The sequence below is a fragment of the Sarcophilus harrisii genome, chromosome 1 (genome assembly GCF_902635505.1).
Source record: "Sarcophilus harrisii chromosome 1, mSarHar1.11, whole genome shotgun sequence".
Classification (NCBI taxonomy): Eukaryota; Metazoa; Chordata; class Mammalia; order Dasyuromorphia; family Dasyuridae; genus Sarcophilus; species Sarcophilus harrisii.
The window spans coordinates 701,240,246-701,312,168 of NC_045426.1; the positions used below are offsets into that span (position 1 = coordinate 701,240,246).

The window sequence follows — 71,923 nt, forward strand, 5'->3', positions numbered from 1 at the left end:
GTTTCTCTTCTTCAGAACTATCTTCCCGTCATTCAGCAGGTGGCTTGTTCTCCTGCCCTCTCAGCTGCCATGGTGGGCCCCAGCCAAGCCATGTGGACATATAGCAAAGCCAGATCATGTATATTTAGCAAAGTACACTTTAGTCAGTCATCCAGGACCATTTAAATGGGTACAAAATCTTCCCCAGACAGGAGAAGCTGGCTTGGCCAGGAACCAAGAATAGTGGGACGGATTCTCCTTTAGGAATTGGAGAGCAAAACACTATCGAGTTCATGTGAGCCAAGCGATTTCCCTTCATTTTTAAATCTTTGTTACAAGGAATAGCTGAGAATAAGCATAGAGAGTTGTTATATAAAGCTAGAGATATGTGTCATATATATGTATATATGTAAAATGCGATATTATATGTATATATATATCATGATAGATGATATTGTATATGCACATGTTATTTATATATGTACATATATAATGTTCTACTCCCATAGTCCCCTGACAATTGCAGAGGAACGAGGGAGGAACTCTCCTCCAGATCAAAATGTGCTCCTTATACTTGCATGACCTTCATTTTCATTATTCCAAAGTTTCAGTTAAGATGTGTGTCATTTCAATTCTGATGGACCTGGCCATCCTCAGCAATGAGATCAACCAAATCGGTTCCAATGGAGCAGTAATGAACTGAACCAGCTACGCCCAGAGAAAGAACTCTGGGAGATGACTAAGAACCATTACATTGAATTCCCAATCCCTCTATTTTTGCCCGCCTGCATTTTGGATTTCCTTCACAGGCTAATTGTACAATATTTCAGAGTCCGACTCTTTTTGTACAGCAAAATAACGGTTTGGTCATGTATACTTATTGTGTATCTAATTTATATTTTAATATATTTAATATCTACTGGTCATCCTGCCATCTGGGGGAGAGAGTAGGGGAAGGAGGGGAAAAATTGGAACAAGAGGTTTGGCAATTGTCAATGCTGTAAAGTTACCCATACATATAACCTGTAAATAAAAGGCTATTAAAAAAAAAAAAGTGTCATTAGCATAAGCAGTGCATTATTTCCTGCTTCTGCTGACTTCATTGTGAATCAGTTCATACGAGTCTCCCCATGCTTCTCTTTATTTTTTATAGTCATCAATTCTTAGGGTACGTTCCAAAACATTTGCATATCATAATTCATTTAGCCACTTCCCAGTCAAAGGGAACCTTTTTTATTTCTAGTTCTTCCCTATTACAAAAATTTCTCTTTTTTTAATTATAGCTTTTTATTGACAAAGCATCTGCATGGGTAATTTTTCAACACTGACCCTTGCAAAACCTTCTGTTCCAAATTTTCCTTCCCTCCCCACCCCCTCCCCTAGATGGCAGGTAGTCACATACATCATAACAAAAATTACTGCTTCGAATATGGAACCTTTCTGTTTTTCATGTCTATGGGCTGTAAAATTTCTGGGTCAAAGGACATGAGACAGTCTAGTCATTTTATTTGCATAATTCCAGATTGCTTTCCAGTATGGAAAAAAACATAGTGTTTGTCTTTCTTTGTATCCTCAGCACTTAGCCCAGTCCCTGGCCCGGGGTAAGTGCTTGATAGAAATTTGTTGATTGATTCTATGACTGTCCATTTCTGTTACTCTTTCAATATTGATTATTCCCATTTTTTATCATCTTGGCCAATTTGCTGGGTATGAGGCAAAACCTCAAGGTTATTTATTATTATTATTAGTAGTAGTAGTAGTAGTAGTGATTTGGAGCTTTCTTTGATGTGCTTGTTAATAGTTTGTAAAGAAAACGGTTAACGTTTTGTAAAGTAGTTATATTAAAAATGATGATGACTGTGTAAAAATGATGACTATGTAAGAAAGAGCAGAGTTGTAACTAAGACTTATTTGTCTGGGACAAATACTCCTAAATACTCCTGGTCCAAACAGCATGGAAGGAACTCTCAAATCAACTTTTTAAGAAGAAATCCGTTTTGGAAGTGGGGAGAACCTCAGACCCTGTGTGGGTAGAGAGACTCTGGCCAATTCTCCCACTGGGAAAAGAGACTGTAGCATAGCTACAGCCTAGGACACAGCTGACCAGGGAGTGTAGGGTGGGGCTGGGCTGGGAAGGAAGCTCCTTCTCTGGTAGCTTCTTATTTTAACTTATTATTCATGCTACCCAGCCTCTTTAAGCCTTGTTCTTCCTGTTTGCAGAAGAAATATAAGTGCTGAGGGTGCCCTTTAAAATTTAGCATCCTAGGACATAGTTCTAGCCACCCTACCTTAGTTAGAGCTCTGACAAGCCTGCAGCAAGTGACAAATCCATGACCTTATAACTATATGCACATGAGAGAAGTTCTGACAGAGACAGAAAGATATCGATGTGCAGAGGAAGAGTCCTGAAACAGTGCTGAGTTTGGTCGTAATAACCTGTGGTTATCTCTTTGTATTCCTACTCAGTGCTATGAATTCTCTGACTTCCCGAACCTCCAGTCAAGGATCTGATCGCTGTAAATCCTACAGGGAACGCAGGTTAGAAGCTCATTTTAAATGTTCAAGCTACCTTCCACCACTAATCTATTAATTGCCTTCCCATTTCCTGATGCAACTTCCTCTGAACAAGGATTTGTTGACAGAATAACAATAGCTAGTTCAGAGGAAAGCGCAAAAAAAAAAAAAAAAAATGCTGGACTTTTGTTTTTTATTTTTTCGAAGGGTTTTTTTTGCGATGGAAAGAACCCTGGATTTTGAAGTTGGAGGAACTGGGTCTGAATCCTGGCTTTGCCATTTACCATCTGTGATCTTGGGCAAGTTGCTGTACCTCAGTTTTGTCATGTGTCAAATGAAGGAGTCAATAGTCATTATCATGGGAGACACGAAATGTGCAATTTAAGAGACATTTCTATCCACTTTCCAAGCACCTGAGTCTGATCAGCCACAGTTGGACACACCGTTCTCTGACACTAATGTAGGTGTCATTTTAGTTCTCTTTGAGTATGGACAAGAACCAACCTACTATGTGCCAGGCACTGTACTAAGTAATGAGGCTACAAAAGAGTCAACAAGTGTTAATACCCCCTCTGCGCCAGGCATTGAGGCTACAAAGGAGTCAACAAACGTTAATACCCACTATGCACCAGGCATTAAAGCTACAAAGGAGTCAAAAGGCATTAATACCCACTATGCACTAGGCATTGAAGCTACAATACCTACTATGCGCCGGGCACCATATTAAGCACTGGGTGTGTGTTTTGGGCTGACACTAATGCAGGTGTGAAGTACACAGCAGGTGTTCAATATATGCATGCAGCATGCTTGGTTTTGATTATTCAACTAAGTCTTACAGGAAGCCAGGGATTCTAAGAGATTAGGAATCCAAGGGGCACGGTAGGCATGGGGCACAGCCCATGCAAAGGCACACAGAAAGGAAATGGAATTTTATGGGCCGAGAATAGTCCAGGATGGTAGAGTCTAGTGCAAAAGGAAACAATATATTGGTGTATTAAAATGAGATAGGAGGGGTTGAAGCGAGGTGTTTCCACATGGTCCCAGTGCTCTGGAGGCAGCATCAGAGCTCGCCGGGTCAGAACCAGGCATTCAGGACATCGCTGGAGCAGGTGCAGAGCTGAGACAGGGTCCAGTCATCCGGACACAAGGCACCGAGACCGGAACCTGGGAGCTTAAACCCTGAAAATTCTTACAAAGAGTGACAAGATGTGGCAATTGGATAGAGTGAAGAGAGAAATCAGGGGTGGGGGAGATTCTGGGAAGATGGGGTTTTCTGTTGGGTAAATCCCAGGCTCTCCAGATTTCTCCACAAATGGAACAGATTGGTGCCTCAGGGCGAACACAGACTGGGGGAAACAATCAAGACTTGGGACAGAACAGGGGTCCCAAAGAAAGACCCCAAACTGGGGGATTAGCCAGTGTGAAGGGCAAATACCTTCCGCACACACAGCAAGGGAGGACCCCTGGAGCTCACTGGGCTTGTCTGAAGCCTCAGCAGGAACCCCAGAAACTTTCACCGCCCAGACACCATGCAGTTGGAGTTCTGAGTCCGGGAAGACTGGAGGATCCTTGACCCATCTCTGCTGCATCTGCAGCCCTGAGGGAGAAAGAGCCAACACCCCAGGAGTGCAGCAGGGGACAGGGAGGCTGCAGGCCATCGGCACCTGCAGGAACAGGGCTTTTGGTTTAGGGTTCCAGGTCAGAGAGGTGCAGTGAAGCTAGAGGCAACATTCTGTTCCAAGACTCATAAAAAAAAAAAAAAAAATGAACCTGCAAAGAACTCAACCAGAGAAACTTACTATGGGAACAGGGAAGCCTGGGTTCAGCTTCAAAGGAGGACCCTGAAATTAAAAAAGCTTCTTCTACCCCAAAGAATAATGTGATATGGCTCCCTGTCCAGAGAGAATTTATAGAAGAACTCAAAAAAGAATTTAAAAATCAAACGAGAAACATTAAGGAAAAAATAAAAACCATCTAAAAATAAGATCATATGAGATGAACCAAATTAGTTCCAATGGAGCAGTAACGAACTGAACCAGCTACACTCAGCGAAAGAACTCCGGGAAACGACTAAAAACCATTACATTGGATTCCCAATCCCTATATTTTTGCCCACCTGCATTTTTTATTTCCTTCACAAGCTAATTGTACAATATTTCAGAGTCTGATTCTATTTGTACAGCAAAATAACGGTTTGGTCATGTATACTTACTGTGTATCTAATTTATATTTTAATATATTTAACCTCTACTGGTCATCCTGCCATCTGGGGGATGGAGTGGGGGGAAGGAGGGGAAAAATTGGAACAAGAGATTTGGCAATTGTCAAGTTGCAAAGTTATCCATACATATAACCTGTAAATAAAAGGCTATTAAAATAAATTTTTTAAAAAAATTTTCTATTTAATTGGTTAAAATAAAAATAAAAAATAAGATCATGAAAAAAGTTAACCAACTAGAAAAGGAGATAGTCTTAAAGATGAAAATAATTCTGGAAATTAGGCAAGGGGAAGCCAATGAAGGTATGAGACCAAGAAATAACAAAACAATATAAAGAAAGAAAAAATAGAACAGAATATGAAAGATTTTATGAGAAAAACAACAGATCTGGAGAACAGATTAAGAGAAAATATAAGAATAATTCGACATCCCTTTGTGGAAAACACATAGGAATATTATTGCCATATTTCAAAACCCCTAGATCAAAGAGAAAATCTTGAAGAAACAAGAAAAAAAACCAATTCAAATAAGCTAGAGCTACAATTAGAACTGCACAGGACTTATCAGCCGCCGCCAAAAAATAGATAAATAAAAAATAAACGGCAGGTCCTGGAATCATATACACCAGCAATCAAAAGAACTAGGCCTGTGGTCAAAACTATGTCCAGCAAAATTATCCATAATACTGAATGAAAAAAAAAAAATAGACTAATAAGTTTGCAGGTTTTCAGAACTTTCTTTCAACTAAAACTGAACTCAATAGTAAATTTAACGTGGAAGAGCCAATATCAAAGATCAATTTCAAGGAACTTCACATGGTCAAATTCTTCATTTTACAGGGAAATGTGTACTATTTAAGACAGACATTAGCGACTGTGTGGCTCAGAGCAGCTAGGTGGCACAGTGGATAGAGCATCAGCCCTGAAGTCAGGAGGAGGAGAGTTCAAATCTGCCCTGAGACACTTGGGCTGTGTGACCCTGGGCAAGTCACTTAACCCCAATTGCCTCAGAAGAAAAAAAAAAAGATTGGGGCAGAGTTTAAGGTAAAGATAGTAATTATACGAATAAGGTGAAGAGGAAATACAGAGGTACTAGAGGGAGGAGGTGGGCTCATAGTTCTCTCACATCAAGAATGGGTTAAATAGGCAACATTAAATATATATACCATGGGTAGAGGGGGAAGCAAAGGGTAAGGGAAGAAGACAAGGGAGGGATCTATAGGTGGGGAAATTAAAGCAAATTGTCAGCAGGGATAGAAAAGACGTGTGTAGGGGATGTCTAGTTGGTGTAGGGAATAGATCACCAGCCCTGAAGCCAGGAGGACCCGAGTTCAAATCTGGCCTCAGATACTTAACACTTCCTGGCTGTGTTACCCTGGGCAAGTCACTTAACCCCAAGTGCCTCAGCAAAAGACATGTGTGTACGTATCTATATATGTATACATAAATATATCGATGCAACTGCAGCCTGCTTCAGGGAGGTGGGAGTGAAAAACAAAGAGGGGAAAAAAAGCACACAGCAGAGAACAAAAGAACAACCTACCAGGAAGGAAAGAAAAGATGAACATTCATGAATATAATTTCTTCTACTCATATTTCTTGAAATGGTAATATCTTGTTATGTATTTTGAATTCTCCTTGATGTTCTGCTGGGCACACGACAATGTTCTGTTCTGTCTGTATTATTATTTTAAAAAACACAATAAATAAGAAAAAAAAAACTTAAGAATGATTAAGAGCCGACACCAGGATTTTGTCCACCTAGATGGCCAGAAGAATAATGGCCCCATAGACTACTAGTAATGGTAAAGTTTGGAAGAATTGGCAGGATAAGTTCCATTCTGGACATGTGGAGTTTGTGTCCTTGGAATATCCAGTTGGAATTATCCAATAAGAAGTTGGCAGTGGGTGAGTAACTCAGGAGAGACTAAAGCTGGGTCAGTAGATCTGGGAATCATGACTAGTTTCTAAGCTAGAAGGAACCTTGGAGATTATAATTTCACAAATGGGGATTGCCTCAGGTCTCACTCAGGGACCATCTAATTCAGATCCACTGAGCCTCCTCCACTCCAGCTCCTTTCCCTGAATTCATAAGGTTGACTTGACTTGTCCCTTTCATCTTCACCTCCAGCTCTTCTGGTTCCATCTCCACTGCCTCCACCTACCTCATGGCACTTGCCCGTAGCTTCTACCTTCCTATTCCTATTCTTTCCTTAAAACCTGACTCGGCCGCTACCTCCCCTGTGTCGCACAACTCTATCGCGTGTATTATGTAACTTGTGTTCCATTCGCAGAACATAATCTCGCTGCAGTCGGGCCCTCTGCTTCTGTATTTCTTATCTCCAGCCCTCAGGAAGCAGTCTGCAGAGGAGAAAAGCTCTTTATTTTCGTCCCAGCTGGGCTGATTTCCTCATAGCTTTCTCTCTTTCCAGCATCTGCCAAAGCCAGATTACCTGATCTTTCTTTCCCACTCGCCCATCTTTCCTGGCTCTCTTAAGGATCCGCTTTCACTAAACTGTGGGGTGTTCAGGTAACCCCTGATCTTAGAATGCAGTTGGTCCTCAGAGAACAGGGGAAGCATCCAAGACTAACCGACTTTCCCTACCTGTTATGGGCCAGAACTCTGAAACAAGGACTCTTACAAGGTGCTAGCTCACTGGAATTGATGAGACAATGGTTATCCTCTAGTTCAGTATGACTGAATTAATCTTACAACAAATAAAGGTTTCCTAGTGATATAATGATTGGTTTATACTTAGAATAGAGCATATAAGCCCAGGGACTCGGAGCTATTTACTCCATCTCACAGCCTCCTGGTGTCTGGCCTGGCCTCCTGCACTTCCCTCACTGAAACCAAGGCCGGTCTGAAAGGCTCTCCAGAAAGCTGGCCTGGCCCCAGGCAAGGAAACTAGATTGTGAAGGAGAAAATAAAGGACTTGGACTTTAACACCTGGCTATTCTTGTAGTGATTACTTGGACTTAAAGGAAGGCTGTCCCAAAAACCTTTAGAAAACCAACGAACATTACATTTTGGCGCCCAATGTGGGGCTCGAACCCACAACCCTGAGATTAAGAGTCTCATGCTCTACCGATACACCTACCACTAATCAATATTCTTGCTGGCCTCCCACACGCAGGATGGCAGAGAACCAAAGGGATCCTTAAGAGGTGATCCAGTCCCAGCTCCTCATCTTACAGGCAAAATAAAAGAGCTGGGACTGGAACCTGACCCCAGCCCAGTTTGAAGGGCTCTTGGGGATTATTTCAGGAGAAAGACACTGAAGTCCACAGAAGGAAAATGCCATTTACCATTGCACCTTGTACAAAGTGGGCAGCTCATAAACATCAGCGGTCATATTTGAAGTGACTTGCCCAAGATCACACTGCTGGTATTGGTCAAGCCAAGTCTTAAGTCAAGACTCCCAAGTTTCCTGTCCAGTTCCTTCCATTCCACCACGATCACCAAAGGGATACTGGCCAGATTCATTATCCTACAGGCGTGACAGACACACAAATGGATGGCTGGGTGGATGGTGGATGGACAGAGGAATGGGGGGAGCACTTTGAGCCTCTCTAACTTAGGACCAAACTGGGAATGATCAGATTTCTATGGAAAAGGCAGGTCCTTGCTTCGAAAGAACATTGTCACCAGCCACAAACATTTGTAAAGCCTGTTTATTGCATAACTAGCAGGCACGTAACGCAAAACAATTTTACAACACTTAGAAGGTTGTACAATAATTACAATAATAGAATGTACAACAAAAGCAAAATCATAAGTACAGAATGATGAGTGACACCGATAAATACATTTTTCGAAAAAAAGGCATTTTTTGTTTTTCCTATGCAGCATTTTTGAAAAGAAAAGGATTTCACTTCACCCAGGACAAGGAAAGAAACATGAGATGAACTTGCTGGAAGCTCACTGATGCACCCACAGAAAGAATAAAGGGTTTCCTCCAAGTTCCTGCAATTGAAGTCCTATCAGCGATCGTACCCCAGATCCTGAGCTGGGCCTCTGAGGGCCCCATCATCCCCCTTTTGGCAGGTATGAACGATTTGCACTCCACTGGCAGGAGGGGATCTTCAGCTAAGGGGCCTCAAGGGAAAAAAAGGCCTCAGTGACATCTGCTCCTAAAGTGCCCCCATTCCTAAAGTGCACTCTGTCTGCTCAGCTTCTCGGGAGGGGAGCAGTGCAGGCTTTCAGAAGATATCACCAGGAGGGCTCCTCGCTGCCCTCAGACCCTAACCCATGTGCAAAAGGGCCAAACGGCCTCCTGGACGATGTGCCCTTGGCCCCGGGTCAGGAGGCCTCTGCAATGGGGTGTGGGAGACTGGACTGCAGGCAATCGTTCCCACCCCTGCAAGTTGCGCTCGTCATGGAGCTCTCCGTGCTTTTGGCACTGCCTGGGCAGAGGGAAAGCGCTCACGCTGCGCATCCTGCCTCTCAATGCTTTTGCTTCTTCTGTTGTCGCAAGGCATTGCAGTATCTTGGGCTACTACTACTGACTTGCAGCGTGACTACTTCATGCTCATCAGGGTGTGAAAACAGCTTCCAGGTCCTAGAGACACTCTGACTTCTATTGATCGATTCGTCAATGGCACCAATTCAGAACCGTCATCTGTGCTTCCATAGGACTGGCATGGCGAGGACGGGGGCTAACCCAGACCGGAGGAGCCACTATTTACAAAGGAGGGTAAGAGGACACCGGGCACAGAGAGGTCCCAAGCAGGAAAAAAGACCGGGTGACCCCCTGCCCCCAGCTGCCCCCAGCTAAGGCAGGGACAGGGACAGCTCCACGTGAGCATCCAACAAGATTATGGCACTTGGTGGCAATGCAAACAAGGGGACGAGAGTGACCAGCAGGGAGTCCTTCCCCCAACACACACCCAGACATACAGATGCAGATGCACATAGAGAGGCAAAGACAGACACACACGGACATACACACAGAGATAGACAGACAGACATACGCAGAGACAGAGATAGACACACAGATACATAGAGAGACACAAACAGGACACACAGATACAGAGAAACACAGACATGCGCAGAGACTAAGACATAGACACATAGACACACACACACACACACACACACACACGCGCGCATGCGCGCGCGCACACCCTTTATCTTTAAGAACAAATCTGGGGGAAACCTAACCTGCGATGCACTGGAAATGCTACCACAGAGCTGCTCCCATGACAGTTATGATCAAAGCTACTAACACATTTCTGCATCAAACACTTTGTGAAAAGAGAACCCCATTTAGCACGCGGACAAGCTTAGACAAATCTGGAGCAGCAGACCATGCTACGACGATGGTTCCAATGGGTCCATCTGCAAAATGGCAAGCAGGCTAACACAGACGTCACTCTTAAAAAGAGAGCGTCCCAATGCTCTCCTAACAAACAGCAATGACAACCTATTTTTTGGGGGGGGTCTGGAGCAGACTGGGGTCCGCAGGCATGGCCACTCAATGACCCGGACCCCACAGGCCCTGCGTTACCTGCCCCACACCCATACAGACCTTGACAATCTGGGTGAAGGAACCCTCTTTCTCTGAATAAAGTCCTAGCCCAGAATGTCACAGCTTTAGGACATTTGGCAGTTGAGGAACACATTCGGCTGAGGAGATTTTAACAAGTGATGGCTACTTGTCAGGAACACAGAGAGCGCTGCGGCAGGGAGACGGGGGCTGTTCTGGACTTCTGACCTCAGTCAACAGCAGCCATGTCCGAGGGGCTCTGTAGAACCAGTCTGGGCTTACTTAACCCATGTCCTTCTCTGCAGTCAGTTCTCATAAAAAAAAACTTGTCTGTAATCCTAGGGCGAAAGGCCTTAACTGAACATCCACCCTCTGGCTGGAGATCCTGGTCCAACAGAACCGAATAGTTGGGAAGGGTCTTGGTGCCTTGTTGGCAAGGAGGCATCAGTGACAGGAAGAGCTGGGAGAGAAGGACCAGCCTGGAGATGAGCGACGGGCCCCCCTGCTTGCTCCCGAGGCAGGCGACCAGCGAGGGGACAGACCCTTTTCCTGCCTGGGCTCGGATACCCCAAATTTCCCAGGAAGTACAGGAACCTGGTGAAACTCTACTAATTGCACAGCGCTTATACACGGGACAGAGACTGTACAGGTTGAATCCAATTGTCTTGAGGACATTTTTCCTAAAGCTCTTTTCACATAACCAGAGACGACAGGAAGTTGCTGGAGATGACAAACGTCGAGATTTTTTTTGCATGTAATGGACAAATCAACCCAAGAGTTGCTTATGACATACTAGAATCAGTAACAAAACTGGCAAAACAGGCACAAAATAAGGCAAGTGGGTTAAATTAATAGTGGAAAGTTTGTTAGAAAACATGCAAAAATAATACTGAGTTTTATTTTAAAAAGTTTACTCTGCCACTAAATTTTTTTTTTGTAAAAATCTGTAAAGTTCCATGTCTAAATGTGAAATCGGATCTTACAAAGACTAGAAAACAGAAGAGGCGCCTCAGTGGTTGTTCTCTTTGGTGGTGATGGTCACCAGCTGCTTAGCGGCCTTGGCGATGTCGTACGCGCACTGAATGACCTGCTGCGTGACCAGCTGGATGTCTGCGGCACAACTGGACTCCCCCGGCAGCGTTTTCTTGCACTCTGACTGGAGTCGGTAGGCACTGGATGTCAGGAGACGCAGCGAAGTCCTCACCATATCAGATTTGGGTTTCTAAACAGGAAAACCACAGAGAAAATTCATTAACACGTGAGAGACTAACTGTGAAAAGCTGGCTGATCGACACACTATCGAGTGGAATATTCTCTCAGCCAACAGTTTCCTGAACCGAAGCTCCCTCACTGACCCAGCTGCCAAGAGGCAGAAGATGCTTTCTCAGGGATTTCCAAATTGGATTAAGTCCAGATGGATCTTTGAGAATATCAAAGACCTTTCATTTTACAGCAGGGGAGCCTGAGGCCCACCAAGCACGTGAGTTCTAAGGTCACAAGGTAACCATGGGAGAAGAGCCCCCAGGCCGCTGACTCCAGCCCCCGGCTCTGTAGATCTCTGGGCGAACACCCCAGAAGGACCCCAGACTCATGACTTACTTTGGGGAAGAGGGCTGCCATCTCAGTCACAGCCACATGTATCCTCTCCGAGCATGGAATATAGCTGCAAGAGGAAGCCACAGGTTACTCAGGATTTGTCTCAGAGGGTGGCCCCCAGTGGACAAGCCCACAGGCCTCCCAAAGCACCCTGGCTCTGCTCCTGCCTGGGAGGCAGCAATTGCTGTGAAGTCCCTGCAGGGCAAAGGATGATTAGGGCCCCGGAGGGGATGGAATGGGGTGAGGTGCCAGCCCCAGGACTGTCCAGTGGGCTGCTTACTCCGCCCAGGCCTAGTTTCCTTGGGCAAAGGTCCCAGAAGTCACAGGGTCACAGCAAGATGAAGAACAGTAACCCAAGAACCACTGATGGCCAAACGGTATTTTCTGAAAGGCGACTGAACCTTCGCAGCCCTCTGTGAATATAAATGAAATGTGTCCAAGACACAAATGCAGGCTGGCTTTTATTACAAACAAACCAATGGCCTCCGGCACCTGAGCAGTGGATGGGGATCAAGGGACCCCTCAGGACAGTATGCCAGCTCCATCAGACCCCGGAGGCCTGGACCAAGGGACTGGTGTGTGTAGAGGCCCAAGGGCCATAAGGAAGCCCCCAGCTCCTTCCACAGAGCATGTTCCTCCATCAAGTTCAGGATGAGGCACAAAACTGTGTATTTTCTCACACAACTCCAGCTCTGGAGAAAATCTGCTTAGTGAAGAAACACTCAACTGGAGGGGATTCTGGAGCACTTCTCAGCCCGAAGGCCATGCTGACCTCGGTAGGAGTTGCTGCTGCTGGGGAGGGGGACCGAGGCTGGCTTGGGAGCAGGAAGTGCCGATCTCCGGGGATCAGTCCCCTTCCTCCAGGCCTCCAGGCTTATTCTCTCACAATAAGTCAGAGGATGAAGGACTTCTGGGGGAGAAGCCTCGAAAGCCAGCCTGGAGCCTGAGGGCCACAGAGGGCACAGGCCTTGTCTGGGATGGGATTTGAATCTAATCTGGATCCTGGAGCTCCCTGCCCAGTGTCCTCAGCACCATGGGATGTCCCCTGGTGCCCCCATGATGTGGCCTGTCCAGGGCAGAGCTGGACTCGGGCTGCTGAACATGGGGCCCCAGCACTCACGGGGCCACCCCTCTGGGGCCATGGTAGCCAGGACCCTGTCAGTGTGTTCACTCTCACTGCCATGTGGCTGCTGGTCTCCCCAGGGCCACAGAATCCACCAGAATGCGCCAGATTTCCTGCTGGATTGTTCTGCAAGGCTAGTCCCTTATCTCAGGAAGGGGTGTGGAGCAGAATGAGAAAGGTGGGTGGTACAAATCTGCTTCCTTTTGCCACCAGGATTCAAGAGAAAATCCTCAGGCTTTTCCACCCCTTCAGATCTTGGACCCTCCTCCTTTCTAGTCTTCTGGTCCTTCCCTTCCTGCTCCATGTGCACTGGCCTCTAGACCATCCACCTTCAGACTCTGGGCTTGGCTGGGGGCCCTTCGTACCTGGATCACCCGTCTTCTCTCTCCACCCCCCTTCTCTCTCCATGCCTCTCTCCATCCCCTTTCTCTGAGAACCTTTTATTTTTTAAAAAAAATATAAAGCTTTTTATTTTCAAAGCACATGCACAGATAGTTTTCATTCACCCAAGCAAAACCTTGTGTTCCAGATTTTTTTCTCCCTCCTTTCTCCCCACCCCTAGACAGCAAATAATCCAATGTATATTAAACATGTGCAATTCTTCTATACATATTTTCACAGCAATTCTAATTTTTAAGGAATGATTTTCTTCAATTAGCTTTTTTCATTTGGCTAATTCTACAGAGCTGTTTTATTGAGTGGATTTCTCCCCTCCCACTCCCCAATTTGGCCAATTGTATCTCTTAAGGAATTGTTTTCTTCAGTTTTTGTCCTTTTTTCAAGCTTTTGATTTTCTCTTGCATACCCTCTCATTTCTTTTTCCCACACAGAGCCTGGACAACATCTTTCAAGAAATCATCAAGGAAAACTCCCCTAAAATCCTAAAACCTGAGGGTAAAATAATCACTGAGAAAATCCATTGTTCACCTCCTTGAAAGAGACCCCAAAAATGAAAACTCCAAGAAACAGTGTAGTCAAATTTCAGAATTATCAGGTCAAAGAGAAAATCCTGCAAGCAGCCAGAAAAAAAACAATTCAAGGAGCCACAGTTAGGATTACACAGGACTTAACATCTTCCACATTAAAGGATCGAAAGCCTGGAACATGGTTTTCCAAAAGGCAGAGGTGCTTGCATTACAACCAAGAATCAAGACTGAGCATAATCTTTCAGGGGAAAAGATGGATAGTCAGTGAAATAGGGGACTTTCAATTATTTCTGATAAAAAGAGTAGAAGTGAACAGAAAATTCAATCATCAAATAGAAGACTTAAGAGAAGCATAGAAAGGTAAACAGGAAAGGGGGAAAAAATGTTGTTTATAGGTTAAACAGCAAACCCAAGAACTATATGAACACAATTACAAAACACTTCTCACATAAAGTCAGATCTAAACAGCTGGAAAAATATCAGTCACTCATGGGTAGGCCAAGCTAATATAATAACAATAATTCTGCCTACATTGACTAATATAATAAAAACAATAATTCTGCCTACATTGATCTACTTGTTCAATGCCATACCAATCAAACTGCCAAGAAATTATTTTGTAGAACTAGAAAAAAAAAATTCATCTGGAAAAACAAAAGATCAAGAATATCAAGGGAACTGATGAAAAAAATTACAAAGGACGGTGGCTTGGCAGTAACCAAATCCAAATCTATATTATACAGCAAGAGTCATCAAAATCATTTGATACTGCTAAGAAAGAGAGTCAAGGATTATAAGGTCTGGGCTAGCTCCCTGGAGGGTCTCAGGATCAGTCAGAGTCCGGATCAATCAATCCTTTGTCTTTAGGGGGAGAAGTGAAGGTGGCAGGCAAAAGCTGTCACACGGCTTGCCAAAGATGTATCCTAGATTCTGGAGTCTGGAGTCTCTAGCCTCTCTCCTTTTCCTCCTCCAGCCAAGTGACCCTGATCTCTTTCCCTCAGCCCTCCAATCCTTGCCTACCTCACCACCACACATTCAGCAAGCATCAATGGTGAGGAGAGCCATCACATCACTATATCATCTAAGCATATGTTTATAGAGCCATATGTTTATAGAGTATATGTATATTCTCACATTGAATAGATTATTAACTTTAAGTGCTTTGCTGTCTGATTCAAGTTCACCTTTTCAGAGTTTCAGCCCTTTACAAAGGATCAGTGGAATAATACAATAATTAAGGCTTATAGTAATAATCTAGTATTTGATAAACCTTCAAACTCTTGCCTTTGGGATAAAAACTCATCATTTGACAAAATTAGCTGGGAAAACTGGAAAATACCATGTCAGAAAAGTTAGATAGCTTATATCCTTCCCCAGAAGATGATACTTATAACTCTTAGGAACTATATCTTTGTTAGGGAAATTAGGACTATATATAAACAGAGGGTGTGGATATAAGTTGACTCTGACGTTATGATATAAAAAATAAATTAAGAGGTGGAAAAAGAATTGTAGTGGGAGAAGAAGGGGGGAGGCAAAATGGAGTAAATCACATTACATGAAAAGGTATAAAAGACCTATAGAAGAAATAGAAGACAACAGAAGTAAGAAGGGAGGAGGCTGAGCACTGGATTTGGTTTGAAGAAGAATAATATACACACTCATTTGGGTACGGAAATTCAGCTTACCCTATAAGGAAATAGGAGGAAAAAAGGGAAAAAAGAGTAAAGGGCTAGAAAAAAGGGAGGGAGGACTGAAGGAATGAGTGATCAGAAGAAAAACACTGGTGTGGAGGGACAGGATGAAAAGAGAGAAAAAGTATAAACAAGGGAGAAATAGGATATATAGGGAAATACATAGTTGTGAATGTGAATGGGATGAACTCTCCCATAAAACAGAAGCAGATAGCAGAGTGGATTAAAAAAACTATAATCCTACAATATGTTGTTTACAAGAAGCACCCCTGAAGCAGAGAAATACACACAGAGAAAAAGATAAAACACAAGAGCAGAATATATTATGCTTTAACGGAAGTAAAAAAAAAAAAAAAAAAAAAAAAAAAAAAAGCAAGGGAAGCAATCCTGATCTGAGACTAAGAAAAAGCAAAAATAGAGCTAATTAAAAAAGATAAAAAGGAAAAATACATCTTGCTAAAAGGTATCACAGACAAGTAATAATATATATGAATCAAGTGGTATAGTATTCAAATTCTTAGGGGAGAAGTTAACCGAGTTACAAAAATAGCAAAACTACAATAGGCAAAACTATAATAGTGGGACTCCTTATTCTCCCTTTCTCAGAATGAGATAACTCTAATCCCAAAATAAACAAGAAGTTAAGGAAGTAAAAAGAAGTTTAGAAAAGTTAGATATGATACTAAGAGAAAACTGAATGGAGATAGGAAGGAATATACCTTTTTCACAGCAGTACATGGCACCTACACAAAAACTGAGCATGTATTAAGGCATAAAAATCTCACAATCAAATGCAGAAAGGCAGAAATATTAAACACATTCTTTTCAGATCATGATGCCACAAAAATTACACATAGTAAAGGAACAAAAGACTAAAAACTAATTGGAAACTAAACAATATAATGCTAAAGGAGTGGGTCAGATAAGAAAGCACTAAGGGAGGAAACAAGGAGTGAAGGGCATGCACTGAATGAACACTACAAGCAGGGAGGGCCAGTGACTCCTAGGCCATCCAGCCTCCGGCCCAGCCCCTCTGGAGAGCCTGGCTGAGCCAAGCAGGAAGACCTACATCTGGAGTCCCAGGCCCTGCCATTGAGTGCCTGAGTGAGCTAAGGGAAGAGCTTTAGCCCTTAGAGCCTTCTGCATCATCTGTACAAATTTATGCACCTGAATGTGAATTAAATAAATGCCTCCTGTGCTCAGTGAAGGGAACTGGGCATCAAGAGACTCCAAGACAAGCTGGGCCCTGGACCTCAAGGAGCTGGTTCTTTAAAGATTCACTATCCTGGAACTTCCCCTTGATTTCATCAAAGTTCACTTGTTTCTCTGCTTCAGTTTTCCTGTCCATGTAACTTTCCCCTGAGCCAAAGATGGAGGACAGACACGCTGACCCAAAGAAAAAGGCAACTACTAACTTTCCCTTGTAAGGATTACATGAAATAATATCTGTGAAGTGCTTTGTGAAACCTTAAAGCAGTCATGTAAATGTGAGTTATTTTTCTTATTTGAGAATTCTACTTTTCAGCACCTTTGACAAGACTGACTCCAGGAGAAACCAAAACAGATGTGAGAAAAAGCAAATAACGTCCTGGAACCAACAAAGGACCCCATGATTTAGAACCACAGGGAAGGTTTGTCTAAGAACTTCCTCTCTGAACACAGGGAGAAAAAGTAATCGGGGCAATGACCAGATCATCTTTCACTTAGGAGGAACTTGTTTTTGGCAAGAAAAGCGTCATTGGTGTCAACACAACTTTATACCTGTAGCAGGGCACTCCAGCATGGCAGCAGCAGGAAGAAGTTTGGGTAAAGGAAGGCTTTCTTCACGTTAAAAGCATTTGTCCCCGGACCTGCCCAAAGGAGCCCCCCACCCACAAGTGACTAACGCTAGCCCCCTTACACGCTAGAGCCATGAGCAGCACTCTACAAATGTCATCTCTCATCATCACAAAAATCCCCGGAGGGAGCACTCTTTTTATCCCCATTTTACAGATGACGACACTTGTCCAGGGCCCCACAAACAGAAAGGGTGGAGGGGCTGGGTTTAAACTCAGAAGTTATGTCATCCTAGTCTCTGAGAATCCCCCTCAGTCACTGACCCCATCCCCATCCAGGGCCGTGCGGGAGGGAAGCTTGCCGGCTCTGAGATTGAGGTGTGGCCCTGGGAGCTCCTCGGACCCCAACAAACCAGTCTCTGATGCCCCTTTCCCACACGACTCCCTCAGACAGCCGGGCACAGCCAGGCCAGGGTCCGATTTCAGTGTACCGACGGTGGTGAAGAAGCCCTCCGAGTCCCAGTGTTGCCTCTTACCTGTCGTGCTTGTTCTCTTGGGCTGCGCGCAGGAGCTCCTGGATGTTCTTGGTGATCTGCTCAGTTTTCCGAATGACGTCTTCGGTGCTGGGAAGGATGGGACTTGACCCACTGTGGAGCTCTCCCACCTCGGGGATGGCTCCGTCCCCTGGCCAGATGGCACTCCGCTGCCTCGCCTTTCTGCTCAACCTGGGAAAGTGAGGGTGAAACGCCAGAGGCTGATGAGGGAGGAGCGAGCAAAGGGGGCACGGCACTCTCTGGCCTCTTCCTTCATTGCACAGAGCCTTTGGGGTCTACCTTGGGGCTGGACATTGCTACGTCCTGGGGCCAGAGGACTCGGGTCGGAGTCTGGCTCTGCAGCCCCAACCAACCAGCAGCCTCCCTGACCTCTGAGGCCTGCTCCAGCTCACAAGTCCCACAGAACAGGTAGAATGACAACAGTGACAGGAGGGGGAGTGTCATTCCTGGTATCTCCCCCAGAACAAAAAAGCCCCATGGCCACAGATAAAGAGCTAGAATAGAAGCGACATGTTCACCTAGAGGCACAAAAGCCCTGTGGAAATTCAGGCAGAAATGCGGCTGTAAGGGGGCAGGAGGTGATAAGAGTCAGGGGGACCCGAGTCCAAATCCGGCCTCAGACACTTTCTAGCTGAGTGACCTGAGCCAGTCACATAACCCCAACTGCTCACCAAAAATAAGGAAATACTGATGGAAGAGACAGACAGGAGAGACAGAGGGCGGAGGGAGGAAGGAAGGGAGGGAGGAGGGGAGACAGATAGGCTTCCCTGGCTCTAGCCAGAGACAGGGTCCCCTGGGCCCCCCAGACTTCAGAATTCCATCTTGCTGCCTTGGGATCAGGCCGACAAGGGCTGCCTAAGCCAGGAGGCTGCGAGCCAGGGCCCCTGCCCGGCCTCCAGGGGCCCCACGTACCCTGTGTCGTCCAGCTCTGAGTCTGGCGTGGTGTTGTCATAGTCGCTTTCTGGCACGCTGTTCTGCTTCTCTAACTTAGAAGCCTAGAACCAACAGAAGAGGATCCGTTACCCACAGCCGTGCCGGCCTCCCTCGGCTATCTGAGGACGCAGCTCGCCTTCCTATGGGACTGGAGCCAAAATAACCCCTGACCTCCAAGGATCTGGGTCCTCTCACCCCCGGGGGAGAAGCTGAGGTGGCTCCCTGAGGTGGCAGGAAGGCCCACAAAGCCCCTTATAAATGGGGGACTGACTCTAGGACCAATGGCCAACAATGCAGGTCCTAATTTGGATGTCTGTGGAAGGAGGTGGAACAGATCTCGGGGCGCATCTCAAAGGCCCGCTTGCTTTACTGGCCGAGTTAACAGGTCCACAGAGGCTTGTCCAAGATGGAACAGCTAATGTGTAGCTCCAACTTGGGCCTTCTGGAGGCCAGCTCCTTAAAATGAGGTTCATGGCCCCTATAGGGTTTTGTAATAAAGTGGGGATCACAGAAAGATTTTTCAGGAAGTACTTGATTGGTAATCCTATTTTGTATCTCTATATTTCTGGGGTCACATAAAAGGGGTCTTGAGCAGAAAAAGTCCAAGTCTTGCTCTCAAGGCCCCTGGCTTTAGCAGCAGGAGCGTGGGCCTGAGGTCAGGAGAAGCTACAATCTTTGGGAGCCTCAGTTTCCTCCACTCTTCCTCACACTCATTTCCCTCCCCCTGCCCCTGAGGGCTTTACAGCTCCTAACCACCTGCCATATGAATGGGAGTTTCTGTTAGCACTATGCCCTCTGAACTGGTGACCAATTCTGGGGTAAAACCAAAAGGCTTCTCCTTGTTTTAAGCTAAGAGCTCTCCTCTGGAGTTGCTTTTGGAGCCATAGAACAGAACCAATGATTCTATAGCTGCGCTTTCAATACACCCTCCAGGGCCAATTTCTGGGGCGCTTGCACAAAGGTCCTTCAGACAAGTCCACAAGCAGAGCTCCCAGAGGGTTCTGGTTATCAGAGATGCCTGCTTCAGAAAGGACTACATGTGGATAGACAAATTCTGCCACGTTAATTCTGAAGAGAGGAAATGTCTTAGTTACACCTTGTCTAGAGGCTTGCAGTTATTTAGACTAGAAATCAACATCCAGTGTTATCCTGGGAATCCAAATTTGAAATTAGGCAAAGGTGCCCAAGTTTTTATTAGAAAACCAAGGGTTCAGTCACCATCACTGAGTAAGTAGTGAGCACCTTTAAATCTATAGGAGAGAAGAAAAATCGAGTCTGTCACCATCTAATAGGGAGAATAATTTATAATTTTTTTGGGGGGGGAGGGGCTGAGGCAATTGGGGTTAAGTGACTTGCCCAGGGTCACACACAGCTAGATAGTATTAAGTGTCTGAGGCCAGATTTGAATTCGGGTCCTCCTGACTTCAGGGTTGGTGCTCTATCCACTGTGCCAACTAGCTGCCCCCATAATTATAATTTAAAGAAAATACTCAATGGAAATAGCAACATCAGCCCCTTCATCCTGCAGTTGGCCAGATGGGTTGCTAATTACCATGGGAGTGATAAACTGATCGGCCCATCCAACTTCCCATGGACCTCTTTTCTGGTCTCCTCTAAGCTGACTGCTGCTGCCCAGAAGTGCCCCAAGCTGCAGGCAACCCCCCCCCCCCCCCCCCCCCCCCCCCCCCCCCCCCCGCCCGGCCACCAGCACCCCACCAACCCAAGCCTCACACCTAAATCGATTCAAATCTGACTCAAAAATGATTCCTTCAGAGGAAGTGGCTACTTAGAAAAATACCCAGTTCCGAACAATCTAGAACAACTGTCAAAAGAAATCTGTGGACATTTGCCCTCAGCTAGAACTATCATGCTGACCTTGGAGCCTCAAACTTCCGGAGCAGAAGTCTTGCTTTTGGGATGACTAAGTGAATGGCTCCGTCCATTAGAAATTTAGTTGTAAGACCAAATGGTAAGCTATACCAAGATCAGTGCAACACAGAAGCACAACCTAATGTCTTTCCCTTAACAAAACTGAAATTTTTTTTTTTTTAAAGGTGATAACTCTTTTGACAACCTTTCCAAAGTTTTAATGGCCTACTCCATTTGGATACTTTGGATACTCCAAACCATAAATGGAATGCAAACAAAAAGGATTTAAATTCTATTCCCAGGTTTGCTCCAGTGAAGTATTTCTATCCAAATGACACTGGAAAAGAGGGTTAAATTGAAAATATTATATAATCAGTTCCATCTCCTTCCTCTCTATGAATTTAACAAATAACCAAATAAATGATTATACAATGGGCTAAAAAGTGGGGGTACCCTCCACACAGATACATTACCGTTCCAGGATATGATTCAGCCCACTTTCTGAAGAGGCCGTCCCTGAGGAACCCAGATTCTGAATGCCCAATTCCTTTTTCTCCCTCCCAATGTGCAAACGAGTATTCAAATTATTCAGTATTTGATTGTAACAATTATAAGCATGCAGAGCCAAGATCTATTGGTTAAAAGTGCTGTTTTTCCAAAGCTGTTAATAGAAAAGTTACCTGGTAGCTGGTGCTGGTTCACTTTAGGAGCTAGAATTCCCATTTTCTCTGAACTCAGAATCCATCAGACTTTAAACCCATTAGGACACTCAGAGTACTCAGGGCTATCTGGGTACTTTTATGGCCTAACTTTTCATCTTGGGAACTAGCAGAGGCTCTGCCTGGGCCAACAGCTTTTCTCCCTAGACTGGGTACTCCCTCCTTACTCCATCTTGAGCAGCAGGTCTTCGGGAGCTGCTGGGCCTAAAAGCATGTGTGCCCTGTGGCCAACCTGGCAATGAGCACCTGACGTCAGGCAGGGGAAGCCCTCCGAGGGGCTCATTACTACTGAAACTACACTCCTAGACTAGGGCTCAGGGAGCTCAGAAGCAGAGATGCTTACAAGATGGCACCGGCTCAAACTCGATTTTTCCTCACAGGTCCCCCAAAATGATTAAACCAGTAACAAAGCAGCTCTCATCTTTTCTGGTGTCATGACATTTCACCCACTGTCATCATGGATGTGTGAAGACCACCCAAGGGAAGATGGGCCTCTGTTTCTAGATTTTTTGAGAGCTGCCAAATGAAGGCCAGGAGATGGCCTGTGTACAGCTCTGGGGCCCTGCGAGGCCCCTTTGGGGGGCTATTTCTGAGGGGCTTACCGCCTGAGCCTTGGGCACAGGACAGGCTCGCATCGGGGACCATTCTCTGCTCTTGGCATGTGCGACCACCCTGAGAGAGTCACTGTGCCGAACATTCCTCCCTGGTTGACTGGTCACCTCAAGGAGCTCTTGTCTGGAATCCTCAAGACTGATCTTAACAAGCTGGAGCCCTAGCAGAGGTAGACTCAATCCGGTGACCCCAGTGAGTGACCCCAGACTTGCTGATAGTCCTAAGCCATCAGCTGGCCCCTCACCCTACTGGTGAATACAGAAAGCCCGGCTCCCTGTCCCCCAACGGGGGAGACACCAGCTCCACTCAATGATCATCCAGAATCAGCTTATTTTCTACCACTTTGTCATCCCAAGAGTGAAAATGGGCCCTGCTAAGAAGAGATAATTAACCAGCAGCCAGCTAATTTCCTCCCGATTATTCTGAAAAGACAGAGATGCTGCAGAATCAACGAGTGAGGACGATTGCTGCACCGTGTTAAGGACCAAGTGGAAGTCAGCCATGTGAAGTTAGAGAAGGAGGCGGGTCTCGGTGTCGGCAGGTGCGCTGTGAGTAAGAAGGGTGGGCTGTTACATGCGGGGGGTGGGTGGTTAGCAGGGGGGAGGGGGAACCACAGCACCAAGTTCCCCGGCCACGGCCAGTGCAGTATCCGCCAGAGAACAGACCAAGTCAGAAGGTACTTAACCCTTCGGGCGCTTTCATCCCTTGACCAGGAAAGTGTGGAGGGGAAGGAAGGCAGAGATGAAGAGGAGGTCACAAACGCACTCCTCCCGATCTAAAAGGGGAAAGAGAAACAACACACAAACAAATGCGGGATAAACATTACCCATCAACACAGACCTGCTGAGCTCCGGCAGAGGGTGGCTGTGTGGAGGAAGAAGAATGCCCAAATGGTCTGGGACATGACACCAGATCTGACCTTGGGCAACACACAAATGGAGACTAAGACAGTCCAAAGATGCAAATCCAAGGTAAATCCCAGAGTAAAATGCCAGCTTTTATCAAAACAAGCCACAGAGGACTGTTTCAGGTAGGGGGAAAATGTGGAATGAATGTATTTTGAGATTCAGTAATTCCAAATGTGAACAAGGAGAAGCCCATTTCAGTCACTACAACAAGACATTAAAAATGAGAAATTACAGGAAGAAAAAAAATGCAAAATACATTAAATATTCTCTCTTTTCCCCAGAATTTGGGTTGGTCTCTTGTTGATCTCCAAATTCCAAAGTTCACATGTAAAAATCAAGCTTATTAATTAATTAATAAAATCTCCTTTCAAAGGCCTTTTCCTCTCCCTGACTGTCATCAACAGCTGGACTGAAATAAAGTTGATCTAAATTCATAATCACACGATTTTATCCCATGAAATTAAATTCATAAAATTAGATACAAACTCAACAAATTAAAAAAAAAAAAAAAAAAAAAAAAAACTGGCCAGAGTTTAAATTCCTAGTGACAGACACATCTTATGTGCCCCCAACAAACCCTGGGGATGTGTGATGCCCTTGGCAGCTTTGACTTTTTCTAGCCTATGGCATCTATCATGACAGGCCCCACAACAATAGAAGCCACTTCCTATGATTGTTTCTGAGATTTGCTCATCTCCAAGTCTCCAAAGATCCTAGGATCCTGGATCAGGAATCAGAAGGGACCACAGAGATCAGCAACATTCTTAATGGGAGGCTATGAAATATCATGGCACCAATTCTTGGCCCCTGATCCAGGATTGTGAACACGGTGCCAGAGGACCGCAGGGTCACCTTTAAAACATGGGCAGACTGGCTCTCTGTCTCACGGTGTAAATGATGACAAAATATATGTTCTCCAAAACCAAAAGGGAGCCTGGAAGTCAGCCAGCCCACAAGGAGCAAGACCAGCCAGTGTGACCGGATGCTGCCCCTGCCACGGCCCCTCAAACCGGGGCCAGCCGACCTTTTCTGGAAGGGACCCCTGCCTGGGCAGGGCCGTGGGCCCCACTGGGTCGGGCTCCAATCCTCAGCTGCTGGAGGATTACTTACCCGTCTGTTTCCACATATCTGTCCATGCCCTGGCTATCTCAACCGACACAGCTAAAAAAGGGCCCCAGAAAGACCTGGGCATGAGCAAGAGCCCCCCCGTTAGCGCACGTTAAGAGATCCTCCAGAAGCCTTGATTCTCAACTTTCTCCTCCAGCAGACCCAGCCATCGACTGGCCAAGCGCCAGAGCTCGAGTGGGCAAAGCAGCACGAAGGGGGCTAGAACAGCGGCTGGGACACGGGGCGGGGGCGCCTGCGCCCAGGCGGGCCCATGGCATCTACTTACGTGTGGGGGGAAAGGCTGCAGTCTGGCCACGCTCTCTTCTGGGTAGGCGACGTCCCCCAGGGGGAGGTAGGGTTTCTGACCGGATCCGGTCTCGTACATGGACATGGGTCTACTGCCCCGGGCAGATGGACGCCGCTTTAAGGAGGAAGGGCTGGAGGGGTCTGGGTACTCAGAGCCAGGCGGCCCCTGACAGAGGTGGGTGGTGGCCTGCCTCCTGAGGGTCGAGTTCTCGCTCTGGAGGGTCAGAAGCTGAAAGAGAGGGGAGCAGTGGGACTCTGTTTGTCCGCAGCAAGCAGAAAGGCAAACACAGAACAGACAAGGACGAGTGACTGCGGGGAGCCAGGGGCAAAGGCAGCCTCTGCAGGGGCTCCCTTCAGCCCCAGGGCTGGGTGTGGTCATCGGCTCTGGGCCTGCTGAGGGGAGGTGGCCGGGAGCTGGGGCCTGGCCTCTGGGGGTCTGCCGGGCCCCAGAGCGGGCACATGGACCCTGCATGCATTTATCCACACCACCAGAAGGTCACCACAACAACCTGAATTTGTTTTTCTAACAAGCCCTTATTAATTTGCCAGTGCCAAAATTAGAGCACAGATGCTGGGGAAGCAGCAGAAGGAAAATGGAGATGCTTCGCAAAGCAAGAACGTGAAGTTTAGTCATAGAAATGAACATCAGCAGGTTTCCCAAAAGCCAACAAGGAACACTATGTGAAAAGGCTTTTATTCCATAATGTTTTTGATCATTCCCACGCCTTGGCCCTTTTCTCGGAATCAATTGACCCAAGTAAGCACAGTCTTGATGGCAAGAAGAAAATGGCCAAAAGCCTCCCTGATGGGGGTGAGGCTGCTCCCCCAGGGACGGAGGGCCTCCGAGTCTGGACCAAGCCTGCCAGGGGCCGTTGCAGCTTTGGTCCTTCCCTGGGCCCAGCCCTGTCCACAATCGGGGAACCCGAGCTGCTCTCGGGCACGGCTGCTGCCTGCTTTCTGGGCAGGGCAGCCCACGGCTGGGGTTCTGGAGAATCTGGGCCGCGCCTTCAGCAGCAAGGAGCTGCCCCATTCCTTAAGCCTAGCTGACATTTAACACAAAGAACCAGTTTCAGCCTGCACAATTTCAGGCCTTAATCTCCCCGAACATCTTTATAAGCCGAGTGGGGTGTAATTTCAGACTTCTGATCCTAGACAGCAACTGTAGAATCTGACCAGATTTCCCAGCACTGCCAAGGGTTACATTCACAAGCAAACAGACTTGCGTCAGAAGGCCACTATTTTTTTCTTACTCAAACTCAATCAATTTGGGGCATGAGTTCACTTTTCATTTGGGGAGTACAATTCTCTTCTTTAATTAACATCTTTCCCAAGTGACTGCAAAGTGTGAAAGATCAGACACAAATCCCGCTAGTGTGAGTGAAATGTGAAAATAGGAAGGCAGCCTAGAAATTCAAAGGACTTCACCTAGAAGAGAAATAAGACCAAAAAACCCCCAACCCTCTACTAAAAAAGCAAAATTAAAACTTCTGTGATATAACCAATTGTTTAAACTAAACCTTTCTTGTAGCAATTTGTTTAAGATGCTACCAAGAGCTGACCTTCATGTTCTTTAACCCTCCCACTCCCTGCCCTCCCAAGCAATCCTTGAAGGTACAGACAGATGGCGTGCAGAAGGTGCAGACATAATGCACAGAAAGCTGCTGGGAGGAGGGCCCGATCTGGGTGCGGGCTCTGAGCACACAGGGCTGCACGGGGAGGACGTGTCGAGCCACCAGCTTGGGTCGCCCTTGACAGCAAAAAGATGCTGGTTTTCTTAATGACAGAGGGTGAAATTCTCTCCAACATGGGCATGTCCCCGGCTCTGAACTCTTGAGGAAACGGACCATCTCTGAAGATGATTGCTATGGCTCAAAGAGGAGCAGTTCTGATTTCTGGGCCCTCCCCAGTCTGAATTTACATGATGTACTTGGACGAACTTAAATAGTATTTGGCTTGATCAGTCGCAGATTTTGTGGCTGGAACAAAAAATGTGCCAGAAAAAAAACCCAGCTGCCTAAGAAGCCAAGAGACCACGAGCCCCCCTTTCCAAATGGAAAACACGTAACAAGAGAACGCTGGCAAATGGGCCTTTTGCCCTCCATATCTTCCACGGAACAGAGGACACAGAAGACTGGCAATGAGGTCATTTCTGGTGACATGTGACAAACTTAAAATGACCATTAGAAGAGTGTGCCAGACCCTGGAGGTCACCATCTGGGCAAATGCGAGACACTTCCAGAAGCCGTGCCCTACAGAGCATTTACCTGGAAACTTGTGGGTGAGACAGAGGAGCCTGGCAGCCCCAGTGTTCCCCAAAGGACAAGAGGGCAGACATGGCGGCTCTGCCAGGCCCCAAGGGAGACCCTCCCCCGCCCGGTGTTTGATGTCAGAGTCCGACAGGTGCCGGCTTTGGGTGCATTTCCTCCCCCCTGTCCTGGTCTCAGCTCCGTCTCTCAGCTTAGGGGCACCTTGGGCCAAAATGAAACAGTCCTGGAAGAGGCTGCAGTCACAGCCCTCCAGACGTGGCCAGAATCTTTCCTAGATAATCGAGGCTATGAAAACCTCCATCTTTACAAGTTCCCTTTTTTTATTCTGAGGCTGCAGGTTAAAAGGCACCAGCCCCCAGGGCTCTCTGAGCTGCCCCCCAGGCCCCGTAACAGGCATTCCCTCCCCCAGGGGCTTGTATGTTCCTGAAGGCCCTTTAGAGAAGATGCTTCTACCCCTGGGGCCTATTTTCTCCAGAGTCTGACTCCTGTGCTAGGAACATTGTCTTCCATGCTAACAGGACAGAGGTTGATTAAAAGATTCGTGAAAGAGAAGAGATACTTCTGCTCTTCTTCCTGACATTCATTCTTTAGAACTAGCAACTGAAGCGATTGAGATTAAGTTTTAGTTCTCAAAACTGGAAAGAAGAGAAAAACGCAAGGCTTAAGGGGAAGGCACTAAGTGTTTGTAGTGTGCCCACTAAGTGCCAGCCCTGGGCTGGGTTACAGTATGTCCTCATTGGCCCTTTACAGCTCTGGAGGCAGGTGCTGATACACCCATCTGCCAGGCGAGGAAGCTGGGACAGACGCAGCAAAGGGATTTGCCCAGGACCACTGAGCTAAGTGAGCGTACCAGGATGATTTAAGCCGGGCCTCCTGCCTCCTGACCCAGAGCTGTGCCCACGGAGTACCTTGATGCCTCAGGTAGGCGCTCAGGTCATGAGATCCTTGACTTGGGAGGGCTCCATTGGACAGATCTCAAAGCAACCCAGCTTCACCTGCCCGCTCAACATCGTTTCCAGACACTTGGAAGTGTCTGGAAACATTTCATGTCCCTGTTTCAGGGGCTCACAGAAGCCTTAGCACTGGCCACAGACCAAGTGCATCTTCCACGTGTAAGGAAAGGCCATTTGACCCGGGGTCTATGGAGAAAAGGAGGCCCCTGGGACAGTGGAGATGCCCCTCTGACTCTTCCTCAGATAAGCGATGCTGCGGTCCTGCCCTGGAGACTCGTGCCCGGGGGGCCCCTGGGAGGCCCCTTCTCTGATCTGGCCTTAGTTTCCCTGTCTCCCATGTTTAGAAGCCAACGGGCTCTAGTCCAGGAAGGGCCCTGGTCAGAGATGGGATTTCCCCCTCCTGGCTCAGCCCAGTGCTTTCCACACTGCTGAAAGTGAGCTACTTTTGGAAGGACACACTCTGCCGGATCACTGAAGTCCACCTGATGACCTGAAAGTGCAGCGGCCCATTAGCTGGCCTTTCCTGGTGACTGCCGAGTGACCTTTAAGGCAGAAGCCCAGCTGGTGCGTTCTGGTCCCTCGGCGCCACACCCGTCTCCCCACGACCCCCACAAAGCAGCCTCTTCAGGCCCATGAGCTTTCTCAGAATAATCCGACAGCTGTCAGTTTTCGGCAGATTATGCTAACTGGTGGGTCCTGAGGCATTCTGGGAGGGAAGCACGAAATGCTAAGAAGAATCAATCCACCGAAGCTCAGAAAGTTCTCTGGGTGACCCGGGGAGGCAGCCAGAGGTTGGGTCAGACCTCAGGAAGCCCTGGGTCCGGCTCGCCCATGTCCTGCCACTACCTCTGCCTCAAGGTCAGTCAGGACAAAAGGCCCCCCACCTACTGGCCTGTGGGGGCACCTGCCAGCCCCTTCCAGCTCTGCTGCAGCCCCTGGGATGCTCTCCCCTCACGCCCTGGGCATTCTCAGCAGGCACCACAGATTACCAGACCCAACTGGGCTTTTTGGGGTGCGACTGTTACCTTTTTCTGCATCACCCTCAGCTCGTCACTCAGGCTGTTATTCACCTTCATGAGCTGCTGGATCTTTGCCTCAGAAGCCACCAGAGCATTTTTGACGTCCATGAATTCTTGGATAGGGACTGGTCCGTCTGACAAGTCAGAATCCAGGCTCTAAAGACAGAGCAGGAGGAAGAATCAGAAGGACGGGGGCCCGTGCGAGTCCTGAGCAGAGATGCGGGCCCTGGGGAGCCACAGGGAAGAAGGCCGCTCAGCACTCACCATGGTGAGGCAAGGAGTGAGCCGGCTGCCTGGGGGGAGAAGAGCGTCCCAGCCCTGGGGCCCCTTCCTGAGGTCACATGCTTGGAGCCCAGGGCCCCGCACTCGGCCTCCTCTAAGACAAGAGTCATCCAACAGGGCCGCAAGCCTTCCCGGGGGCCTCTGCTCCCTCCTCTGTAAAAGGAGAGGGAGAAGGGCTCCCCCGGTCAGGCTTCACTTCCGGATCCGTTCCGGAACAGCGTCCCCACTTCTCCTCAATCTGGGGCTCATGACTTTTAAAAAGCCAGTGAGGGAATGCTTTGGGGAAGTGGGAGATGCAGGGATTGCTCAGGCTCTTACAGGCTTCGCTTTACATTCCCCGCGCCCACACGCACCTCTTGCTCCACAGATTAGGAGCTTGTCAGTAAAGCACGAGGGGACACAATTTAAGATTGGCCACGTGCAGCCTCTGAAGGGCAGCGAAGAGCCCGGGCCCTGGAGCAGGAGGACCTGAATTCCAAGGAGGCCTCAGAACCCCAAGGGCTCCCAAACCCACGCCCTCTGCCTGGAGCCTCACGTCCTTGACCTCTGAGGGGAAGCCCCTCAGTGTTGGCCCTCTGGATGCTGGCCAGTGTCCGAGGCAGGATCTGCCCCAGAACACTACGTCTCCCCTTCCTTGCCGCAGTCACTGCAGCACACAAGGCCAGATTAAAATGTGACCAGGGACACAGAAGGCGCTCGTTGGTTGGTTTTGTCTCAGCCTGACCCTCCCCGACTCCGTGGGAAGTCCACCATCAGCCCACCTTCTGCCTGCTGGCTTTGCTGGGCAATGTTTCCAAATCTGGATCTTCATCGGACGCGACGCTGTCGTAGTCCGGCTGGTCGTTATCTTGGCTCTCCAAGCTAGGCTGGCTGCCAATGGCTTTCAGAATGAGCTCCACATTATCTACCAACAAAAGCAAACGGCGACTTCAGATAGAGAAACGGGGGCAGGACGGGAACAGAAAACCCGCTCGGAGGATCACTGGACTCGGCGGCCCCAGATCCAAGAGCAGAACTCGCTCCGGAAAAGTCCTGGCAACCGAGAGCCATGCCCACTAAGGCCAACTCCAGGGAGGGGAAGCTCAGAATTTGGGACAAGAGACAGAGAGAGGCTGTTTGAGGAGTGGTGGGCCGAGACCACAGACGCTCCCTGACCACCCTCCGCAGCCTCCTGGCAAGGGGTCACGTCCCACCCATAAGAGAAGGTCCAGCTTGGGGTTGCTATCTCCCCCCAGAAAACACTTCATGACTATTTGCTAACTCGAATGAAGTTTGGATCCATCGTGTCTGAGGCAAGGGTTAAGAAAGAGAGGTGGTGAGGGGAGCACTCTATGGACTCCCGGTACAAACAGAGCCCAACCAGAGCATCCCCCAGAATGCTCTGGTGCCCTGGGCTCTGCCTTTGTGCTCACTCAACAATGTAATGAACTAGTCTCCTGGGCAGCTTGACTGTCAGTCACTTACGGAAAAGCTCTAGCCCCCAGAAATCTCAGAAGTCTCCATCCACAGAAGAAATTAAAGTCATTTCTAGTCATGAGAAAAAATGCTCTGAATAGTGATTCAGAGAAATAGCTCTGATAGAGAGAATAGCTGATCAGAGAAATGCAAATTAAGACACTCTGAGATACCACTCCACACCTCTCAGATTAGCTCTTTCAACAATGAGGTGTTTCAGGGCAATTCAAATAGACTTGGGATGGAGAGAGTCATCTGTATCTAGACAGAGGATCGTGGGGACTGAATGTGGATCACAACATAGCATTTTCACCTTTTTTTTGCTGTTGTTGTTCTTTGATTGTTTTCTTTCTTTCTTGTGGTTTTTTCCCTTTTTATCTGATTTTTCTTGCATAATATGACAAATATGGAAATGTGTTTTAAAAAATTACATATATCAGATAGTTTGTTGCCTAGGAGAGGGGAGAAGTAAAGGAGGAAAAGAGAAAATTTCAGAACACAATTTTACAAAAATGAATGAAGAACACATGTATATGTGTTTTTGGAAAAATAAAATACCATATAAAAAGTCTCCATCTACCTATAAAACTGATCACTTCTGGGGAAACTGACAAAATCAAGCTCTTGAGCATTCAAGGCTGAGAACCAGCCCCTGGACCCATGGTCTTCCATCAAGATTTAGGATAAACAAGGTGAAGCCAGGCCCAGTTTACACCCATTTCTAAGGGTACAGAGGAAAATCAGAACTAAAATTCCACAGGAGACATCAGCCCAGAAGGGCTGAAAAATATAGGTGAAATTCTGAAGTGCCTAAGGGGGCGTCATAAGAAACTGGGGTTGTCCACAATGACAAGGTCATGGAGTCTGGGTCATAAGAAATGTTCCCAGAAGGTAGGGGCAGGGGAGACAGCAGAGAGTGAACCGAAGATGCGGGCCAGTTCTACAAGAACAGAGACCAGAACGAGCTGGGAGTGAGAGGGGAGGCCCAGGGCACCACAGAAGCTGCCCTATCTGTGCTGGCAGGACAAGCAGGTGCCGCAAAGGGACACCCAGGAAGCAGAGCCATGTGATCCTCCTTGGCTGTGGCACTCTCCAGAACAGAAAGAAGTGGAAAAACTCATTGGGAGCCGGCCCAAGATGAGGAAGAGCCAACACGAGCCCGCAGAAGGACGCGTGCGCGGGAGAACCTGCATCTGGGCCAGGCCAGGAGCTGATGACTCAAAGGATGGGGAGCAACGGTCTCCCAGACCGTGCTGGGTAAGCTCGCCTCCCTTCTGGACACGCTCACGAGACAAGGAGCACAAGAAGGCGGCTGCGCGGAAGTGACCGAACGTCTGATGACCTAGTTCGTGCCCTTCTTGGTACACACTAATACCATGAGAGGAATCAGGGCTTGGGCCCACAGTCAGGCTCACGAGAGGCAGGAGGTCGTCAGGCCAGTGTCCCAGAGCCCTGAGCTGCCCTAGGCTGTTCCTCATTTCTCATCACAGAGTGCAAGCAGATCAGACCCGCCTGCAGCTGGCAGAAAGCTGGGGGGGGCTGTTTACACAAGGGGTGCAAGAATCAGTCCCTTCCCTCATCCCTTTAAAAAAAAAAAAAAAAAAAAAAAAAAAAAGGACCTGGCAGGTAAGTGCTCTGGGCTGAATTTACTTTTAATAAATGGCAAATCTTCCCTTTGGAGAGAGGCCAGGTCAGGCTCAGCAGGAATCAGCAGTGGGATCTTGGGCTGCACCAAGGTGGGAAGGTGACCATCCTCCTGCTTCCCTTCTGCCCAGTGTTCCACTCTGATCACCAGAGTTTAGGAAACATTGATTGGCTGAAGAGTACCCAGGGCAGGGAAGCTAGGCTGGGAGAGAGTCTTGAATGCCAGTCCTACAAGGAATGGCTGAAGGAAGGCTTAGCTTGGAGGAAACTCAGGACAGCCCGGTGGGTACAAAGGCCTTGAAGGCTGATGGGTGGAAGGTGGGATGGGGGTCCCTGTGGGACTTAGGAGCTCTCTCCCCACCCCAAAGAGCTAGGGTTGCCCCAGGAGCCAGGTTCTCCTCTCCCTCTCCTGCAGCCTGTGAGACCCATCTGGGGACAGCCAGATCACTCCCAGGACTCTTTTATACTCAAACACAATCCTCCTCATGATAGTTTTAGATTTAAAACACTCTTACTGTTCTGAAAACGGAATCTTGCACTCCCATGATGGCCTCCTAACAATGAACAACAATGACCAGAGAGGATTTTAAATCTCTGTCTTGGTTTTCCTTTCTAACCACTCAAGTTAGGCGCTTGGGCTAAGGGGAAATGTCATCTTTGGAAGGGATGCTGCTGGGATTAGGGATCGAAGACGACCAGTCTCAGTGGCTGTAAACGACTCTCAAGAGAGCTGGATCTGCCTCACTAACAGTCCTGGGCAAATGATGCGCTATATGTTAAGGGTAAATCCCACAGGATTGTGGGAAAAGGCTGCACGGCAGTCTCACTGACAGGCGGCTGCTTCCATTTCAGGGTTAGTCAGGCTCAGCTGGCCAGAAAGGAAAACCCGACGAGCTAAGGGGTCCCATCCATTTACCTTTGGAACCGGAGCTGGAGTTCCCCTGCTGCCTCCTCTTGGCGTCGCTCAGAATGTCTATGACCAGCGTAGCAAACTCATGAGCGTTAAACCGGGCTAACTTCTGTCTCCCCTGAGGACAGAAAAGGATGGAGAGTGTTTCCAGTTCTTTCAAAGGCTCACACCTAACTTCTCACAGGCGTGGGGACAAGTCTGGCCTCCATTCACTTGGAGGATGACACAAACGTGTGCCCTTACAGGTGGCCCTGGAAGTTCTGCTGGCCAAAGGGACCCACAGCCCAGAGACTCTCCAGCTGCTGCACGGGGACCCTTCCTCCAGGCCCCGCCAGTCTGGCTGCCAAAATCAGCCCATGGGCGCAGATTTCAACAAGTAACCTTGCAGTTTAGAGACATAGGGGAGGTGTGTGAGTACAGTGACCTACATCTAAAACAAAACCCACGGTTCCTTCCTCCCTTATATTTATACAGATTTCACAAAACTAGTTCCTTTACATCACCTACTGATTTTTGCATGCAAAATCAAATAAAACCATTTAATATTTTCTTTTTAACACAAATCCAGAGTTTAATCAAAACCAGTGGCGACAAATTGCTCTGAATCAGAATTAATTTTTGAAGAACATTTTTGAGGGGGCTGGTTATACAAGGTCAACATGAGTTTCTGAAGTGCTGACTGTAAGGATCTGCTTGCTCATTTGCGTCAATTACAAATCAGAAAGCCCTGCACCCTCAGGAAGAATATGACACACGGCTTGGTGAATTTACTTGCCTGGTTTCTTGTTGAGGAATACTCTGGATTCACTGGAAGGAAGGGGACAGCTGTTGTTTCAGTTACCAAAGTGCTATGGTTCTGAGTTGCGAGCCACACTGGAGAGAAAAAAGGGGCAGAGACAGCGTCTCATCACTACGTGGACAGCATGTGACCCCACTGGACACCAGGGATTCTGAGCTCCCAAATTGGGGTCATGAACTCGGGCTGGTGTTCTTTAATACGCTGTTAACTATATTTTAACATAATGGACTTCCTGTGCAATCCTGAGTACTGCTTTATGCATTTAAAAGCCTCACCCTGAGAAGGAAGAGGTCCGCAGGCTTCCCCAGACTGGTGAATGCATTCTGCATCACACCCAAGATTGGAAAATGTCTTTGTCAAGTCAATCTAGTCAAGATGAAATACGGTTTTGCTAAGGAAGCTACCTAGAAAGTAACACCCGCCTCGAAAAGTGGGCCTAAGGTCCCTTTCCGCCAATAGCTGGGAGGAAATCAGCCCACTCTATCCAGTCTAAATAAGTCACCTGCATCAGTTTCTCGTCTGTCAACTTCGTCATACACGTCCATGGCGAGTTCTTCAAACAAGTGGTTACTTAGCTGAAACAAAAGGAGAAACATGAGGAACAAGAACTGCCACAAACAATGAAGTTCCGATAACTTCCCAATGCCATGTTACCCACAGGATGTGCACTCCTCACCAACAGAGAAAGGAGGGAAGGACTGTTCCTGACCAGTCTTAAAATAGCACACGGCAGACACCCTCCATCCGCCCATCCCCCTGACCTGGCTGGGGCAGCCCGACACAGCAGCCCTCTCATTTCCTCCATCCCAGACCTCCTGACTCTCCTAACATGAATCGCATTGCTCCCATCTTACAGGGTGATGGCCATTATGGAGACACCTCTCTCCTCCTCTTCACCTTAGCTTTGAGAAGTTGTTTTGAATTTATATTTATCCAAATTAAATTTGATTGGGCTGAACAGTGTCCTAGGTGGTCTGGGTTTGGGGGGAGCCTGCCAGCTAGGGAGCCTGCTCTGACTCCTGACCTTGTGTCCCACAAACGTTTAGAAGCATGTACCTAAGCCTTGGTCAGAAAGTGAGACAGGCCCAGGTCAGGCGGGGATCCCTGGGGCGCCCCTCCCTTGATGATGACATCATATCACCATACTTGTGACAATGTAAGCAGCTGCCAAGTCCACCGTATAGAGTGTGATGGAATTTCCCATCTCTTGGCATTTGGTACGACGCCCACACTACAAATTTATTATTAATAGTACACAGAGATACTCACAGATTGAAGTTTCTTCTTAGCAGCTTTTGCTAATTCAGACAAATCCAGGCTGCTAAGAAGATTCACAAAATTAATACAGTTTTCAATATGAAAAACAATTAAGAAAGTAATTTTCATAAGCTCTGAAAAAGTTTAATACATTATAACTAATTATAATACAATTCAAAGTGCTATATATATTACATCTATAACTGGGACAGAAAATGCAACAACTACAGGATACCCCAATAGAATTCACTGGTGAATTCTGAGCATATTTAGTTGGTCATATTAATTCTTCCCTTCCTAAAATATCAAATGCTGAGAATAGCTTAAAAATCTTCCTATGAATTAAAAGACAAAACAGACTCTTCTCAAGCTGGTATCTCTTGGGGGAGAAGTTAGTTTGTGAAGTAAAAAATGAAAGCAGGATCTGCTTATATTAAGGGGGAGAGGGGAGGCCCTCTGCCAGGAACCCTGACAATTTCAGGAATTGCCCTTTAGAAACTGTTAGGGATCTGGGGGCTAAAGAAAGAGCCTGGAGAAGTTGCTGCAGCAGTTATTTAGGTGAGAAATGGGCTGAGTAGCAAAAGGATCCTCTTAAGAGGGGAGACAGACTCTGGTCAATTGCTTAAAATAAGGATGTTAACTCAGGAGAACTAGGCTGTTTTTTATTCTTAAAATAAATGTGTGACTGGCATATTTTTTGCAAACTTGAATTTTATAAATAACTAAAATCTACAATGGTTTACTTACAGCTGTCTTATTTCCAATTGCAAAGCCATAAAAGAAAAAAATGTATGGACTTTGTTATGATGTATTATTCACAATGCCACAAGACACTTACAGGCCACGAGACACTTAACATCAGTGATGTGTCAAATGTATTTTAGGTGATCCTACCTGTCTGCCATCTGAGGTATAATAAAGTGCTGTCCATTTTGGTGATCTGAAAAAGAAACCAACCTAACGTTTGTTTTTATGCTTTGGAAATACTGTAAAGAAAAAAGTACTCTGGGCTTCACGTCAATCAATTCACACTTTCCAATTCCCCTTTGTTTTCCCACTTAAACTGTCAGGCTGCCATTTTGGATTTCTGAAGGCCTGCTTAGCAGCAGTAGTATCATTCAGGCAAAGCTTCTGGGGATGACAAAAGCCCCGCTAACAGGGCAGAAGAACAGGCCAGGAGCCCACCTCCTCTGCTGACTCTTACATCTTAGTCCTTCCCAATGTAGTCAGTGGGCTGTAGCCATGGAAAAGGTTTTTGGAAAAGGTAATTTGGTTTCAGGTAGCGACCTCTCCATGCCGCTGACCATGTGATGGCCTTTATCAGGATTAAGGACCACCTCTGAATTCATCAAATGACACAGAATCTTCCAGAAGCAGTATTGGGGAAGGAAGTCTTATTCTAAAAAAAGACCTTCCACAGTCTAGAATTTCCTACTGATTGTGCCCAACTCGAGCTTTTTTAATGGTGCTCTGGCGTAAGGTCAAATGCCTTCCCACACGTGAGTGAATTGTCCATATGTTTGCTGCTAACCATTATTCTCTGGGTTTGTATGATGAATGAATAAATAAGAGGCCCTTTCTGTTATGAGCAGGAGCCAGAAATACTGCACAGCTACCCAGATAATTCCTATTGGCAAATTCCATTTTGGAATTATATTACAAACAAGTACCAGGAAAACCTGGAGGAAAGAATTTATATCATTTTAGTAAAGGAAAAGGCCCATCTCGTACAGCTGAAATCTTCCCAGCAAGGCCTGGCTGGCACAGTAAATCCAAGAAAATGAACTCTGATTCCAGGGCACCGTCTCTGAGGATAACTCCCTCCCTCCTCCATAACTGAGAGACGCTATAATCAGAAGACTGACTTTTCACATTTCTTTCCAATAACCAAATCTAAACCCAAGATCCACTAAGAGTGGCAAGAAGCTCCAAGTTACAGTGCAGCCACTCTCAGACAGACTCCTCCTGGCGATGTAGGGCTCTGGCTCCTCTCGGACACTCCACCCTCGGCATAAAATGGTGAAGGGTGGAAATCAAAGCATTATGGCCTCATATTCTCAGCATCCTATGCAGGGCCATCAGGATGTTTTTGACCACTTATGGGCAAAGTTCCTTCGTGCACCTTGAGCCGGCCTCGGCCTGTCCCTCCCAATAACCGAGGAGTCAGTGGCTGACCAGGGTCGTGGACGCAGGGAAGCTTCAGCCCACTCACCTGGCCTCCTGCCACACAGGTAGAAGGCGAGTCTGTCCGTGAGCTCGTATTGTACCTCGACCAGACGCTCCGCCAGCTCCCGGTGCCCCCCTTGTCTGCCGAGAGAAAACAAAGCAACGTCTGTGTTACCCACAGCTCACTGGCTTTAAAACACAAAAGGACAAAGACGCTTCTGAGAAAACCTCCAAAAGCGGCCCCCAACTGCCACCCCAGAACAAAGGGCCTCCTTCTACCAGGGGAAGGGCCCAGGAGCCCTCCAGTTACGGCCACCTTGCTAAAAGCTGGCCTCCACTAAATACAGGCTCATCCCTCTTCATCTGCAAAAAATAAACTTAGTACTAATTTAATGCATCTGGGGCAAAGAAGTGGGGCCCCACTTCTTAATCATGGGCAGTCTATCATTCCAGCTTCTGAGGACAGAAAGACCCAAGAGAACTAACTTGGCCATTCTATCAGCAGGAAGGACCAGAGAGGTGCAAACACAAGAGCCACAGTTGGAAGGAGAGCCTGAGGCCCAAATGGGCAGGACATTCAGAACCAGGATGCAGCGTCTGATCCCAGGTGCAGCACCCGCCCCTGCCTCAAGAGGCAGCAAGTCTAGGAAGGGGCTAGGCAGGCAGACTGCAGGAGGCCTTGCAGGCCGGGCGAGACAACAGGGAGCCACTGAAGGCCTTGGAGCAGGCGAATGACAGAGTCTTTCTATGAGATTTTTCTTGGAGCTGAGTGGACTAACAAGGAAGCAAAGTGGCATCAGCCAGGAAGCAAGTTGGGAAGCTGTGCAGTGGAGCGAGGAGGCGGCCAGGGGCTGAGATGCCCCAGAGGCTGAGAACCCCTGGCCAGCTACAGACCGGGCAGAGGGCAGAGCCAACAACAGCAGCTTCAATGGGGCCCGCTGGGGGGAGCTAACGGCCTCTCCCAGCCTGTTTCTGCACAGGCCAGCAGGGAAACCCCCAGAGGTGGTTCAGCGAGAGCTAAATTCAGGAAACAGGGAATACGAGTCCCCTGTGCAGAGAGGAGAAGGGAACCCACGGTGGCCAATCCTTGGGGGATTGAGGGGCATGAGGATAGTTTCGGCCGGAGCTCTGGGGGACCCCTCCTGGGCCGGAAAGGAAAAGAAGATGCCATGGCAGAGAGGAGGCAGGTGGAAGTCTCAGCTGGTTGAGGAGAAGCAGGCCGGGGCAGCAGTTAGTGGGAGAAAAGGCCCAGGGGCTGAGGGGCTCTGAGGCTCCCCAGGAGCCCTGGAGGGGAGACACACTCAGCTGGGGGCTGGGATCAGACGCCAGACCAATGGTGGGGAAGCAGCCAATGGCTGCTGCGAGGAGTTTTCAAGAAGGCAGAGGCTGGGAGTTTCTGTTTCACCAAAGCAGAGAGAAGATTTCCTAGCAGAGACTGGCATCTCATCAACAGCTGTTCACCAAGATGAGTGGCCCATGAGGCGCCACTGGGATTCACCACGTTGTCATCGCAAGGTCTCATGGGCCGGGGAGACTCCCCGCTCCCCAAAGACGGGCCTGAGGGCCCACTAGCCTGGCCCAGGAGCTTGGCCAGCCTTTCCCAACTGGAGAACGAGCTCCAGGTGACTGGGCGTGCCCTTGTCTGCATTCGGGTAGGGAAGGAGCCCCAGGTGACAGCGCCTCAGAGCAGGGCAGGAGGAGGCCCAAAGGCACTGGGCCTCAGACCTCGCACCCACAGACCTCTGCCTTCCACTCCATATGTAGCTGGGGAGCAATTCCATCCTGTTTCCAAGTGCTCCTCTCCAGAACGAAAGGACCGAGTGCCCTGACCTCTGGGTTGCTGGGTGCTGGCGGCAGTGGAACTCCTGTGACACAGAGCGTCGCTAGCAGAGAGGAGGAGGGTGGAACCCAGGGCGCTCACCTTGCATAATCAATGGGGGTTTTCCCACTCGAGTCCTGTGTGCCCGGATCGGCCCCATACACTGCCAACAACTCAGCCTGCAAAATCTGCCCTGCTTTGGCAGCAACGTGGAGCGGGGTGTTTCCTTTCTCCTAAGAGCCATTAATAAGAAACAGACATGACACTTAAATTAGAGAATCATTACAAACAAATGTTTTCTAAAAAACACAACTAAACAACTGGCTGTCAGTTTACAGACAAAATAAACTTAGTACTAATTTAATGCTAATATGAGAATATATTTTCATACAGGGTGAAAGAAGTTGGCTTGAGCTCCTAAAGACAGTAGCCTTAAACACGTCTCCAGATTTCCCGTCCTCACACTCGAATGGAGTTGCTGAAAAACAGAAAGACAAAAACAGTATTAGAAGAGAGGGCAGGCCAAAGCCCCGGATCTGCCGACGGGCCAGCACAGGCCCTGCTCTAGAAGGCTCTGAGAGACTCTGGCTGTTCCCCGTCATGGATAAGAGTCAAGATGGAATGCAGCAGGCTTCCTGGGCCTTCCTCTTGGGTCAAACCGAGAATTTGTCATTGCCCATCCTGTGGGCACACAGCAATCCACTCTGCTGTCAGTCCCCAAGCGCCAAGCTAAGCGGCCCTGATCACAGAAGCTCATGTAAAAAACCTGAGCAAGGCCGACGGTGGCCGTGAGGAGGTGAATGCAGTCCCCGGACAGCTAGGAAGCATCTGTGAAGTGATTGGCATGTGCCGGGCACTGGGCTAAGAGCTGAGGACACAAAGGGAGGAAAAGACAGCCCTGAAGGAAGGCAGGGGAGCCAGGAGGCCGAGATGAGGAAGTGGAGAGTCCCAGTCGTGGGGGAAATCAGGTGACAATGAGGCAGGAGGAGCAACAGCAGAAGGCCGGGTGTGGCTGACTCAATGAGAAGTCTGGAAAGGTCAGCCAGGAAGCTTTGAAAGGGCTTAAATCATCAAGCTACCTGAGCTCTATGAGTGGGGAGGGAGGGGAGATGGGTGGGTGTGTGAGAGAGAGAGTGTCTGTGTGGATGGGTGTGTGACCTGCATTTTAGTAACTGGATGGAGGAAGGACAACAATGGGGTCAGACCTAAGTCAGGCCGACCTTCTCCCCCCCCCCACAGGCCATGACAATGGCCCAGGGGAAGAGGGTCTACACCAGAAGGGTGGCCATGACTGGGGCTGGTCAAAGGAGAGAAGATGCCGCAAAGGCAAAGTCTTGGATTGGAGGGACAAGGGAGGCTGTACCCAGGACAACTCTGGACTGGATTTTGAGAAGCCTCCAAAAAGCAGGAGACAATCTGGAAGCCAGCAGAGAAATCAGGGCAGGATGGTAGATCTGAGGCTCATTAACATAGCAACTGAAACAAACTACATGGGAGCCGATGAGATCACCAAGTGAAGTCGGTAGAGAGAGAAGAGAAGAGGGCCCAGAGTCAATATTTTCAAAACAAAGCAATTTCTTCCTCTCTGTGTATGAGAAAGCTGTGGCCCCTCCACAGAAAATAACTAAGTCAGCTCCCAAGGCCCACAGCACTGTGCACTGTGCTGATCCCACTGAATCTGGAGTAAGGTATTTGGTCGCACCTGAGGAAGAATTCTGATAAGGTTTCGGAGAGGCTGCAGAGAATGGGAACTAGGGGAGTAAAAGCCCTCAAGTTCACACAGGGAGTTGGCTTAAAGGAGCTGGGGTCATTCTGGCAGAAGAGATGGCTGGGAGGCTGGTGACTGAGATATATAAGAATGGCAAACTTTAAGGAGTTAAAAGGTTTGTCACATGAAAGTGGCTCCAGGGAGCAAAGTGACAAATTTAAACTTGATGGGGGGGACAACGGGAAGGAGGCAGAACTTTCTAACAATTAGTTATCCAGAAATGATGATTAGATTTACCCAGAACCAGCTCCCTTGGCTCAAAATGGCTCCCTAGCACTAGAGATCTTTATACAATGGCTCAAAACTAGATTGTTGGGTTTCTTTCTTTCTTTTTTTTTTTTTGGGGGGGGGGTATGGATTAGACTATATCACTGCTGAGATTTCTGTTCATTTCAAATGCAGGAGCTGCCAACTTCATATAATAGAGTTATCAGTGACTCAGAATCTACAAAAAATGAGTGGCTTTTAGCAAACAGATTTCTCTGACAAAATAAAAATTGTTTAATGTATTGATCAACCTGCTATCTGGGGGAAGGGGTCGGGGGAAGGAGGGGAAAAGTTGGAACAAAAGGTTTTGCAATTGTCAATGCTGAAAAATTACCCATGCATATATCTTGTAAATAAAAAGCTATAATTAAAAAAAATAAAAATGGTTTAAAAATTTTATTGTTTTCCTAGAATTTCAGTGGTTTTTAAAAAGGAAAAAAAAAAATCACAGGCTTACCTTACTAAGGTCTTTGGCAGTAACACTATCATCATCACGGCAAGGCAAGCGATGAACAAAAGCTAGCATCTGATACTTGGCCCTGATGAATTCTGCTTTATTGGGACTAGTTAAAAATCAAAACCCAAAATTAGTTACTTGCAATTCAGACCTATCATTCCCTAATCTTTATACCTCAGGAGACCCACAAGCCCTACAAAATGCTGAAATGCTTTAAAGCTCCAAATGAAAGGGGTTGGTAGGGCCTGGAAACGTCTAGTGTGAGAGATCAGAAGCAGGAACATTAGTCCCCTCACTTTTCAACAGAACCCCTCCCCCATCTATGTACCTCTACCTATTTATTTTCATAATACTATCATGGAACTGCAAGCACAGGTTGCTACACAAGATCATTGCCCAAGACAAAAGAGCCCAGCCTAAGACAGGGGGCTACACAGAACCTCGAGCTCTTGACAGCAAGCCAGGGATTTTTCTACTAAATGATACTACGTTCTGTTCAGCCTCCCACGTTTGTTTTATTTACTATAATGACTGTCTTGATAACTTGGGTAGAAAACAGAATCAACAAAAGTGTACAATAAATAAAGATGATTGTGTTTGCATTAAATAGCTCACTACCTCCATTGCTACCCTTGAGACTGACCCAAAATATGGGCTCCCCAATTACAAAGAAAAAAAAGTATTTATAAACTTTCCACTCACTGTACTTTATCCTGTGGATTAGCTTTACGCCTCCCACTCATAATGGAAGCAGGGTCCAGCAAAGAATGTTCCCAGATAGAATTAGCACCATTATTATACAGAGTTTCAACCATCTAAAAGCAGAGGTTAAAAAGAAAAAAAAATCATCTTTTAGTTTTTTGTTCATTCAGTGATCAGCAATGCGTGAAAACTAATTCTGGAGAGTTAATAAAAATTAAACTGGAGAGATCTAAAGGACCCTCAGAGTGTCAGAAATAAGTAGAATGCGTAGGGCCCCAAGTCAGTGTCAGAGAACAGTATGTTTGACAAGCAGAAGAATTAAAATCCACAGCGCTCTCCCAAGAGTTTCACTGCACCACCATGAGAGGCCATAATTTAGGAAAAGTTCTTTCTGACTCTTCAAAACTCTTCAGAAATGAGTCAGAAGGACTCATTTTCAATGTCATCTCTATGCTTCATACAAACCTAATAGTATACTTTGCTTCTAAAAATCACAGACTCCCACTCTCTGCAACAGAATGGAACAGAAGTTCTGCTCTGAACCTCGGAGCTCATCATTACTAATTTGCCCTCTACCCCAATTCCCTCTTACAGTAGAAAGGATGACACAGCAACTAAGGTGCCTGCTTTCACATCAGCGTGTGACAGTTTTATGGAAGGGATTAAACACCATTTGTTTTGGGCTTGGGTCACAGAGGACGAGCATGGATTAGGCAAGTATCTGGCCACAGATCCAGTAAAATGTGTATTCAAGACAAATATAGGAGGAGAAACACATGCTTAACTTTGGGCGCCCCTTGCCTACAAAATGTGTCAAACCAAAATAGAAACATGTATGAAATTACAATGGGTCTCAAGCAAAAGGCAAAAATCAAGCCAGAACTTTGCTCAGCACAGGGCAAAGGAAAGACTAAACACAAGCTGGAGGACCTAGCACAATCTCAACCATTATCAACCTTAGAAAACTTAATTAAGTTCAAAGCAATTTCAATAGACTTTGGACACAAAATGCCACCTGCATTCAGAAAAAGAACTAAGGAAACTGAATGTAAATCAACACAGGCTAGGTTCTCTTCTTTTTCTTTTTTTTTTTTTTTTTTTTTTATCCTTCCCATGGTTTTTCTATTTTGCTCTGATTTTTCTTTCCCAACATGATTCATAAAGCAATGTGTGTTAAAAATAAAAAAATAAACAAACAAAGCTTAATTAAAGCCAATGATGGGGGGGAAATCAGACGTGTCCTAAGACATGAAATATTTATTACTGCAAGAATAAAGTTTAAAAATGTTAGCAGGTACCCAGAAAACTAAAGACAATGATGAACATATTTCACCACCACAGTTTTGGTAAATAGCTATTTATGATGTTAATAGTTTATGATTATGACTGGGGATATATGTCTAGCCCTATCCCTATCTCTGAGGATTGGCTGCATCTGAGTCTTCACACCACCCCTTAAAGGTATCTCTACATTAATATTAGCTCCATTTGACAGAACAGAAAATAAAGATCAGCATGTCTGTGGCCACAGGGTCAGTGTTGAGGCACAATTTGAACTCAGAATTTGACCAACTCCAAGTCCAGCACTCCTTCCATTATACCCCTGAGGTCATCACCACCTGAGAAGGACAGAGCTGGCTACCAGTCATAGTGAACACAAATATAACTGTCTTTGCACAAAGGGGGCAGACCTGATAAGAGCTGAAGGCATGAGACAGCACCAGGTCAGGTCACTGAAGGGCTCATGTCACCCCCGTGCTGCTCAAGTATTGACATAGGTTTCATGATATAGTCCAAGGAAAGTCCTATCTAATTTAGATCACAGATCATCAGAAATCCAATCAAACCCAGTACCTGAAGCAGTGTGGGTGGCCATGGCGTGTGCTTCAGATGCCTCACTTGAGAGATGTGACGTCCCAGGCTCCGATGTACACTGCAGCACTCATCGCATATTAAAATCCCCCTATTTACTGAGGCCCAAGAAGGATCTAAGAAGGGGAAATGAAAAATTATTTTGTATTACAAAATATAACAAAAGAATATAGCATAGGCAAAACTGGCAAAACTTATTACAAACTGAGTTGTTTTCCCAAAGAAATAGAAAACACACATGCTTTTTTTTTTAAGTTCTCTTTCTCATTCAATTATTTCAGAGAAACCTATCTGTTTGCACACTGTATCTCTCAGCACAGCAGAAGTTCCTCAGGGACAAGGATGATTGATCGCTTGTCTTTGTATCCTGTACACCTAGCATTAATGGGTATCTGCTGACTTGAACTGATGGAGAATCAATAGGATAGGCTGACGCCTGGCGCTAAACAGAATGCTGATGATATTCAGGTCATATGTTCAATCTCCACATGGGTGAGCTATAATCGGATTTCAGTCAAACGTAAGCTCACACAAGGACCCAAAGTGGGAAGATACAGATGTTCTAGATAAATTAAAATTTAGATAAAATCAAATTACACTTAAACTAAATTTAACTTTAGAACTGAAAAGGAATGTCCTAAATCTGGAAAGGAGCCTAGAGTACCAGTCCTACCAAGAGAACCCTGGTACCATCACTTTATCCAATGGAGCAGAAGAAGGAGGTGTCCTATGAAAGCTTAACCCTGAAATTTTGCTTCAGGCTATATAATGCAGCCAATAGTCAATGACTTTTCAATGTGAATCATAAGTCTTGCTAAGACCTCAGGATGACATATTACAACAAGTGCAAACACTTGGAAGAGCAACAATTTAGGAACTTGTTCATAACAAAACCACATATTGGCTCAGGATGTCAAACAGTCTTATTTGTCTGCAGCTGGATCCAATTCAATTAAACTGTTTCAATTAATTTTAAAAAGATTATGTGCGGATCTACACTTAGAGCAGTGGTTACATGACAAACAAAAGATTTAATCATCATAGACCATTGCCCCCATCCCAGACAAGTTTCAGAATTTACTGGAACTAACAAATCATTTCAATGAGCACAGTTTGAAGTCATATGTTAGAGCTGCCCTTCTCTCCAAAGATGCATCCATTCCTTATCTTGCATCAACTACAGTAATAATACAAACTCCAGGCCAATAAACTTGACAGCAATTCCTGGGGGAATTCTGGAAATGACCATTAAAGAGAAGGCTAGTGAACATTTAGAAAAAGAAACAATGATAATAAATGGTTAATGTGCCCATGATGACCACTATTATTCAATATTGTATTAGAAATGTTAGCTTTAGCATTTTTATTTCCTTCACAGGCTAATTGTACAATATTTCAGAGACCGATTCTTTTTGTACAGCAAAATAACAGTTTGGACATGTATGTTTATTTTGTATTTAATTTATACTTTAACATATTTAACATGTATTGGTCAACCTGCCATCTGGGGGAGGGGTGGGGGGAAGAAGGGGAAAAACTGGAACAAAAGGTTTGGCAATTATCAATGCTGTAAAATTACCCATGCATATAACTTGTAAATAAAAACTATTAAAATTTTTTAAAATGTAAAAAGAAAATAAAAAAAGAAATTTTAGTTTTAGCAATAAGAGAAGAAAAAGAAATTGAAGTCGAGTAGGCAATGAGGAAACAAAACTATCACTTTTTGAAGATGCTATGATGGTATATTTTGAGAATCCTAGAGAATCAACTAAAAAACTGCTTCAAACAACTATGGCAAATTTGCAGGATATAATAAACTCACATAAATTATTTCTGTATATTACAAAGTGGCAAGAGATAGAGAAGTTCCATTTAAAGTAACTGCAGACAATATAAAACCCACTTTTCACAAAAATAAAGTCAGATCTAAACAACTGTGAAATTATCTATTACTCTGAGTTGGCCGAGCTAATATAATAAAAATGGCAATTCTAACTAAATTCATCTACTTATTCAGTGCCACACACATCAAACTGCCAAAATAATATTTTACCCAGCTAGGAAAAAGATAATAACAGTTCATCTGGAAAAACAAAAGGTCAAGAATATCAATCAATGGGGATGGGGAAGAATGCAAAGGACAATGGCAGAAACTAGGGATAGATCAACATCTCACACCTGATACGAAGATAAGGTAGAAATGGGTCCCCAATTTAGACATAGAGGGTGATGCTATAAACAAATTAGGAGAGTAAGGAATAGTTTATTTGTCAGATCTTTGGAGAAAGGAGGAATTTATAATGAAGCAAGTAAAAGAACAATTTAAGATGCAAAATGGATAACAGATTTTTGTCATTCAGTCATTTTTCAATCATATCTGATTATTCAAGATCCCATTTGGGGGTTTTCTTGGCAAAGATTGGAGTGGTTTGTCATTTCCTTCTCCCGCTCACTTGACAGATGAGAAAACTGAGGTAAACGGGATTAAATGATTTGCCCAGGATCATGCAGCTAGGAAGTATGAAGCGGGATCTGAACATTAAGAGTCCACTCCAGGCCTGAAGCTCTGTGCACTATGGTGACCCTTAGCCACCCCTCTTAGATTTTTAGCATCTTTTCTTGTAGAAAAACAGACCTGGAGGTCAAAAGATAGTACAATTCAATGAATCTGGGACAGGCTGAAGAGTTGTGACTCAAGAGGTCATTAATGCTCCAATGTCAACGTGACATCCTAGGTGGAGGGCCCCAAGGACTGTGCTCAGCTGGGGAACACATTTATCAGTGATTTGGAGAAAGGCCTAAGTGGTCTACTCAGCACATTTACAGATGACACACAAATAGCTAGATGGCTAAGTCAGGATCCAAAAAGCTATTGACAGGCTACAGCTCTGGGCTGAGGCTACTAAGAGGAATTAAAGCAAGTTCATTAGGGATAAATGTCACCAGGGTTCAGAAAATCCATTTCACAAATAGAAGGTGGGGAAGTCACGGCACTAGGGGTTTTGAAAAGGATCTGAGGTTTCTAGTATGGGCAGCCAAACAAAGGAATGTGACCTTGGGAGGCATTAAGAGAAGGGGGAATAAGGGGGCTGATAGACCCTATGTCTTCTGGCCCCGAGTAGACCAATTCTAGGCCCAGTTCCAGTCATTACATGTAGGAAGAACATTGGTAAATTGGAGAGTCCAAGAAAAACAGCCAGGATTGGGTGAAAAGAGTGGAAAGGGGATCTTTTGCCTGGAGAGAGAGAGTAGCTCCAGGAGGTAGAACCAAGAATAATGGATCAAATGTGAAAGGAGACAAGTTTAGGACGGATATACGGGATATGTGTAGCTCAATCACCGGAGGTCTTGGAGTAGAAGGCCCCTTCTAGGGAGTTCCTGTGAGGCTCCCTCTTCAGCTTGAATTGGTCCAGGGGATTCAAAGCCTAGAACACGTGCTAATGAGGCACAGCTCAACAGCACTTCAAAGTTTTCCAAGTGGGTTTTCAGGTACATGAGGTGGCATTATATTATCTCCATGTTCCAGAGAAGGAAAATGACTTGGCCAGGATTACACACCCAACAAACCTCAGGAGGAGAATTTGAACCCAGTCTTCCTGGCTCCAAGACAGGGAAACAAGGGAGGCAGGAGGCCAGTTAGAAGACAACTGCTCTCACCCAGGTGAGAACAGCTGGATCTGTGAAATAAGAGAAAAGTTTGGAAGGTGGAAGGGCTCCAGGTCCATGTGGGACCACATGATGCAAGACCAGTCACTGGGGGAATCCAGGGCAAGCCATTTAAGTTCAGGGGAGCTGATGGGATCAATGAGCAAAAAGTCAGGAGGGCCCACACAGAGCCATGGAAGAGGGCAGGAGACCAAGAAGCAACAACAGACATGCAGAAGGAGAGCAGGAGAAAACATGTTCCTCAGAACCCAGGGCCTGAAGGACAAAGGGACAGACTGGCTCAAAGGCTCCAGAGACTAAGGAGCGACCTGCCCGCAAGGCCACTGGACAAGTGAATGCTGGGGGAAGCCAGACTGCGGAGGAGAATGAGAAGAGAGGAAGTGGAGGAACCAGCGGTAGGTGGCTTTCTCAAGGAGCTGAGCCAAGAAGGGGAGGAGAGATGCAGGGAGGGAGATAGCGAGCTGGCGGGGATGGGGGTGAGACAGAGGCATATTTGTTGGTAACGAGGAAGAAGATAAAAAAGATAGTGGGGATGACAAGGGGAAGGGGTGAGGGGGATGAAGGTAGGGTGAATGGGAGCAATCTGCTACCAAAGGTGGAAGGGAATTTAAAGCTATCATTCTCAGACATGGAAAAACAGGGAGCCAAATGAGGCAAAAAGCTCAATTAAGAAAGCTGTATTTTGAGTGTCCATATCTGTGCTCTATAAAATTCCCTAGGGGCAGCTAGGTGGTGCAATGGACAGGGCACCAGCCCTGAAGTCAGGAGAACCTGAGGTCAAATCTGGCTTCAGACACTTAACACTTCCTGGCTGTGTAAAAAGTCACTTAACCCCAATTGCTTCAGCCAAAAAACAAAACAAAACAAAAAACTCTATATCATAGCCTCATAATTTTTAAAATAAATGAGATTTAACTTGGTAAACAAATCTGAGTAAAGCCCACCAAATATTAAAAAATAAAAATGAATGAAGCCTACTCTTTCATTTAACTGACAGCTTGAAAAATGTTTACCATTCAAGTTATCTTAGATAGAATTTTATCCTTTGATACTAGAAAGTCTAGAATTTAAGAACACTTCAGAGGACCAAAATGCAAAGATCTAATGAAAACAGAATGAAAATTATTATTTCAAAGTAAAATTACAATAAAATTCTCATACCAATTGACATAGCTAGTTGTTCTAGTGTTAAATGGACAGTTATCAACCAGCATCTCATCTACTAGGAAAAGAAGCAGCATCCACTTCTTCTCCTTCCCATAGTTTTACCTGCAAGATATCTTGGGGTATATGGGCTGGATTTCTTTCTTAAGGATCATGCCTTAAACCCAAATCACTCTGACTCTTATTGACTGGCCAACTTCACTGTATCATAATTTGGGCCTGGTGGCTCAGTGAGTGTAAATAGCAATTGTTTCTACTTTGGCTCAAAACTAAGGGTCTTCCCCTCTCAAACTGATTTTTTTTGAGTAGGTAAGAAAAGCCATTCTGCCTTACTTCTTACCTACTCTTAACCACTGAATGAGCATTGCCTCAGTTAAACTGAAATCTGTTAAAGACCTTAGCTTGCAAACTCTAAGCTCTCCCACTGCATCCAGGGTTATCTTCAGGTATTCTAGTCCGTAACTGGCCACTGGATCCAGATGGCTCTGGAGGAGAAAGTGAGGCTGGTGACGTTGCCCAGCCCTCCCTCACTTAAATCCAATTCACTTGCTCGTTATGGCATCCCCTCCCTGATGTCATGGACCATTCTGAGAACAAAGGACAGAGAATAGACAGAGAATAAAGGACAAAGCACCAGCAGCTCCAGTACCACCAGCATCTGCAGCACCAGCACCAGTACCCACAGCACCAGCACCACCACTCCCCACAGAAAAAGCAACAAAAACAAAGCCTTGTAACAAATTCACAGTCAAGCAACAGATTCCGGAACTGGCTATAGCCAAAAAGACATCCACGTCTTCATCTGCCCTGTTGGGAGGCATAAACCCTGCTGTTCCCTGTGTTAACCAGAGCATGGGACCCTTCCTAAGTGGTTTGCCTTCACAACACTGCTGTTCCTGAATAAATCATTCTCCTCATTCTGCATCAGTCGGTCTCCTCAACGCCCCTTACAGAAGGTCAGTCTTGGAGTCCCTTCGCCTTCCTGCACAAAACCTGCACATATTCCCCAATGGATGGGCATTCCCTGCAGTTTCTCATTCTTTGCCACCTCAAAAAGAGCTGCTCCCAATAATTTTGTGCATGGAGGCCTTCTTCCTCTTCTTTTGATCTCTTTGGGGTACAGACACAGTAGAGTCTGTCAAAGGGCATGTGCAACTTAATGACTTGGGGACTGTAATATTCTCTCTAAAATGTCATGTTCTCTACTGGGGTTTCCTTGGGGTCTCTGGAGGCAGCCTTCCTTTCAGTTCAGTAATCACCACAAGTGCAGCCAGGGATTAAAATCCAAATCCTTTATTGTCTCTTTCTAAGTCTTGTCTCCTTTCTGGCTGAGGCTTCTAGTTTCTATGCCCCACACACATCATTATATCACTAGGAAATCATTATTTGTTGTAGGATTAAATCAGTGCTAAACCAGATTTAACCATTGTCTCCTCAATTCCACTTAGCACCTTGTTTCCAGTTCTGGCCCATAACATCTCCTTGTAGGATTAAATCAATTATACTGAACCGTGCTAAATTAGATAATTATTGTCTCTATCAATTGATAGAGTGACTTAGCACCTTGTAAGAATCCTTTGTTTCAAGTTCAGCGTTCTGGCCCCTAACAGGGGGCCACAGTTCCAAACTGCTTTTCAGAATGGTCAGACCAGTTCACCAATGCGGCTGACTTAAAGAACCATTTCTCCTGGCAGACTGTGCCAGTACACCATAGGTCGCTTTCCCTCACGTATTTAGAGGCTCCAGGAAGGGAACAGGAAAGTAAGGAAGAGCAGCAGAGAACTGTAGTGTCTGTTTTATTACATGCCAGAAAAGAGCCCCCTCTATAGGAATATCGTACATCAAAATGCACACAACTCCAACTGTGGCTGTTTAGCACATGTGGGTGTCATGAAAATCAGATTTACTACAAGGCAGAGCAGCAAAGTCATGGTTGTCCTATTCAGCGCAAGAGTATAAATCTCAGAGGACTTGTAAATCCTTTAAGCAAAAACAATATACAGTAATTGGAACAAAGTCCCACCTAAAACCCCATCTTCTCCAAGAAGTCCTCCCTAACCCCTCTTAATTCCTGGACCCTCAGTCTGTTAACAATTTCCTATTTATCCTGTATAGTGTTAGCTCCATATATATTTATTTGCATATTATCTCCCTCATTAGGCTGTAAGCTCGAGGAAGGGATGGTCCTTTTGACTCTTTTTGTATCCCCAACAATTAACATAGTACCTGGCAGACAGTAAGCGCTTAATAAATGTTTAATGATTAATTGGTTAGAACTCCAGAATATTAAAATACATCCAGAAACTGGGGACCCTAACTAAATGGCTGCCCCAAATCTCTGATGCAAGCTTGGCTCTTCATCAGTGATGTTAAATTTGCCAAACGTAGATGAGGAGTCCTAAGATACTGTGATTACATGCAAAGAAATCTGCATCATAAGATTAACAGCAGATCCGCAGAGACTCAGCTCTATGCAAATCATGCAGCCTGCATTTCAGCATACAGAGGTAATGAAATATAAAAAGAATTTGTGTGATTTGTGTATTGGGTCGATTATTCATGGAGGATTTGTAGAGAAACAAAAGGAGAAAAATTGCAAAGGAAGTAGACATGTGATTTCTGATTTGCATCAAGGAAGGCAGAATTGCTTTACTTTTCTTTATATTCTCCCAGTGCTCAGTCCAGAGGCTGAAACATAGTAATTCCTTAATAAATGCCTTTTGATGGATTGATAAGGAGACATTCACACAGAACACATGTTCTTAACTTTGGATACTGCAGTAGCATCTAGCAACAAGTATTAGAAAACACCAGGGTTAATTTGGAAAAGATGGGCAATCAAAGAGCTAAGCCATTAACAGGCCAGAGTCAAGGTCTCCACAGTCGCTCTTTCAACAGGTGCAACAAGTTATACAATTAAACTGCAGCCACTGAAAGTCTTCGGGCTGAGAGAGGGTCCTGTTGGCAGCAAAAGAAACCCAAATCTCCTGGTCTGCAAGTTCACTACACACTTCAAGGTATTCTAAGTATATTCAAAACAGGAAGGAAGTGACTCAAGGCCCTACAGATCAGGCCTACAGCAACAATTACAATGAGATCCTGGACATGAGGAGGCTCTGAAAAGCAGAAAATGCCCCAAAAGGGCAAGGCCATATCGGCGACGATTCTGGGGCCAGGGAAGCAATTTTTCTCTGCCCAAAAAATATCTTTTGGAGACTCAAAAAAGACCAAAATAAAGGGGAGAGCTGGAACTATGTGACTCGCACAATGACTCAATCCAACTGAAAGGAGGGACAAGAAATTTGCAGAGCTGAGCTCAGAAAACTGCAATTTCAGTGAAGATCTTTTCAGTCAGATGCACTTCCTGAACCTGTAAACTCATTTAGTTCTTGCAACAGCCATTTTTAAAACTTGGCTTGTCTTCAAAGGGAAGGATAACCCTGCTGCTCCTATACATGCACTCAAACTGCCACATGAGGTTTTAGTTAACTCAGTACCATTTTAAAGTTCAAAACAACAAAAATGAAGTTCTAAAAATGGTGTAGAAACACTGCTGTCCAAGAATTTTACAGAAAATCCTGATTCTGGGCAGGTGGAGAGGACTGGGCTACGAGGGCATCCAGGGTCCCCCCCTGTCTCAGGACTGGAATAGGATTGTAAATAAGGCACAATCCAATGCCCAGGGCCCACAGAGCCCCTTTTCAATACCAAGTCCAATGGAAAGCGACCTGAATCCTGAGCAGCAGACTTCCCTCACGGATGGCAGTGTTCGAGCCCTCTCCCGAGAAAGGAGCATAGAGGGAAGGCTGACGGAGAGTCCGACAAGGAAGCCTCCAAGCAGAATGAGAAGACTGGGGGCCAAAATCTGGCTTGGCCACTTCCTACCCTGCGAAAGTGTCGCCAAATGTTGCCTCTTGGGATCCCCCTCGGCGTTTAACTCCTATAATTCCTGGGATCCCATTTCACTGTGCCCATCACTGAGGACCATTAATCAATAAGCACCCATTAGACGCCGGCAGCTGCGGCCATGGAGACTCCAAGATAAAAGGCCGCTGCCTCTGCTCCGGGAACTTGGGGTCTCCCGGGAGAGACAATGTGTGTCTGTGGGTGTGCGCGCACATTTACACAGACACACACGTGTGCGCGCTCACACTTACACTCACACACCTGTCCAGGTGAGCACCGAGGAGTCACTAATAACCGAGAGTGAGCCACCAGGCCAAGCTTGACCCGAGGCCTGGGCTCAGGACTTCTCCGGAGAGAGACAGGCCGGCCCGTGGTGGAGGCGCCTGGGAAGGGGGGCCAAGGCCAGCCTGAGGAGGCCGCCCCTAGGGAGCGGGGAAGCTCAGAGTGAAGCCTGCACTTGGGGAGGCGGTGCCAGAAATGGCAGGATTTGGCCCCTGACTGGACACCACAGGTGAGGGCGAGGAGGTTCAAGCACGGAGATCGGAACGAGGCCTGAAAGCAACAGGGGCATCCATGCCTTGGAAAGGCGGGTTCCCACAACAAGACTGCGCCGCCGGGCAGGCTGGGCTGGAGATCCCGGCGGGAGAGGTCCGGGAGGCGGAAGGGGTCCGGGAGGCGGGAGGGGTCTGGGAGAGTGAGGGGTCCGGGAGGTGGAAGGGGTCCGGGAGGTGGAAGGGGTCGGGAGGGTCAGGGAATCCGGAGGCATCCAGGAAAGTAGCCAGACTCAGGAGGGGTCGGGAAGTCGGGGAGGGGCTGCCAGGACAGGTCTGGGAGTCCCCGGAAAAGGATCCCATAGCGACAGGGAAAAACCGAGGGAAGGGCCGGGACAACCGGAAGATCCCACAGGTGGGGAACCGGTGGGGATCAGGTTATAAACCCACCAGGAAAAATCACACCAGAATTGGGACATAATGGGAAGCCCAGAAACTTCCTCTAGGGAAAAACGACACCCCTCAAACGAAACGACACGACCCCCTCACAAATCTCCCCTTCCAGGAAACCCTCCCCAAACTCTAACCGCCTCTCCCAAAGGGATAATCCCCCACTCGCCCCCCTCCATTCCTCCCCTTCAGACTGGAACCCAACCCTCCACCTCTGCCCAAACCCCCTGGGTCCAAACTCACACACCACCACAACACCTTAAAAACCGGCCACCAACGGCAAAAACCTCGGTAAACGCCCCTCCCCGGGGCACCCGGCCCCCCTCGGGGCAAACGACTCACCAAAACAACAAACACCAAACCAAACTCTGGGCCAACCTCCTCCCGGGTCAAAGGGACCCGCTCCCCTTCAAAAACCGGTCTCCCACCCCTCCCTCATTTCCCCGTCTGCAAACATCCTCCACCCCTCCTCCTTTCCCCCCCACAAAAATCCGGCAACTCGCCCCCAACCCCCCCGGCCCCCAATCCCCAATCTCCCCAAACCTATTTCCCCCTACTCGCTCCCCCCCGCCCGGGGCCCATAAAAGGCGCGTTCCGGGGCCCCTCCCCCCACAAACAACTCCCCACCCCCCCTATTTCCCCTCAGGGGCCCTCCCTCCCCCCCCCGGCCCCACCGGGCCGGTAAACTCAGGCCCCGCCCCCCCCACACCTCCCCCCCCGCCCCCCCCCGGGCCCCTTTCCCCCCTCCCCACCCCCGGGGCTCCCCCACCCCGGAGCCCCTTTCCACCCCCCGCATCCGCCACCTCGCTCTCCCAACCCTTCCTTACTCCCCCCCCACCCCCCCCCCGCAACCCTTCCTAACCTCCGCCCCGGCACCCCGCCCCCCAGCCAGCAAACCCAACCTTTCCCCCGGCAAACCCCCACACGCCCAACCCCACCCCCGGAAAAGAAAACCCCCCATCACCAAACCCGCCCCCCTACCATTTAGGGAAACGAAACACCACCCAAATTTCCACCAACCGAAATGTAAATTTCCTTCCCCAAAGGCGCCCCTCGAAAACACAACCCAATTTCTCAAAAACCCAAATAAACCGAAATTAAAATTAAAACCTACCCCAAACAAAAACCCCCTAAAATAACCCACCACCCCTAATTTCCTTCAGCCCCCCCAAAAAAAACCCAAAACCCCTCAAACCCCAAAAATAAAAAAATTCCTTCAAACCCCCCTTAAAAACCACCTTATTCAAACCCACCCCCCAAAAAACCCTTCCCCAAACCCCCAACAAAACCAAACAAGGGAAAACCAAACGAAAAAAAAGAAAACCTCCAAAACCCCTCAATTTCCCCTTTAAAAAACCAAACCCTCAAAAGCCCAAATTTCCAAACATCCTTACAAAAAACCCTCTTTCCCAAAACCTCAAATCTCAAAAACATCCCAAAACCCACCCCCCGTAAACCCGAAAAATCCTCAAATCCCTTCCCTAAACCTAAACCCCAAAATAGTCTCGGGCTAATCCCCCTGCCGGGGCCAAAACACCCTTTAATTCCCAAGGGGAAAAACCCCGGGTCTACCAAACGTATGCCCCTCTTCGGCCCTCTACCACTGTCCCTCTCTCTACTAAATTACTCCACATTCCTCTTACTCTACTCTACCACTACTATTATTTCCTGCTGCTCTACTCTATTCTACTAAGGCCTGCCACTAAATTTCTCTTACTGCTACTACCCGCAAAGCTCTATTTAGCTGCTGCTCTCACTATTCTACTAGTACCCACTTTCCTACTCTTACCTACTACTTTAAAACTGCTTTTGGCTTTTTACCCTCGCCGTTTGGTGCTGCCATCTCTTTTTCTCCCTTTCCCTCTGCACTTTAAATTCCCTCTTGGCCTTTTCTATGCTGCTGCTGGGCCCTTTTCCTACTTTAACCTTATTACTTTTCTGCTGCTCTTTCTCTATTCTTTGATGAAATTCCTACTCTTTCTACTACTGTGCTTCCTTCCGGTTTTCCTTTTGGCTACTCTTTCCCCTATTTACTTGCTACCCCTAAATCTCTTTGTTCCTACTGCTATTTCTATGCTCTCTATTATATTATTACTCTTGTTTCTTATTGCTCTTCTCTTGATTCTACTCTTTTGTACTCTGCCAATCTCTGCTATTGCTATCACTGCTCTTATGCTATATTCTTTGTGCTCTCTACCCTAAACTATTTTATTATTCTACTGCTGTTTACTACTTTTCCTTTGCTATGTTATACTCTTTTTCTACTACTCCAAATTCTCTATTGCTTCACTCTGTTCATGCTTCCTTGGGTCTCTCTATTTCTATCTACTGCTTTTTTATTATTATCTACTCCTACTACTATTGCTCTTCTCATGATTCTATCTTTTGCTACTACTCTTCAAATTTCCCTACTGCTATTCTATCATGCTCTTTCTATTTAACTTGCTATTTTATTTACTAGTACACTGCTTTTTATTATTTTCTACTATATTCTTAAAATTGCTCTTCCTAGTTCTCCTTTTTTGCTCTACTTTACTTCTATGCTTTTTTTATTACTCTTTCTTTTCTTTCTACTGCTACTATATTCTCTTTTCCTAAATTTTTCTACTCTTATTATTACTTTACTCTCTGCTATCCTTACTACTTTATTATTACTCTGTACACTCTATTTTTCTCTGGTTTCTTTTTTTGCTTCTAAGTTCCTACTCTTATTATTACTACTACTACTACTGCTATCACTACTACTACTTATATTATTACTGCTGCTGCTACTACTACTATTCTACTAGTGCTACTGCCACTAGGATTCCTACTCTTACTGCTACTACTACTGCTGCTGTCGCTACTACTACGTATTACTGCTGCTGCTACTATTGCTACTTCTGCTATGATTACTACTCTTATTGCTACTACTACTTCTAATACTACTGCTATTGCTATCACTACTGCTACTTATGCTATCACTACTGCTGCTGCTACTACTATTCTACTAGTACTACTGCTATTATTATTATTACTACTACTACTACTTCTACTACTATTGCTACTTCTGCTATGATTACTACTCTTATTGCTACTACTACTTCTATTGCAATTATTGCTACTACTTATACTATTACTATTACTACTGCTACTAGGATTACTACTATTACTATTGTACTACTCTTATTATTACTACTACTACTACTGCTATCACTACTACTACTTATATTATTACTACTGCTGCTGCTACTATTGCTACTTCTATGATTACTACTCTTATTACTACTACTTCTAATACTACTACTATTGCTATCACTACTGCTACTTATGCAATCATTATTGCTGCTGCTACTACTATTCTACTAGTACTACTGCTATTATTATTATTAATACTGCTACTTCTATTACTATTGCTACTTCTACTATGATTACTACTATTATTATTATTACTACTTCTATTGCAATTATTACTACTACTTATACTATTACTATTACTACTGCTACTGCTATTACTAATACTACTTCAGCTACTACTATAACTATTACTATATCTACTCCTCCTCCCATTATTACTACTACCACCACTAGTTATATGCCCTTAGTACACTCCCTAAATGCTAAGCACTTTCTAATTATTATATACTAATTATTATCTCACTGTTTCCTCTCAACAACCCTGGGAAGTTAGTGCTATTCTTCCCATTTTACAGATGTAAAAGACAAGTCAATTTAATAAACACAATAAATGCCTAACACATACAAAAGGCAAAAGACAGTTCCTGCTTACAAGGAGCTTACAATCTAATAAGAGAGACAACGTGCAAACAAATATACACAAAGCAAACTACATACGCGATAAATGGGCAGCAGAGATTACAAGGAATTGTCCAGGCCACACATGGGTAAGTATGTGAGGCTGAGACCTTCTTTAGGGTCAGCTCAGTGCTGAAAGACTTGTACTTCAAGGGATATAATCCCCTTGTTGGGTCCTTGTCCTGTGATGGTATCAAGTATGGTATCAGGTATTTCCTGTGTCAGGAAGAACCTCTCTCTGTGTCTCTGTCTCCCCTCATTTCCTCTCTCTGTCTCTTTCTCTCTCTTTCTCTCTCACATATACACACTGTCTCTGTCTCGCTATCTCTCTCTCTTTCCCTATCCCTCTTTCTCTCTCACACACATGCATCTTTTCTGTCAGTCTCTGTCTCTGTCTCTGTGTGTCTCTCTCTGTCTCTGTCTGTCTCTCTGTGTCTGTCTCTGTGTCTCTGTCACTGTCTCTCACACACACATATCTCCTCTCTGTGTGTCTCTCTGTCAGTCTCTGTCTCTGTGTCTCTCTCTCTCTGTCTCTCTGTCTCTGTCTCTCACACACACATATCTCCTCTCTGTGTGTCTCTGTCAGTCTCTGTCTCTCTCTGTCTCTGTCTCTCTGTCTCTGTCTCTCACACACACATATCTCCTCTCTGTGTGTCTCTCTGTCTTTCTCTGGGCTTTAAAGGGAGACGTGACATTTCTCTTTGAAACATGGCATGGATCCATCTCTCTCTCTGGGCCATTCCTGGAGGTGAAAGGAAGATTAAGGCCTTGTTCTCCCTCCCAGTGTCCACAGCAGCCGCTCCCACCGGCACCTGGACCCTTTGCTAAGCAGAGTCCGGCCCTGGAGGCCCTGCCGGGGGTGGTCCTGGTGAGCCAGAGACAGAAGTTTCTCCCAGCCTGAGAGGAGCCCTTGTGAACTCTTGTGCCCGCTGCACTGTAAGAATATCCGTGCAGAGGATGCAGTGACCCCCTTGGCCCTGGCCTGGCTTCTCCAATGCCATGAACCTTCAGGGAGTGGTGGATGGGCCCAGGGGAGGAAGGAATGCTCACTCACCAGGCTGACCAGACGTCCGCTGCTTAAAGTATCAACTTCCTAGAAGGGACACACAGGAGAACTAGGTTACCGTATCATGTTTATGTCTTTGTAAGCGTGTGCTTAGGAAACCTGGGTGTTTTAAACGTCCCTTTTGTAGTGGACAAAATCAAAGCGCTGTCCTAGAAACCTGATCTACTTTAAGAAGCCATCTAGAAGGGGTCCTTTCTGATCTTGTTGGGGAAAACCTAGGCAAGGGTCAAATCTCAGCCCTGATTGCTCTCTCCTGGGGGTGCCGAGTGCGGGGTATGGAGGATTCGGAAGTGGAAAAAGAATTTGACCCTTCTTTTTCGAAGAGGAACTCCATCAAGACTGAAGCCTGGGGTTTCAGGCCCCTTAGTTGTCTCCTTCAGGCCCCCAAGTCAAGCCTCCTAATCCTGTGGGCCCAGCAGCAGTTTGGTGCCATGGACGCCTTAACATCTAACTCTTGGGGAGTTAGTTGGTCAGTGTTACGCAGCTACTATTCGAGACAGAGTTTGAGTTTCTATCTTCCCGATTCCATCGCTAGCTCTGTGTCTGCTGTGAGCCATCATATAATAATAATCCATCTCCAATCGTCCTGATCTGTATCTGGCCACTGGACCCAGATGGCTCCGGAGGGGAAAGAGAGGCAGATCACTTTGCACAGCCCTCCCTCACTTCAGTCCAATTCACTTGCATGTCACGACATCCCTCCCCTGACATTGTGATTGCCTTGGAGAACCAAGGACGAACAACAATAATAACCACCATTTATATAGTACTTATTATATGTTTTTAATCTAATATAAATATATAAAGATACAGTGCTAACTATATAGTTATATGTTCTATAATATAAATATAACAATAAATAGTATAAACATAAAATATAAGTTTATAGTACTTACATTTCTATAGCGTTTACTATATAATTACAATGTAATATAAATAGTGCTTTCTATGTATTATATAATAATACAAAGCTACAGTGCTTACTACATATTTATGTTATTTGATAATATAAATATGTATTTATAGTGTTTAATAATGTGTAATAATATTAATAATATGTATTAATATAATAATAATATGTGATTATGTAATAGTAATATTTACATAGTGCTTATTATGTGCCAGGCACTGGCTAAGCACTTTATAATTATTATCTCATTTGATCCTTACAACAATCCTGGGAAGTCAGTACTATTGATAAAGTTCTGAGTAACTGGGTGCCGTTGCAGAGAAAGAGCGAAGTATTGATGGAATTGCTCCCCGAGGCAGGCAAGAAGGGGCATTGATGGGTGTCTGTTTAGTCTTATAGTCCCATCTATGTGGAGGTCACAGGCAGCCGCCCCTTACTATGTTCAATCAGAAATTCAAGTGATGTCAAACCCCTGAGGTTGAATTTCTCCTATAAATCTGTCCATGGCTCACACCATCTTAACTGAATCCCTTTTGGTCTGTCTAGCCGGGTCTTTCCCCTCCCACCTTTCCCATGCCATGTGGTTTCTTCTTGCCAATCACCATCCCTCATGGTATCTTTCTCCTTCTTATAGCTACTCTTTTAGGTGCTAAACTCTTATATAGATTTAGTCTGTCAGTTAAGGGGATACTTCAACCTCATGGAGTTTCCCTTTCTTCTGGCAAATTGTGATTTCCACTAGGGAACTTCTGTTTAATTGTTAAATTTGCTAAACTATATGCTCTCCCAACTCCATTTCATATTTACCCTTCCTGGTGTCTATTTTACCTCTTCATCTTGTCTGTAACCTCTCCTAACTAAACCTATTTTTTTGCCAAAGAGAATGGCCATTGTGAATGCTTCACGTGACCAAACCCCAGCATTTGGTGCCTATAATCTCATCATTTGGTGCTAAATCCCAAACCCAACATTTGCAATCAAGGATTGCTCTTCTAAATCACATCACTATTATCATCCCCATTTTACAGATGAGGGAACTAAGGCAGTCAGAGGATAAGTGACTGGCTCTATGTCATCTAGGAACATAATAAGGACTTTTTTTCCCTCTTGATCAGCTCAATGTGTTTTAATTACTTCTTTCAGTATATTTCTTATGAATCACAGAGTTGATCTGAGTGTGTATTTTAGCAATAGTTTCCCTGTGCACCAAAATTATTTGATTTGTTTCCATTTTACGTAAGAGGAAACTGGAGCCTACAGAGAGTCATTTCATGTTAAAACCAAGGATTTAGTGATGTCAGGGATCTCAAAGTTTATCTAATCCAACCTATTTTACAGAAGAGAAAATGGAGGACTGGAAATGGGAAGCCATGTATTCAAGATCCTACAGATCAGCAACAGAGCTGGGGAAAGATCCCTAAAGCTCTGATTCTCTCCCATCAATTCCTCCATTCCTTGAGAGAATAAGATACTATGAAAGGGACTATGAAGGCCTTCTCTTCTAATCCCTTCATTTTTACTGGATGCTGAGGGTCAGAGGGAAGAAGAGATCTGAAGGGAATAAGCATTTATTTGGTACTTACTATGTGCTAGAGATTGTGTTAAGTACTTTTTACAAATCATGCTATCTCGTTTAATCCTCACAACAAACCTGAAAGAGCCAGTCACTTATCCTCTGTCTGCCTCAGTTCCCTCATCTGTAAAATGGGGGTGATAACAGTGATGTGATTTAGGAGAGCAATTCTTGATTCCAAATGTTAGGTTTGGGATTTATCTCCATTTTACAGTTGGGGAAACTGAGGCAGGGATGAACTGACTTGCTCAAGGTCACAAAGCTACTAAGTGCCTAAGATCACATTTGAACTCAGATCTTCCTGACTCCGACCCAATACTCTTATCTAGTACCACCTAGCTGCCCCACATTAGAATGGCACCTTCTACCTTCCAACTGGTATCAGGAGGATTTGGGCAAATCACTTCATCTCTTTCCTGTCTCAGTTTTCTCAACTATAAAATTTGAATAATAATAGTACCTACCTTATAGGGTTTTCTCAGCTGTAAAAATAGAGATAATGATAGTGCTTGCCATTATAGGGGCAGCACCCTAGTAAAAACAGCTCTAGGTTTGAAATTGGGAGGACACCTTCAGGAGTTCAAGTCTGACACTGGACATTCTGGGCAAATCACTTAACCCTGTTTGCCTTAGTGTCTTATCTATAAAATGAGCTGGAGAAGTAAATGGCAAATCTCTCCCTTATTTCTGCCAAGAAATTCCCAAATGGGGTCATGGAAGGTTGGACACAACAGAAAAACAAACAACTATAGGGTTGTTGTGAGGAATAAGTAATATAATTGTAAAACACTAAGCATAGTGTCTGAATCATAGTAGGTGCTTAGGAAATCCCTTCCTATTTCTCTTCCTTTTTACCTTCCTTCCTTCCTTCCTTTCTTCTTTCCTTCCTTCCCTCCCTCTCTCACTCCCTACCTCTTTCCTTCCCTTTCTTTTTTCCTTTCTTTCTTCCTTCCTTCTTCCCTCCCTCTGTTCTTCTCTTCCTTTCTTCTTCCTTTCCTTCCTTCTTTCTCACAGAATGATCATTAAGTTAGTCTCAGGGAATTAAGATAAGGACTAGAAAAGCTGGGGATTGCATTCTTTAATAGTACCCAGCAGCCTTTAGAAGACTACTCTTCCTCTCATGCACAGTCTAAATTGGGTTCAATTTGGAGGAGAAACAGGCCCTACCTAGAACAGAAAAATCAAACATTTCTTATCTCTAATTCTTTGGTTCGTTATGCCCCCTCGCCCTCCCACCAGTTCCCAAGGGAAAATTTAATTATAACATAGACTTTGACTAAGGTAGAGAGTCTCCCCAAAGGGTAGATTTTAGAAAGGTACCCAATGCACAATGTAAATCAGATATGGGACAGTATTTATCTTCTTCCCACAAAAGAAATGTTACCCCTGAAATTCTCTCACCAGTGAACTTTGACAGAAGATGAAACAAGCAGCAGAAATAACTACTGTTAGACACTCCCAGGAAGCTAAGACTGAAATGTCAAAACATGCATTTGTGGGACCATTGAAAAGGCAATGTTGCGTTTCATTTTAGTAGTGCACTGTCCTGTCTAAACAAATTTCTTCAGGTTCAGGGCTTCTGGTAAATCAGTCTAATAGATGAGCTCCTTCTTGTGCCAGTGGTATCCTTCCTGATGCAAATCCTCCTTCTGCTGTCAGTCACTGGGGACCCAGGAGCTCCAAACCTTTGAAACCCACAAACAGCTTGGGAGACGAGATACCTTTATCCCAGAATCACTGTTCAGCCCCTGTATGTGGGGGAGAATAAAACTGTAATCCCGAATCCAGGGTGACTCCGGCTTATGTGAAACAAGTCCTTTAATTGTCATTTATTGAGAGTTTGATCTTTCTATTGAGCCAGGAGGAAGGGGAACCTCTACAGGAGGATTATTGGCCACACATAAAATGAATAAAAGAGAGTCATTCCCTATTTTAAAAATCCTCCAATATAGCTGGTGTAGCTAGGGGCTACAGTAGTTAGAGCCCTGGGCTTGGAGTAATTCAAATCTATTCAAACTTAGCCTCAGATATTTGTTAGTTGTACGGCTCTAGGAAAATCATTTAACCTCTGCCTGCCTCAGTTTCTTCATCTGTAAAATGTGTGGGGTAATAGTACCTATCTGCCAAGGTTGTTGTGAAGGTCAAATGAGGAAACAAATGTAAAGCACAATGCCTGGCACATATTTGCCATTATTATTCATCAGCTCTTCCTGCTTTATGGCCAAGAAGGGAATGCTTCATCATGTGCAGAGTCTTCCAGCATTGATTGAGTCATACTTGGCCAGCCAAAAGCAGCTTCTTTATCCCCAAAGATCTGGACCTCTGAAATAGTACTCACGGTTGGCAGAAAGTAGACAGAGCGTTTCAATGCAGTCAACGTACAACATTTCAGAGCCGGATGGGACCTCAGGGAGCCAACAGCCCATCCCATAACTGACCCAGGGTTTCCTCTGATGTGTTTGAGGCTCAGTACCAAATGATGGAATTGAAGAGAGCAATCAGCACCTAACACTGGGGTTTAGTCATGTGAAGAATTCACTAGGGCTTTTCTCTTTGGCAAAAGATAGATTTATCTATCAGAAGACAAAATGAAGAGGTAAAATAGACACCAGGAATGGAAAATATGAAATAGATTTGGGAGAGAATATAATTAAACACCATGAAACATGGGGGAGAAGAGGGGAAGAAAGAAACCATGAGACAGAGTGCTGTGTGAGGCTAACCCAAAGGGGATTAGCAAAGATGGTGTAGACCACGGACAGATTTATGCTATGGGCCAGAACTCTAAACTTGAAACAAAGGATTCTTACGAAGTATTACGCCAGTGGAATTGATAGAGACAATAGTCATCTAATTTAGCATGGTTCAGTATGATTGATCGGATCCTACAAGGAGATGTGATGGGCCAGAACTTGAAACAAGGTACTAAGTAGAATTGAGGAGACAATGGTTAAATCTAGTTTAGCATCGATTTAATCCTACAACAAATAATGGTTTCCTAGTGATATAATGATTGATGTATACTCAGTGTACAGCATACAAGCAAGAAGCTCTCGGGGCCAAAAAAGGGACAAGCACACTAGAAGCTCTCAGAGGATGAGACAGATTCATTCCATCATCTACCTTTGTGGTGGCTGCAGGCTAAAGCACAAACCTTTGAATTCAGAGAGATTCAGAGGGCAGAAAAGGAGGCAGGAGCTCAAGCTCTCGGAACCAAGGAGAGAGATAGGCCTCTAAGAAAACTAGTCCAGCCCCAAGTGAAGGAGACAAGACTTTGAAGGAGACAATAAAGGATTTGAACTTTAACCCCTGGCTGCACTTGTGGTGATTACTGAACTGAAACGAAGGCTGCTCTCAGAGACCCCAAGAAAACCTTATAGGGGAAATTTAAACTTGGGGGTTTGATGTAATTTGGCTTTCTGATTGGATACAGTGAAGTGGAATTACCCAAGACTTCCATAGGGGATGGGCCTGTAGGATTGAGCTGATCCTCATCAATGCCTTTCCCTGCTTGCTTCTGGGAGTAATCTTATTAATATTTCAGGCTTTCTCTGCCAACTCCACTTAGGGACCTCACCGCCTCTGGCATAACAGGAGAAATTCTGGGTTCAATTTGCCAATACCGCAAGGAATTTCCAACTTCCAAGCAAAGAAACAAACCCTTCTTAAGGAGAGCTCAGTTTTGTCTCTTGTTGGGGTAGTCAGTCTGGCTTCTTCTGGATAGTAAGGGAGCTTGAGCAAATCAAAGTGATTAATAAAGTAATAATCATTCCATTGCACATTTTTAAAATTTTATTTTTAATTTTTTTAATTAAAGCTTTTTATTTACAAAACATATGCATGGGTAATTTTTCAACATTGACCCTTGCAAGACCTTGTGCTCCCAATTTTCCCTTCCTTCCCCCCACCCCCTCCCCTAGATGGCAGGTAATCCAATACATGTTAAATATGTCAAAATATATCACATTTATTGTCTTTCTTGGCAATAGGAATTAAGTGACTTAACCAGGATCCCACAACTAGTGTCTGAAGTTGGATTTGAACTCAGGCCCTTCTGACTTCAGGGCCAGTGCTTTATCCACTCTACTACCTAGGTGCCCCTTCTCCATTAGGCTGTGAACTCTTTGAGGGCAGGAACTCCCTTTTGCCTGTTTTTGTATCCTCAGGGCCTGGCAAGGTTTATTGCCAAGATTTCTTTGTTAAGTACCGTGTCTTAAACCAAAATCACTCTGGATTCTCACCATTTGTCCACCAATAGTCCCAGGCTAAGCCTCATTTGGTGAAGGACTGGTGAAGTCCAGATTGACTCAAATAAAATGTCAATAGCAATCTTTTCTGCTTTGGCCAGACATCCTGAGAATCTTCCTCTCCCAGACTGATTTATTTAGATTTTTTTTGACTAGATGAAAGATGAAATTTGTTTCAATTGCTACCTAGCCTTGAATGGGTGCACTGAATGGTGCAGTCTCAGGCAAATCGACCTGTTGAAGACTTTAGCTTAAAAAGGCCATTGTCTCCAGAACCATCTTCAGTCGTCCTGATCTATAACTGGCCACTGGACCCAGATGGCTCTGGAGGAGAAAGTGAATTCGGTGTCCTCCCTCCCTTCTGTCCAATTCCCTTGTATATCATGGCATCATCTCATGACCTCATGGTCCTCTTTGGACAAACAACATAGTAAGCACTTAATAAATGACTATTGATTAATTGATCAATAGATGAAAAATTCTTTGAAGTAAGGAACCGTTTCAATTTTTTGTTTTATATCTCCAGCCCTTGGCATAGTGCCTGGCACATAGCAAAATGCTTAATAAATGCTTATTGATTGACTGATTGATTGACTCTTGAGCACCCACAGTAAGTAGTAATGGAGCCTCAGCTTGAAGACCTCCAGAGAAAGAGAATATACCTCCTCTAGGGGCAGCCCAGACACTTTGTGACACACCTAGTGTGGGTTCTATCTCTACCACCATGACATATTGAAAGAAGACCTGGATATAATTTAATCTTTACAATTGCATATGTGTTTAATTCTAGGACATTTTCTTCTCTGTGGCCTCTATGTATATATATTGGAATAAGTCAAGCTTTACATCTTTGAGATAACACTCAAAGCCTTCAGACTTTGCCCTGGCACACAACTCCCTTTTCCAGGCTCTGTGTCAATGCAATTTATATTGCATCCTATTCTGGTAGCCAGGAAGCAGCAGGAGTAACTTAAGGTGCTGGATTTGGAATTCAAATCTTGCCTTTGAATGGGATAAACTGAATGAAGATCTCTCATGGGGATGTGGTTTTTACCCATGCCCTAATTGTGACTTGAGACTTTGCCGTAACATGTTGAGCTATAGCTAAAAGCTGTAGGTGTTTGATTGTTTTCCATAAACATTTCCCCTCATTTAAGTACTTGATGGGTAAAAAGTTTGTTATTTACCAGTATTCTTTTGTTTCTGGGATAGATATCTGCATTTAGAGTATAAGCTTGGACTCTCCCAGATTCTCCCCCAGAGAGAAAAGGTGTGGGAGAGGTACACTTCTACTTTTAGGGTCTATATAAATCTTGTATTTTGCAATTTGCACTTTGAACTTCTCTACTGACATCTTGTCTGTTAGGAGTTGCCCTTTCTCATGAGATCATAATCCTTTTTTTTTTTTTTTTTTTTTTTTACCTTTAGAATCTCTGATTTTAATCTAAGTAAGGGTCACTGTCCCACACAGTTTTGGGAGCTCCTCTGGGATATTTCCTGTTCATGAGAGGTCTCTCCCATAATGACTCCTTGGGCAGGCACCCTCCAGAGAGTTTTCTGATGGTCTTTGGACTCTCTTTTTGGAAAAAACTTTTGGAACTCTCACTTCAATCACATAAATTCCTGAAGAGAGACACTAGGAGAAAGCAAAAACAGAAGTGGGCTAGCAAAGATAGAAACCGAATTTATATTCGGTTAGGGAGAAAAGTCATCTGAGAAAAGTTTGTAAAGAGAATAAAATATTGTGAACCATGGGAAAGGAACAACCCAGGTAGGGCAAGCAACTGGTGAGGTGGGAGAGACTCTAAGTAGTTAAGAGGCTTTTCCCTTTGCCAAGAACTAATGAGCTACTTGCATAACTGGGATTGGGATTGGGAAAATTTAGTTGGTTAAAGTCCGTAAGAGGCTCCTATTACCCTTTACTATTGGGAAATTCTAAGTGGTTGGAGTTCATCTCATTTTCCTTTGGTAAGCTTGGGTGAGTCCTCCATCACAATCTAAGGTAGTTGGCTCTAAAAATCTATTCAGTGTTTCTTGAAGATAGTCCTTTAGGAAGAATTGAGATGAAGTTCCAAAATGTACAGGGATTAAATACTGTTGTTTGGTTTGGGCAGGTGCCCCACCCAGTGGAACTGTGGATTACTGGAGGGCTGGGTGTAAATTCAAAGAAATCTGTAATACCTGGGCAGCCTGCAGGCTACTGTGGCTTTGCTCCAGAACTCTTCTTCCACTCCAACAAGGGGGCTGGATTGATTTAGAAAAGCAGTTTGTGTATATGGGTGAACCTCTGTTTTGTCTTCTGTGTTTCTCTCAGTCAGCCATCTGGCTATTTGGGACTTTAAAAAACTTGTTTTGTACATAATTGGACTTATGCAAATAGCTTTTAGCTAGAAAGAGGAAGGACTAGTTCTGAAATAGGGAAAGTTTTTAACTGCCACATCAAAAAAAAAAAAAGAAAAAAAAAAAACCTGACATATTTCTGTGGATCTAGAACTGGCCAATTTGGGTCCATAGAAATCGTTAAAGTTACAAAACTGGTTTAAAAAAAAAAAACAGTTTAGCAGATTCTGGGTTTTTTGAGACTAAGTTTTAAGTTGCTTAGCATTCAAGTTGCTTAGCATTCCTAGTCAGCTAACTCAAATTAGTTTACTGTATTTTTAAGTAGGCATAATTTATGTGACTAAAAGCCTTCTGAGGGCCTGAACATGAGGCTTACAGAAAAAAACTGCCAAAGAAAAAAAAAAACGCTCTCTATGGGATTTTCTAAGCTTTTCTCCCTTGGAGAAGCTTGTAGAATCTGTCCTGGCTAGGGTGGTGAACCTCACTGGCCTGGATTCTTCTGGGGCTTGTGCTGGTGTCCCAACATCTTTGACATGGCCCTCTGGCATTTCTGGAATGGAGGATGGGCTAATCACTAGGCCACAGACCTACAGCCAGACACCTGGGTCCAAATTTTTCCAACCCTCTTCCTTAGGGTCCTAAAGTCCATCAATCTCTTAGAGACCTGTAGAGGGACTTGAAAAGGCAGTTTTCTTCCACCTTAAATTTTGGAGCTGTGCGTGTTTAAATTGGAATTCTCATTCTGAAATTGTATGAGATAATTACTATTAAGTAGTGTATGCTAAAATTGTGAACTTGTTTATTCTCGTATAAGTTTTAGAAATGTGTGTATTAATATTGAACTATTGCTACTAGAAATTTAAATCTGTATTTGATTTGATTTTTAGTTAAAAATTTTTGTTAAACATTTCTCCTCCTCTTCCCCCCACCTCTTAATTAACATTTAAGTATTTGATGGGTAAAGAGTTTGTTATTTATTAGTATTTTGTTTCTAGGACAGATTTCAGCATTTAGAGCAGGGGTCCTCAAACTATGGCTCGCCACCAAATGCGGCAGCTGAGGACGATTATCCCCCTCACTCAGGGCTATGAAGTTTCTTTATTTAAAGGCCCACAAAACAAAGTTTTTGTTTTTACTATAGTCTGGCCCTCCAACAGTGTGAGGGACAGTGAACTGGCCCCCTATTTTAAAAGTTTGAGGACCCCTGATTTAGAGTATAAGTCTGGACTCCCCCAGACAATGGGAAAAAAGGTCAGGGGTGGGGAGATGAGGGTGGAGCCTGCTTTTAGGATCTATGTAATCTTGTGTTTTGCAGTTTGCACTTTGCACTCCTCTACTGATACCTTGTCTGTTGGGAGTTGCCCTTTTTCACAAGATCATAATAAATCCTTTTTTTTGCTTTTTTATCTTGAGAGTCTCTGATTTTAATTTAGGTAAAAATCACTGTTCCTTTTGAGTGGGCTGCCTGTGACTAGCAAATGACTCGGTTTTCTTCATCTCTGAAATAGGGATAATATTTGAACAGCTCACTTCATCTGGTTGTTGCCACACTCAAATGAGATCTTGTGTATAGAATGTTTTGCAAGTTTTAAGGGGGTCTGTATAAATGCTGATTATTTTTATTGGTTTCCAAGCATTGAGGCTCTGCTCCAGGAAATATAATGGCTTCTGAATCTGTTGTGTGGAGAATGGATTACAGCAGTATTCCTAACCAGCTGTTGTGTCTAGAACTAAAGCAGGGAGAACAGAAGGAATGCTTTATGAATATATCTGAGAACAGCAGCAAAGAGCATAGCATAGTTAATTGTGGGCAGCTGAGAAACAGCATCGACAGACAGGCTAGTCTGATGAACAGCTGCAATTTAATTCAGATCAATTTTCCTTCAAAGAAGGCCCAGTGAAAAAACAATGCTGTGCTCTCCAAAGTGACTGTATTGGAAATTCAGAGTGGGGAGATATTCATGAAAGCTTGGCAGTTGGGGAGTTTGAATCCGAGTTAAGATTTCCCACATTCTACGTGTGATAATTTTGGGTTAGTTAATTCCTGGGGCAGGTAGGTAGCACAGTGAATAGAAGGCCTCATCTTCAGAGTTCAAATAGAGCCTGACACTTAGTAGCTGTGCAACCTGAACAAGTTCCTTTATCCTGTTTGTCTCAGTTTTCTCATCTGTAAAAGGTGCTAGAGAATGAAGTGGCAAACCACTCCAATATTTCTATTTAAAAAACCCCAAAAGCGGTCACAAGAGTCAGACACAACTAAAAAAAAAAAAAAAAAAAACAATTAACAACAACATTAAACAACAAAAATTAAAAGTTAGTTTTCATCTCCACATAAGTAAACATTAAGAAGTTAATTTCTATCCCCTCAGGACTGCCCTCAAACAGTCAAATTCTATACCTCCAGGACAAAATAGCAAGTCAATTTCCAACCCCTCAGGACTAAACAACCAAAAGAACTTGACTTCCATCTGATTTGAGAACAAGAGTCAATTTCCATCCCCTCAGGACTAAACAACAACAACAACAAAATCAATTTTCATCCTTCTCAGACTAAACAGCAAGTCAATTTCTATCCCTCAGGACTAAACAACAACAAAAAGTCAATTTCCATCCCTCCTAGACTAAACCCATCAAGTCAATTTCTATCCCCTCAAGACTAAACAAGACTAAATAACATTTAGATCTCCCTCTGATTAAACAACAACAAAGTCAGTTTCCACCCTTTCCCTCTCCCCACTAAAACAGGCCAATTTCCCATGAACTCTAAACAATAACAAGTCCATTTCCATGACCTCCTGCCCTCGGTGACTTGTTGGTTTCTTTGTAATAGAAGGAGGTTGAACTCTTTAGCTAATGGCTGTGCCTCAAGTCTCTCCCCACTTCAATGTATCCAGTATTCAATCACCAAAGTGATTTTCCTACAACACAAGTCCAATCACATTCCCCCTGTCCCTCACTTTTTCCATAAACCCCAGGTGTTCTCTATGATCTCCAGAATCAAATAAAAAATGCTGTTTGACATTCAAAGCCCTTTATAACCTGCTGCTTCCTACTTATGTGAGTTTGGAGAGCAATTTTGGTTCAAATGATGTTTGGAGTTTAGCATCAAATAATGAAACTTTAGGCACCAAATGTTGTGGTTGGTCACGATGGCCATTCTCTTTGGCAAAAAAAAAATAGTTTTATTTAGGAGAAGTGGGTACAGACAAAATGAAGAGATACAATAGACACCAGGAAAGGTAAATGTGAAATAGAGTTGGGAGAGCATCTAGTTAGCCAAGAAAGGGGTTTTGACAATTAATGATGGAAAAGATAAGTTCCCTAGTGGAAATCACAATTAAGCAGGAGAAAGGGAACATCCCATGAGGTTGGAGTAGACCCTTAGCTGGCAGGCTAAATTCTGAGAAGGCTTTAGTGTTGAAAAAGTGTTAGTTGTATGAAGGAGAAAGATAAGTGAGGCGTGGTGGGGTTAGAGGAGAGACACTACTAGATTTGGGGGAAGGAGAGACACCACTAAGCAGAGCAAAAGGGGTTCAGCCAATATGGACAGGTTTAGAGGGAAAATGTAATCTCAGAGGTTTGACATCACTGGATTTCTGACTGGATGGAATTCTACAGAAGGGAAGACGAAAAGGTTAAACAGATCTCCTTCAGTGCCCTTCCCTGTTTGCTTCGGGTAGTCACAGCCTCATATACTTCAGTCTTTTCCTGCCAATCCCAACTATTTACTCAGGACCTCATCACTACCTTTAACGTCTTCGAGCCCCTACACACGGACTCTGGGATCCAGGATGCCGACCCCTTGGCTATTCCAAGACACTTCCTACCTTCCAGCTCTTGGCATTTTCTTTGGCTGTTTCCCTGTGCTTTGAGTGCCCTCCCCCCTCGTTTCCAACCTCCTGCCTTCCTTGGCTTCTTTTAACTCCGAACTAAAATCTCCCCTTTTACAGGAAGCCTTCCCCAATCCCTCTTAATTCCGGTGCTTTTTAAAGATTTCTGCATGTAGCCTGCTCGATACGTAATTATTTGCATGTGATTGATTAATTAAATGTTTGTCGGTTGACTTCCAGTCAGAGGAGTTAACCTCAATTTAGGTGTAGGAGCGACTTCCCCTTTTAATTTAAAAATTTCCTCCTGTTCGCAGGCAAAGAAGCTCTTGACCAATCATAGAAGAATCCGCCCTTGCCCAATATGGCCGCCGGGGCGTCAAGATCTGGGGCGGGGCCAAAGGTTGCTTGAATGGTTTTACCCGTTTCCTTCTCCCCACCCCCTCCGATACCGAACCAATGGAAAAGCCCGAGTTGTGGTCGAGACTAACAGCGCCGCTCGGGGCAGGGGGAGGTCTGAAGGCTAGAG

General features: G+C 45.3%; 1 protein-coding gene across 1 annotated transcript; it reads right to left on the reverse strand.

The window, feature by feature from the left end:
* Window positions 1-8,368: 8,368 nt before the first annotated feature.
* Window positions 8,369-51,942, reverse strand: GIT2 (GIT ArfGAP 2). Its single transcript, XM_031948729.1, has 21 exons — window positions 51,855-51,942; window positions 49,424-49,488; window positions 43,942-44,100; window positions 42,088-42,200; window positions 41,386-41,491; window positions 39,285-39,371; window positions 38,996-39,126; window positions 37,121-37,215; window positions 35,803-35,848; window positions 34,921-34,972; window positions 34,154-34,226; window positions 33,628-33,725; window positions 32,859-32,970; window positions 29,605-29,747; window positions 28,568-28,717; window positions 24,303-24,551; window positions 22,687-22,776; window positions 18,781-18,863; window positions 17,851-18,039; window positions 11,800-11,863; window positions 8,369-11,422 (listed from the first exon to the last, which is right to left on the reverse strand). Exons 1-21 carry the CDS (start codon window positions 51,940-51,942, stop codon window positions 11,210-11,212), a joined length of 2,406 nt encoding a protein of 801 aa, XP_031804589.1. The 3' UTR covers window positions 8,369-11,209.
* Window positions 51,943-71,923: the final 19,981 nt, after the last annotated feature.

Coding starts and splice junctions, on each gene's coding strand:
- GIT2 (XM_031948729.1), bottom strand. CDS start 51,942: ATGGCCTTGCCCTTTTGGGGCATTTTCTGCTTTTCAGAGCCTCCTCAT. Junction 39,372..41,385: donor CTGCCAAAGACCTTAGTAAG/GTAAGCCTGTGA, acceptor TCTGTTTTTCAG/CAACTCCATTCGAGTGTGAG. Junction 32,971..33,627: donor ATTCCTCAACAAGAAACCAG/GCAAGTAAATTC, acceptor TTCTGTCCTCAG/GGGAGACAGAAGTTAGCCCG.